The 72,089-nt window shown below is 39.7% G+C and overlaps 4 protein-coding genes across 9 annotated transcripts in view; 2 read left to right on the forward strand and 2 right to left on the reverse strand.

Moving 5' to 3' along the window:
- Positions 1–3,566, reverse strand: part of kiaa1143 (KIAA1143 ortholog) — a 19,858-nt gene extending 16,292 nt beyond the window's left edge. The window contains exons 1-3 of one of the 2 annotated variants that reach the window (XM_035163804.2): positions 3,264–3,566; positions 2,131–2,203; positions 1,571–1,760 (exon numbers count right to left, since the gene is read on the reverse strand). In XM_035163804.2, coding sequence (XP_035019695.1) covers positions 1,571–1,760; positions 2,131–2,177 — 237 coding nt within the window. In that variant the 5' untranslated portion in view covers positions 2,178–2,203; positions 3,264–3,566. The remainder of the gene's footprint in view (positions 1–1,570; positions 1,761–2,130; positions 2,204–3,263) is intronic. The other variant, XM_035163805.1, reaches the window with a different exon arrangement.
- A 10,821-nt stretch (positions 3,567–14,387) lies between these two features.
- On the forward strand, positions 14,388–17,372 carry LOC118113473 (transmembrane protein 42). The gene is made up of 3 exons (XM_035163214.2): positions 14,388–15,146; positions 16,583–16,729; positions 16,828–17,372. The coding sequence occupies exons 1-3, from the start codon at positions 14,913–14,915 to the stop codon at positions 16,969–16,971; spliced, it is 525 nt and encodes a 174-aa protein (XP_035019105.1). The 5' UTR covers positions 14,388–14,912; the 3' UTR covers positions 16,972–17,372.
- Positions 17,373–30,338: 12,966 nt separating this feature from the next.
- zdhhc3a (zinc finger DHHC-type palmitoyltransferase 3a) lies at positions 30,339–48,312 on the reverse strand. Of its 4 annotated transcripts, none has more exons than XM_035163211.1 (7): positions 47,998–48,310; positions 45,738–46,191; positions 44,232–44,356; positions 43,898–43,994; positions 43,352–43,433; positions 39,909–40,039; positions 31,442–31,783 (listed from the first exon to the last, which is right to left on the reverse strand). In XM_035163211.1, the coding sequence occupies exons 2-7, from the start codon at positions 46,077–46,079 to the stop codon at positions 31,577–31,579; spliced, it is 984 nt and encodes a 327-aa protein (XP_035019102.1). In that variant the 5' UTR covers positions 46,080–46,191; positions 47,998–48,310; the 3' UTR covers positions 31,442–31,576. The 4 variants fall into 4 exon arrangements, with proteins under 4 accessions (XP_035019101.1, XP_035019102.1, XP_035019103.1 ...); XM_035163212.1 differs by lacking the exon at positions 31,442–31,783 and adding an exon at positions 32,922–36,255; XM_035163209.1 differs by lacking the exon at positions 31,442–31,783 and adding an exon at positions 36,746–39,062 and having other exon boundaries at positions 47,998–48,312.
- A 16,140-nt stretch (positions 48,313–64,452) lies between these two features.
- Positions 64,453–72,089, forward strand: part of mc2r (melanocortin 2 receptor) — a 9,754-nt gene continuing 2,117 nt past the window's right edge. The window contains exons 1-2 of one of the 2 annotated variants that reach the window (XM_035164064.1): positions 64,453–64,573; positions 70,420–70,801. In XM_035164064.1, coding sequence (XP_035019955.1) covers positions 70,449–70,801 — 353 coding nt within the window. In that variant the 5' untranslated portion in view covers positions 64,453–64,573; positions 70,420–70,448. The remainder of the gene's footprint in view (positions 64,574–70,419; positions 70,802–72,089) is intronic. The other variant, XM_035164065.1, reaches the window with a different exon arrangement.

Raw genomic sequence — 72,089 nt, forward strand, 5'->3', positions numbered from 1 at the left:
TATTACATTTTCTGCTGTTGTATTTCGTACTGAAATATATTTCATCTAAAATATGTTTTGTGGTCAACAGAATCTTCGAGTAGAAAGGATTTTGCCCGAGGTGAACAATCGAGTGAACTACCCATTGAAAAAGGCCCTGGTACACCTGCTGGACCAAGAACCCCTCAACATGCGGGACAATGTGACTAAATTCTGCATCTCAAACCTGACATGTCAATTGAGCCCAATTGGACTAGACAGAGTGTTGCAATCATGGAATGCACACAGGATCCCAGGTATGCTAAACTGAAAATGTACAACCCTTTAGAAGCAATGGTTATTTGTTTACACTCCAGCCACATACAACCTTAAATGGCATTGCTTTGTTAGTTATTTGTTACCATGTTTCCTTGTTTTAGGCCATGGGATACCCAATGAACTCGCAGCTAAAATTATTGAGGAGCTGCTGCCCAGTGCCTCTGTTGCGGCGAATATTTATGAGCAAGAGTTGAGATCCTTGCTGACTTGGGTGTCAGTTTTTGGAACTGGCCCCTATTCATCTGAGGAGGATAGATGTGCTGCAGAACAGGCCTTTGCAGAGAACTATCCTGACATCTCTCTTCTTTTTAATCATGTGAAAACAATGACTATACTCCTTTCCAGGATGCCGTGTTGTACCTCATGAATGTAACTGAAAGATATGTCTAAAAAAGGGGACTGAAATGCTGTGGTGTTTTTTTCCTGATCCGTGGTGTTAAGTAGGTAGGTAAACAGACTGATATGTGCTCTATGTGTTGCTCTTAAAAAAGCAACACATAGCTGCCACTGTGCCACCAAATTGTCAGTTGAATAATTTGGCAAATAAACCTTTATTGCTTTAAAATCTTTTGTACTTGACTTGTTTTTAGGTTGAAATAAAATCTTATATACAAAGACATAAAAAAAAGCATTGCACCAGTATTGTCAAAAAGGTAGACTTTTATGTAAACTATATATACTAATAATTATACAACATAAAATAGTGCAAATCTGAGCTTGTCACTGTCACAGCATTGAAACCGAGTAAAACTAAATTAAATAGCTTTATGAAAGTATGCACATCAAAGAGTGTGCTTTAATTGCTGACTATAAATGTTATTCAAGGAAAAACAACAATTAAGAGCAGCAAAACTACGTAATTGCACATATTTACTGTACATTACTCTCAGAGTATGTTTCCTAGTGCAGCCAATGCATCAGAAAGTCCAGTGAGTCTCTGTTGTCACAAAACGTTTGGGCAAGACTTTATCTGCCACTCCTCAATGCAGCTAATAAGGCTATGGCAGCATGATGAAACCATGGGCTCACCTGCAAATTTGAGTCAGAAAAGTTTGAAAAACTACAATATTTGATAACTGTTTTAATTGCATTTTTCATGATGTAAAGGTCTATTTCCTTCATTGAATAGGTAAATTAGATGCACTGATATATGTTTTATATTCAAACCAGGTTTCAAGGGGTTCAAGGGTGACATAATTTGAAACCTGAAGGTTTCAAGACACAATATATATATTTATATATATATACAAACAATACAAGTGTTCAACTATACCTCTGGTTCCTTCAGAGTCCACGATTGTTTTCCCTGGCTGTCAGTGAGGATGAGTGAGTCCTCTTGTTCAAGGGCATCATTGACATTACTCATGATGCCCATAACATAAGCCTCAAATTCAGAAAAACGCACTGTTAGCGTTTGGCTTGTCTCCAACTTGCCATCTACAAGTTCAGCGATGAAGATGGTCCTGAATATTGATGTGAAAATAAACATTTTAAAAACTAATTTGATTCCTGTAATACAGCCAGTGCATCAAGGTAAATTATGCAGATATACAGTATGTGTGTGACTGGGTGACATGATGTAGCCATTATAATGAAAGCACATTCGTCTGCAGATGTACTTTTTTTATCAGTGCTCATATGCTCAAGTCACATTTGTGAATACATGCAAGTCTTACTGTATGTAGTTATGGCTAGCATAATAAGATACTAATTCATATTGCCTTGAACAGAAGGGTAATCATATCATACTGCAACATTAGTGTGATGCTCCTATCCTGAGTGATACAAACAGCAAACTATTGGATATGAGGAATGAATGGTTTATTTCGTCACCTTTGGAATGTTCTTGTCACGGTGGCTCTTGGAGCTGCAGCAGCCATTGGAGCAGAACCCGCAGCAGCGCTGGCTGGGCCGTGGAAGGAAAAGCGGGTCGGGTGTGTTACTGGCACGCTAGATGAGTTATCCACGCTGATACTCTCGCCATGCACCTCGTAATGCCCCCTTACTATGTGGTCCAAAGGGCTAAAGTGGCCGTCACTCCCAGGAAATATGGCTACATTACTGTCATTGGTGATGTAGAGACTGGGACCATGTACCTTTTCGTAAAATAACGTAGGTTTGTGCAATTTTACACAATAAATATGACTACCAAACTACCAAAAACAAACTTATTTGTTTTTGGTATCAGATACATGAATGAATAACTACTTGTTTTTTAATTTTCCGATTTTGGTTTTCTAATTATATATGAAAAAGACGAATGATACACGGATTAATACATTCACTGTTTCTATGAAACAAAGCATTATATCACTCACTCAAATGCGAACAAAAGTCTTAGCCTCATGCTCAATTCAAACTACAAAATTTCTGGTAGCAATGTATGCTACAAGCATTAAATTATGTTTAGAATAAATTATTTATTCTTTTCAATCTGGCTTTATGGGAGGTCAGCACATTTCTAACCAGAATGGCCAAACAGTCCCCTCAATCAAGTAGCACCAGATTTCACACACTCATAGATACCAATACTCTAAATATGCAAGATTTTTTTTAATCAAGATTTATCAATTATTCACAGGGAAATTACTAAAAATGAAATAATTCCCCACCTCACAATATTTAAGAAAATGATAAAAATGGATTTCATGTGCTCTACTAAGCCAACATTACCAGATAAATTGCAGTGCGTTATCTCTTTCACAAATGTTTCCCTTCTTATGGTGTGAATAAAGTGTATTTAAAGGTTTTACTATACACTCGTTAAAACCGGGGTCAGACACCTCAGCTTTACTGAATAAGAAACAGATGCTTAACATCTCGAATGCCAAATATGTCTTGTTTCAAACTATTTCATCAGCAGCTTACATTTAGATCTCATACACTACAATAGGGTAACGTTTTCGGCAGCTAACTGCTAGCTGACACAACAAACAGTTAGCTAAAGAAACCAAACCACCACATACCTTTGTATCAACGGTCGGTCCGTCTTTGTATCCAACATCATTTTTAAACTTCCTCAGAAAGGAGGGTTCCGCTGGTTTCACCCACGACACGCCACTGACCTTTTTATTGTTCATTGGAAAACCGTAAATTCCACGTCAACAAATGAGATAAAAGGTGCTGCGTTCAAAATCCCCGAGTGGTTCACTAACCACTACTTCACTAGTGAGCTCATCGGCAAAAGGAAAAAACGCTTTCAGACCTTTCACTACTTGATGCACTTTGTCCGCGCCGGTAATTACATTATTGTCGCAGAATTATGACGTACAACAACGCCGGTCTTCCAGTTTAACTGGTGATATGTTGACTTTATTCCAGATGTTGCTGGTCGGTTGCAGACTCGGTCGCAGATTCGTCATTTTCCACAAAGCGCCTGTGTGTGAAGTGCGGTGATCTAATGAGGGTGTTGTTGAAATAAACATCAAACAAAAAGCCTTCACGGGTTAATGTAACGTGTCCGAGGCAACATCACGTTGAGACAACAATATAAAAAAATAATGATAGTGTCAAAATCTTGAACGGGTTTTGAAACGACGAACCGAAGCAGTATTAGCTTCTGGCCTGATGACGATCTCATTACGCCACCAAGCCGCAGGGTGCGCTTCACCTGAATGAGGCGTTTTTTGCTTTGTCAGCTGTATAACACCAGATGTGCTTTAAGGTAACGCCCATGTTATCCGGTGATAGTCCGAACACAGCATACACGCTGCATACTTTATAACAGGCTTCACAAACTGATGCTCATCGTTCATAGGAGACACAGGGAGTTATGAAGAATACACACGCGTGGCCAGCTCCGGCCAGCCGTGTCTGGTTATAATTCACTGACAGCCAATCAGATTGCGACATTCTTTGTCCGCTGTCTTGGTGCTGAATGGTACTTTCCTTGTCAATAGTTCTGAACTGTTTAATTAGTTTCAAATGACAGGCAGGTTACACTCAACATCATTTCACTCTGAAATATCTACACATCAGGAAGTATAGTAAGTAATATCAGTACAATACAATATGCACTAATACCCTGCAAGCATATTTTTAATTAGAACTGTCGCATTGAAGAATTTGAAAACCCTATTTGGCCTTTTCTTCTTATTGACAATAAGCAGATGAAGATGAAATTGGGTGAAACAAGGTTTTTACTTAAAAGCAACGCACAACATACACAATTTACATACAGAAAATGCTCCATTAAACAATGAATATATAAACAATCTATCTATTTATTAATTCCAGATATCTGTCTGTCTGTCTGTAACACATATGTCGAGAACATCTCAACCTGACTTGAGTATATGGTGGAACCCAGGCCACAGTCCCAGAGATTGATGGTCTGTCCCTATCCACACTTTGTGATGAAAAGAACAGGTCAAACTTTTTATATCCTGATCTGGTGTCTGAGCCGGTGGGGGCACAACAGCAGAAGGCTTAGCTGAGGGAATAAGGATGAAAAAAACAAAACCATAAGACATGTAGTTGTTTAGACATGTAGATTGTATAATAGATGAAAACATTTTGGGGGAAGATTAACATATTCTGAGAACTTATGAAAACATCTTACTGTCTGGTGGCTCAGGTGTACGGAAGCGTATTGCATTCACTTGAAAAAAAAAAGTTCTGTTTTTCTGAGATAACTAACTCGGAAATTCCGAGATAAGTTCTGTTTTTCTGAATAATAAAAAAAAAAGTTCTGTTTTTCTGAGATAACTATCTCGGAAATTCCGAGATAAGTTCTGTTTTTCTGAATAATAAAAAAAAACAACTTCTGTTTTTCTGAGTTAAGTTTTGTCGGGAGAAGGCGTTACCTCAGTCCTGCCTGAAGCTCTCACCCGCATGGAGTCGGGTTGCTGCTGCATCAGCCTGACCCTGCAACGGTGCTAAATGATTTCAAGTGCAACGGTGTCAATACAGGTAAGGAAAGTTTTTGGTTACATGTTAGATGCCAAATTCTGTTATGTCTTTTGACCGCATGTAACAAAAGAGAGCGAACGACAGTGACAGCAACCTGCCTCCCTTAAGGCACGATCCAGCTAGCTGTGTTCTAGCCTCTGTTTATAAACCTATCTAGTATTTTGATGAAGTTACATTTTGCATGGACGTTTCACATAGAGCCCTTGTTCAGCGTGCTACATGTAACTGTTGTTTGGCAACGTTTCTTGTATTAGCGCCATGACGTATAGCTTTGCTTAAAACTGTCAGACTATCCTTCTGTATAAATAACAGTGAACTACAAAAGACTAACAAATGAAATATTTGAATTATGGACAAAAATGTAAACTATATTTCCTTTATCTATCAAAATCCCCATAAAATTCATAATATGTACTATACATAATCTTGTCGTGCAGTATTTATAAAACGTTATTAAATTGTTATGCTTTTATATGAAATATCTGAATGCAGTTTTGAGATATTTAAAGAAATTGGAATTTTAAATTTTCATGTGACCATCTTAAATTTGTTCATATTTGTTGATGCAACAAAAATGTGCATAGATTCTGCATTTTTCCTACATTTGTACAGAACCAGCAATGGCTACATCCTCAAATACCCCCCTCCCACAAGATGATGGTCTGAGGATATTTCTTCAGAGTCGAGGTATTCCTGAGGAGAATATTTAGAAAATGCAGCAGGATCGTATAAGTCTCAGAACAGGGAGAGGATAATTTCAGCACAGAAATAAACAATTTTGGTTATACTTTAGGTGTATTTTTAAGCCAGTCTCTTACACTTAAGTTAACGAGAATGTCTTAATGTGTTGTTTTGTTTTAATTACAGATTGACACCTCAGAAGTTGAAGAAATTGATGATGACACTTTGGCTGCCTACATTCCAGCATATGGTGATAGGATTGCTACAAGGCGGTTCTGTATGGGAAAACAGACAAAAGGTGGAGTTCATTCAAAAAGACTGTCCCTGTTTGAAAAACTAAAAAGAAAAATGTACACAAAAAGCAACAAAGACAGACTTCAAGATTCTGAGGAAGAGCATTCTATGCAACCAACAAGGATGCATCTAACAAATAATAAAAGGGCCTCAAAGGTGACAAGAAAAATAGAGTTTGGCTGGATAAATGATAAGAGACAGGTGAGAAAACGCAATGGTGGAGGAACCAGACTTCTTGATATTTCCAAGACAGCCACAAAGAAAGAAATTCTGTCACATGCTAAGAGGCTATTTTTCCCAAATGAGAACTCGAGAAATGGAAAGTGGGAGGACTTTAGTCACGATATTGTTGACTTTCAGGAAGCATACCTTGATGACAGAATTAGTGTGGGAGAACTCTATGAGACACATAAATTGGGGGTGTTAAGATTTTACCTATTCACAGAGCATCCGACCAATAGAGAAGACATGTTCACAGAAATGGCAGAGGGAGCTGATAAACAGACAGATGCAGACAAGCAACAGAAAAACACAGCAGAAAATGTTGAGCAGCTGACACAGAAAACACCAGACAGTGAACAGCAAACACACACTGTGGAAGATGATGGGCAAAGTACCAACAACATGTCAGCGTTTGTCTCTACTGCTGTTGAGATTATTGATCTTACATCTTTGTACAATACATCGGAAGTAATTTTTGCCGCTATGCAAGGTGGACCATTTTTAGGTGTTTTCGATGATACAGTCCCATTTGAGCCTATCCTCCCAATAGAAGAGGCACAAATAAACACCAACACCTACACCTCAACTCCTATTCATTCTGAGACAGTTCCTGCTGCCCCACCAAGTCCTTCTTGTGAACTTTTGCATGTGACTGTGAAACTTCACAGAGTGAATCTCTTAGAAGAACTGATTACTCAATTCAAGGATGAAGCCATGATAAGCTACTCTGTGAAATACAGCTTCATTGATGAAATTGGTGCAGATGTGGATGGTGTGTCTAGGGACGTATATGCTGCCTTCTGGACAGAATTTTTAGACTGTGCAGCAGAGGTTGCAGATGTGAGGGTTCCATCGCTATCCCCAAAATGGCAAAAAGAAGAATGGAGATCTGTTGGTAGAATAATGGTCAAGGGATTGAAGGACCATGGATATTTCCCTTCTCGGCTCGCTCAAGCCTTTACAGCAGCAGTCACATTTGGTGAACATTCTGTCTCACCTGATATACTGTTTGACTCCCTGATGTTGTATCTTAGTCAGTCTGAGTGTGATCTCTTGTCCACTGCTTTGCAAGAGGCTCTAGTTGGTGATGATGAAGATGAGTTCCTTGATCTTATGGATCGCATGGGAGTAAGAACAGTACCAACACAAGAAAACTTGAAAGCTGTGCTTCTCCAAGTGGCCCACAAGCAAATAATCCAGCAACCGAAATTTGCACTGGATAACATTGCAGCAGTCGCAGGACCAACTCTCAGGAAGTTCTTCCCCAGTGTGCTGGAAATCCAGAAGATGTATGATGATCTTAAACCAACAACGCGAAAGGTGTTAAAGCTGACCACAGCCTCTCCAGCTACACCAGCAGAGAATCAAAGTTTGCGGTTTTTACATCAGTACATTAGGGGATTGGATGAAATAGGCCTCCGGAAGATGTTAAGATTTGTGACTGGGTCTGATGTCATCTGCGTGAAGGAAATTGAAGTCATATTCACCTCGTTGGAAGGGCTGGCACGGCGGCCAATTGCACATACTTGTGGCCCAACTTTGGAGCTGCCGTCAACTTACAACAGCTATCCTGAGCTTCGAGCTGAAATAGAGACTATACTGTTCAGCAACTTCTATACAATGGACATTGCATAGGAGCTCCTCTGTCACTCACTCACATGTACACACTTTTCCCTTTCTTGTTTAATTTTTGTCTGGTTGTAGCCTTATCAGAGCCGACAGTCAAGATCAAAACAGTGTGATTGTGACACCGAGATAATGTGGGGAAGATGTGGTAATTAGCTCAGGAGCTGTATTATGAGCTCAGGGGGATATTTTTTTTTTCATGATTAGCATTTTCTATTTTATCAAGAAAGTCATCACCTCACTTAAACTGTTTGTAACAAATGGTTGATGAACAGTCTGTTCATGCACTTGAAGGACTACTACACCAAAAAACAAATGTGCAAATTTGCAAAATTGTTTACTGCTTTTGTGTACTTTTTTCATCTAAATATACCAGCTCAGTACAGTTTTGTAGACAATGTGAAAGTCTTTAAGTGTTACAAAAGACATCATCCTCTAAACCTTTCTGATGTTAACAGGAAGTCTTTTGTGCATTTTGTTGTGTTAAGGTGTCCAAGGTTTTACACTGAAGTAGAGTTGAATTATTTTGGAAGTGTTGTTATTGAAAAATGTTGATGTTTGAAATGCCTGAACAGGCTGGGTATGTTACTACTTTCCAATTTCTTGAATTATTTAAAAAAGCTTTTCATTTATTTTATAGTGGTATTGCTGACACTTTACAGAGCATCTGTTGAACCCTGTGATTCTATAAAAAAGCTAGACCTATAAACAAATTGAGCCTTTTACAAAAGTCATGTTTTTCACACATTTTGTTATGTAAATGACTAAGAAACATCTATTTCAAATTTACTTTGATTTACGTTGTCTGTTATCAGTTTGAGTAGAATCTTTTTGGAAATGGTTCTCACACAGTTGCATTTTTTAATAAGAAATTATAATTGAATTGGAGCCTCTTGCTCATGTCAGCTGTTATTACTGGCTGTGTTTGTTTGTTAATCTGTTGTAATATACATTAAGGAGTACCTCAAAAGTGTCCTACTTTTTATAAATAAAAAACACTGGTTTCTCTCTTGTTTTGTACATTTGTGATCAAACTAATTGTGTCTTTACTGCAGATAAGTTTAACTACCTATTGCCACAAATGGTACTCGACTATGGGCGGCTGTGGCTGACGGGTAGAGCAGTCGTCCTCCAACCTGAAGGTCGGCAGTTCGATCCCCAGTCTTCCCCATCTGCATGCCGAAGTGTCCTTGGGCAAAATGCTGAACCCTGAATTGCCCCTCATAGAACAACAAAGTGCTGCTAATAGATGCATTGTATGAATGTGTGTGTGAATGGGTGAATGTAAAATTGTACTGTAAAGAGCTTTGAGTGGTCATCAAGACTAGAAAAGCGCTATATAAATACAAAACCATTTATTGTAAGCATTTATTTTTTCTAAAACTGGTGGACCCTGTCTCACAGAGCAGAATTGCTGACTTTGGATAACTGCAATTGATAAAAACTTATATTATCCATCAAATTCCTTCACAGGGAATCTTTTAAGTAGACATTTCCCTGTTACTTATTGTTGTGATCAGATGCTACTGCATGTTTTATACACTAGGTGGCAGCAGTGGTTAAATATGAGTAATTAAAGAAGCAGAAAAGATTAGAGTAAAAAAACACTACGATGCACATATATGTTGCTTAGGGCATCTTGCAATAAAGCTACTTTGGGACTTAAACTAAGCCTCATCCTTCAAAAACACGAACATAACAGTTATTGTGAAATGTTTATGTGATCAAACATGGGTTAATTCAAAAAGGAAAAAAATGTAGGCATACTTTAATTAGTGTGGAAATTAGGCTTTATTTGTATCATGGTAGCCACACTGCAAATGAAAACAATATTAGGATGACAGACCACATTTTATTAGGCTACATAGGCAAGATTGGCCTGTTTTTATTAAAACGATAAAAGATAGTTGACTTATCAGCACCAAATAATAGACAATATATTTCATATCATGTCTACATCACCAAATGCCATGCAATTCTTTGGTGGCAATTGAAATATCTTGATGAGAAAGACACAAAAAGGAAGGAATTTCATAAATGCTTAAATAGTGTATAAACACTAAATCACATAGGGGAGAAATTAAACTGTTGCACTTCTCTGTATAACCAGGTTTGTCTGATGCCAAACACCACTGGACTGCGGCCAGAAGTGTGGGTGTTTTAAGGTTTCAGCCCATAGTCACCCATCCTAAGATATTATAACAGAATTTATGGATGATTATGCAAGAATAACCAAAGTGTGTCAGACCACATTCAGTCATGCTACATAGTTCCACTATGAGGACAAATTTGACATTTTTCGCAAAGACAAAATGTGAGACGTTTATTTTCAGGACTGCCCCAGTTACCTTGTTGAGATGTATCATTTTTCCATAATGATGAATGAAAAGAGATGATATGAAACTCAGAGGGGAGATGTCAATTATTTTAGAGTTCATTGCTATTCATTACTTAGAGACAATACATCTGTCAATCATTTAAACTGAAATTCGCAGTCAACATAACATTTTCCACCCATAGAAAAACTAAATATAGTGTTATTTTGCTGAGGATGGGTGCTCACATTCAATCATCTGATCCAGTAGAACAACTTGTGATTATTAAATATGGGCATATATGTAAGCCCGTAAAAACCTGTAAAGCTCAATGGCTTCCTCTGGAGAGGTGGGTGGATGAAGACTGTTTTCTGCCATGACAAGGCAACAAATGTCAAACACAGTACTATCACAGGGATATGGTCCTCTCTGTAGGCATTCCTCCCTGCATGCCTGTATCTTCTGTTGGGATACATCTTTAAGGTACTCCCTAGCACCAAATAGTGGGGAAGAGTGTACATCATCACCGGACGTCCTCCTGGGGACACCGCATTTCTGCATCGGCGAATTCTGTGAGTGTTCCAGAGGTGAACAACATCCTGCAGTTCTCTCTAAATATAAGGGAAAAGAGTGGGGAAGTGAGAAAATTAGTTAACGTGGCTAACCAACTGAAGGCAAAATAAATTGTTATTGTCCACAATAGAGCAGGGGTTTTCACAACATTTTCATTGCATATACCCTGAAAAGGGTGCATGTTAATCCTCTTCGAAAATAATTAGTCTTCATATGTGAGGATTTTTGTCCCAAGCCCAACCACAACTGTCTGCAGTGGGGGAATTTTACTACATTTACTCAACTACTGTAGCCTACTTAAGATACAATGTAGGTTCTTGTACTTTACTTGAGTATTTGCATTTAGGGTATTTTGTGCAACTTTATTCTTTTACTCCCCTACATCTCATGGGCAAATACTGTCAACTGAATTTGTCTGACAGCCTTGGTTAGTTACTTTTCAGATTCAAAACCATCTGATGGCAAAACTATCTGAAAAGACACCCCTCTCTCACCCCCCAAGCAGAAAAACTACACGGGCGCCCCAGTGGCCGCAGCGCTTCTAGTGGGGAGGGGCAGCGGGACCGTGGTGAGGACGAGACACGGATGATCCGGAACCGAGAGAGAACAGCGCGACGGCGACACAGGATCCCCCCTGTGGTCAGAGGACAACCTCTGTCTCCCAGGCAATGAGAAGCACGCCATATCCCCGAACCCACAGCCATTAGTAGCTGGAAATGTCCAACAGTGTCACGTGCCCAAACACTGACATGTTCACTGGCCTTCTGGAAAACTCGGTTACTTAAACAACAATCCTTCTAACTCAGCTGAACTCTATTCTTAAACCATAAACACATTATCTCAGTGAACATTAACATTTACTACCAGTCCTTTATAGTATTCTGGGTATTTTATTGGTATTTTTTTAAGGACCTCCTGTGGTGCTTCATTTTTTTAACAGTGGAATTCACTTTTGTTGCTGGTAATATAGAAGAAGAACCTCACACACTTGCTTAACATATGACACCATGGACAAAATAATGTATTAAAACTTTGAATTATAGGCTACATTTCAAAAGCAAAAAAAAGTTTTCTTACCTCTATTACTTCGAGACATGTGGATTGTATCAGACCTTTGTCGAGGAAGTCACCAGAGAAGTGGTCAGACTCTTTTAAATCCTGAAATACGTTCATCCAGAACTGTGCATGTTGCTTCCTTAAAAAACCCCACCACTGCTCAATCCGTTGGTTATGATTGCTTGAGCCATACAAAAAGCATCTGTTCGAAAATTCGTCCATATGATCATCTCTCATGAATATTTGCATCTGCTCCACGTAGCAGTTCTCTGTCCCTAGGTCTGATCTAATTCGAGTAGCAGTCCCATTTCTTGATAACACCTCATCAATAAAGTATCCAGCGATTACCTTTGGATCACTACTTGTAGAGTATGCATGTAGCCACACCACCATTCTTGAAAACCCGTCTATTGCACCATTGATGCAGATTCCATATGGTTTGAGTTTATCATATGAATCTATGTGCCATAGAAAGTTCGGACCTGGATTCTGATACAAACGTCGTCGAAGGCGATTCCGGCATCTCAGTTCCACTCCGTGGGGATCCAGTATTTTCAGCAAATGCCTGATTGTCTCTTGAGTCACCACGTAGCCGGCCTGAATGCATTTCAGATGCATCATCTTATATCCGTGAAGCATTCCATATTCGTTCAACTGATCCTGTAGGAAAACTGCAACGTCCAGCAGATCGGAATGGTCTTTCCGTCTGAACAACCGCAGACTCCTGAGGTGCCTGCGCAAAGTCGACAAACTAATACAAACACCATCTATATTACTTAAAGACACAAGTATCTCCCAGTGTCTCAAGCCCAAAACAAAATAAAACTGGATTAAACTAAGCAGACGGGACATTGTTGCTTCCACGACACCAAATCTCCAACAAGTGAGAGCGTCATTCAGAATAACAGTCAAAAATTTAAAATACTATGAAAACTTAACTCTGTTTTTCTGAAAAATTAAAAAAAGTTCTGTTTTTCCGAGTTAGTTATCTCGGAATTTCCAAGATAATTATCTCGGAATTTCCGAGTTAGTTATCTCAGAAAAACAGAACTTTTTTTTGTATTATTCTGAAAAACAGAACTTATCTCGGAATTTCCGAGTTAGTTATCTCAGAAAAACAGAACTTTTTTTTTTTTCAAGTGAATGCAATACGCTTCCGTATAATTTTTTTTCCTGTTTTTCTGAGATAACTATCTCGGAAATTCCGAGATAAGTTCTGTTTTTCGAATTAATTTTTTTTTCTGTTTTTCCGAGATAATTATCTCGGAAAAACAGGAAAAAAAATTATATTAGAAAAACAGAGCTTTTTTTACATGCTTTTATTTTGAAAGTGAAGTTCCTGTATAGACGCGGACTTACTGTTATGAATCTGTAATTTCACAAAGGAAAAGTTTGATGTTTTAGCGACCCTCCGAAGAGGCACAAGCTCTTACGGTGTTGTTTAGGGAAGTTTCAAATAAACCTGGAAACATCAGTTGAAAGTCTCGACCATCTTTCGGGGATATGCTGCAGATAGATAAAGGATAGTTTTCATTTTTGTCCATAATTCAAATATTTCGTTTGTTAGTGTAAGCTATTTTATTTAGTGGCTTTATTATGGAAGATTGATGTGTAGTTCCTGTTATAAGCAGGGTGTTGGTTGGGACTCTTGTTTTGAAAGGGGTTCTAACGGAAGAGGCTTCTGTCGATAGAGAAGTTTTGAAGTGTGAAGGAAAGTAACTGGGTGTGATGTCCCGAGTCAATAACCATCTCTCGTGTCCTCTTCCGGCTGAGGCCTGTGACAGTATAAGAGAACAACACGCTCGGCTACATTAGTCTTTTGTGGTTCACTGTTATTGATACAGAAGGAGAGTCTGACAGTTTGAAGCGACGCTATACGTCATGGCGCTAATACAAGAAATCGTGCCAAACAAAAGACTGTCTAAGAGTGCAACAGTTACATGCAGCCCGCGGAACAAGGGCTCTGTGCGAAACGTCCATGCAAAATGTAACTTCATCAAAATACTAGATTACAATTATCTATTGGGGGTGGTATATTGGGGGTGGCTTCCGTATATTAGCGCCATGACGTATAGCGTCTATACAGGAACTTCACTTTCAAAATAAAAGCATGTAAAAAAAGCTCTGTTTTTCAAATTTTTTTTTTTTCCTGTTTTTCCGAGATAATTATCTCGGAAAAAAATTTGTTTTATTATTCAGAAAAACAGAACTTATCTCGGAATTTCCGAGTTAGTTATCTCAGAAAAACAGAACTTTTTTTTTTTCAAGTGAATGCAATACGCTTCCGTAAATTTGTCATGTACTACAGTGTGTTGTCTTGCTCAGCCACCGCAGAGCAATACGTGTCGCAAACATATAATTCAAATGGGCGTGGTATGTAGTAGGCGTGCCGCGTAGTGGGCGTCACTTTGACTGTCCGTAAGGCACGGAAGACACTCAAACACAGAAACTCTACCGCCAAAAGCGCTTCGGCGGTGTAATTGCAGCGCGACTCACACTCCTACCCACAACTATGGATGCTCGCCCCCCTGTGCGTACCTACGGCGTAGCTTCGACGCTGAAGCATGAATTGGGCTTTATGCCACATTTCATAAACCTCAGAGCTCGGAATTTCCGACCCACGAGTCGGAAGTTGCAACTGGAACGCCCCCTCAAGTCGGAATTTCGACTCGGAAGATCGGAGGAACCTCACCACCCCCGACTTCGAAATCCAAGATGGCCCTTCCGCATACCAACAGTAGTGAAAGCTGTAGTTTTTACTGTTTATTAGCACTTCTGTCATTAAATGTGTCGTTCGCATAGTACAGTCCAATCTGTAGACGTTTTACTACGGCGTTCCGAGGCCGAGCTTAATGGAACACGGCCCTAGTAATTGAAGGTTTTGTCGTTACTGTGTTGCTTGTTGTAAAATGATAACTCTCGACGTTCATTTAGCAGATGTTTGTTCTAAATACTATTGGAAACAAACCAGGGACTATAGCCTCCAATTCAAAAGGGACACTGATTATACCCACGTCAAGTATGCTTTCGTGGTCTGTTTGCGCGTTGTTAGCGGGGTTTTTGAGTGCGGCCGCGTCTCTATCTGCAAAGCTGTCCCTTGGTGCAGACTACATGAGAGACGTGTGTAAGTTAACGATGGAAAAATACGGTGGAACAACAGATTGTGACTGGGTAAGACACAGTTCCATGTTTTGTCCCTTGCTCAACATTGTACTTTATTTTGAAGAAGACTGGGGATATGAGGAATAGTCAATGCATGTTAAATTGATATCAGAATGCCTTTGCTAAAGGATACTGAGGAAAACGTGATGTAATTAAATGTATGTATGGCCTGGCTCTGTTTAAACCCTTTTGAAAAACAAATACATAGAATGAATGTCATATAACTGGAAAAGAACACAAGCCTGTATTATCCGAAAAGGTGCACTTATTTATTTAGATTCCATGAAGGAATAGAGAAGTCTTTGACATTGTAAATATGGTATTCAGTATGAACTCAAGAAGTTAGCAAGGACCATCAAGCTGACCCAGCATCCTCATAATGTTTTTTAAAATGTCCTCATGTTTGCAACATGATCAATGGAAGTTTTCAATTTTCAGACGTGTTCAAGGTACAAGAAGGCCATAACACAGCCTAGAGCTCACATGTAAGAATCACTTTACCTCAGATTAATCTGCCATTTTCAGTTTTTAAAAGTAGTACTGGGGATGTTCATTCTACTTCCCTGCTTTATTGAAAAATGTCACGTTAACATAGTTAGTTCCATCACAGCACATTGTAACTCTGAATGAATAACACCAGGGCCAGTAAAGACAGAAACCTTCCCTCATTTCAGGTAAACACCATAGGGAAACACTGTACAAACTGTGTAAAAACGTCTAACCAATCAGCAAGGACACCTTCATGCTCTGTCTTCAGGTCCTGCAGCCTGCGTTTTCCTGAGATTTTAAATAAAGGATTCAATATTTAATAACAAAATTTTCCAGCATCATAGATGAATAGCCAATATAGCTTCCAACCACACAAAGCATTGAACAACAAGATTTGTTTGTGTCCTTCGTAAAGCCTTCCAATACACATAATAATAACTTTTTGCCTGTTATGTTTTATTTCAGTCACTCATTGTGGATTATTTATTCTTTTGTTTTCCTCTGTACATGTGTATCTTTTAGTTCTTTTTAAAATTTCATGTTACATATCTTTCAGTACCTTTGGAAACATTTTAATATATATTATGGAACAAATAAATTCACAGAAGTGGGCACAGATTGATTACAGCAGCTATTTTGATATGTCGATACAAGAGAAATTCATAGCGTCAATCATGAGATTTTTAACTCATAAGTTTATTAGTCTCCCTGCTGCTTTTCACACTATTCCTGTCTGCATGAATGGCACCACATGTACATGGCTTGAATCTAAACAGAATTACTATATTAATCATGTTATTATAAATAGTTAAATGTAGAAAAAAAGAATGACATACAAACAATACAGCACATGTCATCTAGTCACAAATAAAAAAGGAAACATCCCAAAGATCTGAACCACACTGAACATCTGTAGCTGACCTCTGCTGTCCTATTTTCCATCTTTGTGTTTCCAGCTCCACGCCCCCCTGCGGATGCTGTGTGGAGCTCTGCTGTTCACCTGCAACACTGTCATGTGGACGTTCTTCTCTAAGGCTCTCCGACACTGCTCCTCTACAGCCAGAGCTACAGTGACTACCACTGCGTCCAATTTTATCTCCTCAGTAAGCTCTCTTATAATACAATACATAAGGTTTTAGTGAAAGTGTTAAGGTTTGTGCCTCATCTCCATTTCACAAGTCTCTTTGCTTTGTGTGTTCAGGCCCTCCTGGGAAGGGTGATTTTTGGAGAGACGCATGCTGTTCTATGGTGGACAGGCATCTCTGTCACTCTGTGTGGACTGCTGGTGCTTCATGTATCCACACCTCAGTCTCCCCCGCAGGGGGAGGGAAAAAAGAAAGAGTAATGGAAGTCATTTAACTTGTCCCAATTGTGTGGCCTCTGCTCTTCATTCACGGTCACAACAAACTTTGGTCAACCAAGTTGTTTTAAATTTGCTATATGAATAAAGTTGACATTGACAAACTGTGACAGGATAATGGAATCTCTCAGACACTCACTCATGAAAAGAGGCAACTCAGTGTTTTAATATAAGAGCAGGTAAAACACGTTGCACAGATCTGACAGTACGTTCAGTACCAGCAGTCCCAGACACCTCTTCGCACACAGACTGGTATGTCCCTGTCCCTTTGGCAAATTTTTTTTCCCCCTGTTAGAATATATTGTTAGCTCATAGATGTGACTTTGTCACTGAATTGAGATTATAGCAGGTTTTGGATTAATAAAATAAAAGTCATTTTTAAACTAGTAATATTCTCTGACTCTTTACTATCATCACAACAGCAGTCTCTGTGTACCTAATCTCTATAAAGAGGTTATGCATGTGACTTTGATTTTTTTTAGATGATATTAATAATAATTGTAATTATTTAATTTTGAAGTACTTGGCTAAAACTGGCTTAATAAATCGATTGAGTGACTGAATATTGTATCCAAAAATAGTGGAGGCTCCCTGAGGTCACCTGTCTGATTCCCTACAAACAAATGGTTTAGTCCTTGCCACACGCTTCTCCTATAAACATCGAATGACTGACTGACTGCTAATGCTGGAGTAGGAAGTGGTGTTCAATATGTCACTCAAGAAAGTGAACGTAAAGTCGGGGTATCAGATAAGAAAAGAAAAAAAGTAAAGAGAAGGAAAGCAAACAGATGGAAGACAACTGTTGACAGATTTCTTTCCACAGAAGGGGGAGTCCAACTAGCAATAACACAGTTTATTACACCTGTGTCAGACTGAGCTACAGCCAGCGCTATGTTTATACAGAGGGTTTCCCTTGAAAGTGTGTGTGTGTGTGTGTGTGTGTGTGTGTGTGTGTGTGTGTGTGTGTGTGTGTGTGTGTGTGTGTGTGTGTGTGTGTGTGTGTGTGTGTGTGTGTGTGTGTGTGTGTGTGTGTGTGTGTGTGTTAGAGAGACAGAGAGAGCATACTGCCCATCACCTGAACTTCTTTACATTAACTTCTAATATAACTACAACCTTTGTGAGGTCTCTGGTGTGATCACTGTATTTCCTTGTATAAAAGTAGTCCTATGTACTCAAATAAATACCAGTACTATACAGTATGAAGCCATGCATTTTCTGCTCCTGCAAATATTTCACAACAAGATCATTTTGAAAACAAATGAATAGATTAAGTCAACAGAACGGCTGGAGTGCTTTTATTTTGAAACGGGTAAACTACAGGAAGTGTTGGAAATATTTATGTTTGTGACTGTGAAGGAAATCTGAAAATACAAGAGGCTGGAACACCAAATTTGTCTTTGTGTATTTTAATAGCGGCTTTCTGCAGAAATGATCAACACAGAGAGTCACAGGGATCTCAGAGTGAAGATGAAGAACAGTCAAATGCAAGGATCTTATATAGGAGAACTAAGGCTGTTTGTCTTAGCCAGTTCAGACTGGTTCTGTAGGCGCAGTTTGAGACAGGAATTAAGACACAGGAAACTGATTTGCATACGTTTCCTTTGAAGATAAAGCAGACGGAAATTAAGTTCTTGGACAGTCAATAAGTAATAGAAAGGTCAAAAAGGTATTTAGAAAGGTCACATAGGTTTCAGGTCACAAACAGTTCAGGTCATAAAAGTCTCAGACAGGTATGCAAAAAGTTACTTTTCAACTACAAAATAGTTTTCCACCATACTTAGTTTTTTTCCACTACATGACATATTCAACATATAAACATTTAACTGTTGTGAAGGATAATTTTCACTATGTATTCTGCTGTAAACTGCACACAGAAGCAGGAAATAGGCGAGACCTTGAATATCTAGAAGAGCAGAGCGCCATCTGTGGCTGAACCCCAGCTGATTTGGCCACTCTAATTTGTTCCGCAACCGCAGTGCTAGTGATATGATTCTAAGGTTTTAATCTGCTTGAATATTTCCATGATTATTCACGCTATCAACGGAATGAGACCACCATTTAAAAGAATGTAAAATAATACACATACATTTGAAGGTGATGGCTAAATATACAAATTAGAAAATACATTAAGAATATTATCATTTTAATAAAATTTCCTGTTGCAATTGAAGTTGTTTCCTACTTCAGTCTTTCAATGGTTTAGTTAGCCTTATATCAGTTGTGGTCTATCTGCTATCAGAAGTACCTGCTGTCCCGGTGGGAAGGATCTCTGTCTGGCTGCCTTGTCATATCAGGTTTGCTGTCCCCGTCTTCACTGAGACCTGGCTGCATCCCGAAGAATATGTCAGCTTAAATTAATCTACTCCCCCCAGTCATATAAACAGTCACATTCCTCGAGACTCTGGCCGAGGAGGAGGAGTGGCTGCTTACTTTTACATCCAGTTTATCAATTAATCGTAAACTAAACTATAACTCATTTGAAAGTCATGCTCTTAATCTGCCACACCCACCCAGCCAATCCTATTTTCTATCTATTAACAGATAAAGTTATTATTGTCGGTGACTTTAATATTCATGTTGATACTGATCGCCTTAATAATGATAGCCTTAGTGTTGCATTAATTTCAATATTAGACTCAATTGGTTTCAGTCAATGTGTACACCAACCCACTTATTATTGTTTTAACCACACACTTGACCTAGTCATATGGTGTTAAAATTGAAGATCTATCCACATAATCCAATTCTATCAGACCATAATTTGATATAACCTTCTACATGCCATTAATGAAAAACTCCACACACACACACACTCTATTCCTTGCTCTCTCTCGCACACGTGACACGAGAGGAGCGATAAATTACCGACAAACTGTAAAAAAATTACTTTCTGGCATGTCTACCAACCCAAAAACTCTGGGGAAAAAACACTCGCGCGTTTTGTTATGATTCCTCTAAGTCAGAAACATCATGCTTGAGCGACTCGATTGAGCTTCCTGGGTTTTGTGTCGTAACAAGGCACTGGAAGTCTCCCTACATGGCCTTGGCCCACCCCCCACCTCATCCCCCCCCTGTCCCCCCACACTCGTTACACCGGACGCAGCGAGGCTGCGAGGCAGCGCAGCGCAGCGCCGTTCCCAAGCACGCAGCCGCCTGGCTGTTCACACGGGACGAGCATTTCTCCGCTGGTCAGCCCGCGATTCACTCACATGTGGCATTTGTCTGGATCGTTGGGACTGGGAGGCTGCAGCAGCTGCTCGGGCGCGACCGCTCGCTCTCCCATGTGTGAGCTGGAATTTGTGTCAACGCCACACAGCCAGCAGTGTGGAAGACTTCCGCAGTGTTCAGCGCTACTGTAACACTGGCACAAACACACAGAGCCCCCACTGCTACGCCGGTTAACACCGGACGCGGAAGCGCCGCTGCAGGCAGCGCAGCGCGTTCCCAAGCAGGCAGCCGCTCTCTCTGTTCACACGGACGCGTTCCTCGCGCTGGTCAGCCCCATAGACTGTATATATAAGGTCAGCCCGCGATTCTGCTTTCTCCGCTTGTTGTTGTACCCGTGGAATGTCGGGGTTCGGGGTAAATGATGGTCTTCATAGCCCCCCCACCTCTCTTTCTCTCTCTGTCTGTCTGCTTGTGTGCTTGTAGTGGATGGGCAGAGGGGACATTTAATTATGTGATTGGGAAAATTAAAACTCCAGGACAACAGAAGGGAATACAAAGTATGGGATGCATATTTGATAATTTATATCATATAAAATATGTAATTTATATCGTTTAAAATCATGGGGGGGAGGGGGAGCTGGCTCATTAGCATTTAAAGGAACAGGCACTCAAAACAGGTCACTCTGTGGAGGGCTGTTTTATACAGGGTAAAAAGGGTGCTGTTTTATATGATCCTTGTGGTATTTTGACCAAAGTATGTTACAGACATTTCATTAAGACCCCAAGGAACCATATCAACTTGTGGTAAAATGGGCATGCTATGTCCCCTTTAACACTGTAAGTTAGCTTAGTTGAGCTGTGCATGGCTCCTTGGTGTCTGCCCCTGATCCAGTGGTGCCTTGTCTCGGCTGTGGAGCTGTCCTTGGTCTCTGCGTCAGTATCCAGGGACTGTTCATGTTAATTTGTCGCATGCCATATCGTTATCCCAATTCTAAACAACGTTATCACATATTGCATGTTTTCCTAATATTGCGCAGCCCTAATAGTCAGAAGTTTGGGACACTTGTATTATAGAATAGAACAGAATTCCTTTATTATCATCACAGCTGAAATTCAGTGCAACTCCTCAGTGGCAGGCCCTACATACAATATAAATAAAACGGCAACAATCAATCAACTCAACTCTACACAAAAACTTTAAAAACAAGTATGAATATAAAAATAAAAGAATAAATGATCTGTTAATTGAAAGATAGTCTGTATATTACACTACATTTGTACATTTGTATAGCTTAAGATTTGCCTTTATATAGCCCCTTATTTTCTACTCAAACACATTTTTATGTTCATGTAATAGTGATTTTTTTATGCCACCCCAAAACTATCACAGTTTCCATCCTGGCCACCCCACTGAAAATGTTCTGTCTGCACCACTGGTCGTGGTTCACGAGTTTCTCTCTCCAAACCATCTTTCTTATTCCTTGCATCCTTTTTGCCCCCTGTGATGACCGCACCAGCAACCACACACTGAAACTCAGTAACATGGTGGTAACCTTTCTTTAATTTCCTTCTCTTAGTTTAGTTTGTTTCTCTTTGCACACACACCCACATCACATATAAATAAGTGGACACATAGATTTTGGTTTCATACAACATACTTAATTTATTTATATCTCTTTTCTGTGATAATTAATCAAGTTTTCTTTGAGTTACCAGTTCCTGGGGGTTGCTGCTGGAGTCATCTGGCCAGCCATCAAAAGGAGGCCCAGCTGCAGCAGACAACCTTAAATGGCTTTAAGCACTAATTGGACTGCACCATGTCTCTCGTAATCATTGTTTCCTTATTTAGATTTTTAGTTGTTAATCTTTGACTACTGTTTGATATTTATTTTTAATTATTTTTCCTTAGTTAATATTATATGGCCTTATACTGGTGTGTTATGTTGTGGCTGTAGTTTGTTTTCAATGTTAGTATGTCTAAGTCTATCCCCTTTTGTGTTTGAGTGGCTTGATCAGCCACTATATATGTTTCCCCTGTGTAAGTTGAGGGGCAGTTTTTTGTCTTCACTTGTTACCGGAGGCTAGTTTGGTTAGTTGACCTCTTACTGGCCCAAATTTGTAAAGTTTATCCTTTTGCATTTTTGTTAATGAAAACAAAATTAAAATTTTTTTTTTCAAAGAAACTGTCTGTGGCTCTCTGATCTTCCTGCTCGGTCCCTGACACCCCCCTTGCAGACAGTGTCTGACTCTGGACTATCATTCTGTACCCTCACTTTTCTTTTGATCAGAAAATGATCCATAGCTCACATAGCCACACACACACAGTGTGTCTCTGTATGGTTATTAACTTTTAAGTAGGCTTAATAAATTAAATATTATTATTAAAAATAAAAATATAGCTTACTAAAATGCCTGAGGGGGCTTAACCAGGGCTGCTTAGATTTGTGACAGGGCTATTGCACACCTTAGCCCTGGTGTAGCGCCATGCCTGCATTAATCTAAAAAACCACTGTGCCTATCACCAAAGTATTGCAGGAGCTGTAGACAGAGAAAATGGCAATTAAAAAAAAATTATAAATACAAATGCTGTGAAGAAACAGGCTTATCATGAACAAAAGCTCTCCACCTTGTTATCAAGAAAATGATAGCAAGAGTGAGGAACAGCTGGTGGCTCCTTTGGAATGTTGTTTGGCAGACCGCTGAACACGGGGATAGGGCGAATTAGGAGACATCTGACCAATACAGCACTATGTGATGACGAAATGCTTTGTTAATGCGCAAAACCTGTCATCTGATATTTGCATGCATGTGAAGAATTCCCTATCACAGCCAGCCCAGACTACACTGCTTGACCTGGAGATTGGATAGTGTTTAAGGTATTGATGAGCAACAACTGGATGATGAAAAGGTGGACAGGAGTGTTCCTGGTGTTACTGACCATGCATACGTCAGTGAAAGTTTCTGAGAGAGCTACCTGGATGCATGCCAGCCACTCTAAGAGGTTTCCTGAACCTCAAAATGAAGATAACACTTAGAAGTTGAGGGGACAGTGTATGCTGTGCGCTGCTCCTTCTACAACTGCGTTGGAATGAAAGAAGTAGAGGTGAATGAGCGCTTTCCTCCAACAGGGCGTGCCAAGCCCCATTCAAGACTAGTAAGCAAGACTAAGTGTCACCTTCAAGGGATCTACAATGGAACGCAGACCCTGGCTTCATTTTAGACTCACTGGGTGTGGCCTGAGAGGCAGCCTGTGTTGACCCACTAGACATACAATACGCCTACTCACATGCTCTACCATTACTGACAATAACTCATTGACACACTTTTCCACTATGCTACAAACTGTTTCTTCTGCAGGTCCGCATCTCTGGCTGCATGGAGACCCATGTTGGGTGCCACTGTGGCAGTTGACCACCACAGCAGCCAGAGACGAACAACTCAGTCTTCAACATTTTAACTTCCGTTATTACTGAGCAAACATAAATTCAAAACAAACTACAAACTATGTCCCAGACATAATCTTTTCAGGTTTCTTGGCTCTGCTCAGTCTCTGTGTTCTCTTGAGTGTATCTCTTTGAGCTTCGTACATGTCCCATGTCTCTTTGTCTCTCCTAGTGTGTCTCCGTGAGGCAGCTCTGCTGCTGTCTTTTGTACCAAAAGAGATTGACTGTGGCTGAGGGGGTGGCCGTGCTCTCCGATCCCTCAGACGACACTGCATCAAGAACCGTCATTTATCTATAAGCAATATAACCACATGGGCTCAGGATTACTTTGGCAAACCTTTGTCAAGCACTACAATACATAGTTACATCCACAAATGCCAGTTCTAACTTTATTGTGCCAAAAGGAAGCCTTATGTTAACCGTGTCCAGAAGCGCCGTCGACTTCTCTGGGCTCGAAGGCATCTGGGATGGACCGTAACACAGTGGAAACGTGTATTGTGGTCAGACGAGTCAGTATTTCAGGTCTTTTTTGGAAGCAATGGACGCTGTTTACTCCGGACCAAAGATGAAAAGGACCATCCAGACTGTTACCAGCAACAAGTCCAAAAGCCAGGGTCTGACATGGTATGGGGTTGTGTCAGTGCCCTTGGCAAAGTTAACTGACACTTCTGGGATGGCACCATCAATGCCGAAAAGTACATAGAGACATCCATGCATATTACAACAAGACAATGTAAAACCACATTTTGCACATATTACAAAGGCATGGCTGCGGAAGAAGAGGGTGGGGGTGCTGGACCGGCCACAATAGAGAATATGTAACTACTGTACTGTTGCACACCTTAAGACTTGTTTGCAGGTAGAATGGTACAAAATGACCCCTGAAACGCTTCATCACTTGGGGTCTTGAGTCCCTAAACGTCTTTAACGTGTTGTGAAAAGGAATGGCAACATTACAAAGTGATAAATGCTTTACCGTCTCAACTTGTATTTGTGTTCTGCGCCATGACTTTTTCCCTTTTCCTCTTCTGTTCTCTCCTCATCGTCCTTGCCTGCCTCGTTGCAACCTTCATTTTCTTTGCTCTCTTCACGTCCATCCTCTTTCTCTATCACATCTTCACTTTCTACAGGGACAGATGCCTCTGTAAACATAAAGCAGAATTGACTTTAGCCTCTTATCCTACTTACAGTTTAACATACAATAAAACAGGTTCAGTTCAAACTAATATAAATGTCTGCTCACCTTGTCTCACATCCTCAGTGTACCCTGGAGATGATGATCCTACCACTGCTCCACATTCCTTTGCTGTTTCTGAAACTAAGGGTCATGTGTTTCATGTTAAGCTTTGCCTGGTAAGCTACTTCTGATACATGTAATGTCATATTCCATCATGCTGATGTGATGGAAATTCATCTTGAGATTTTAAATAATGAAATTCTCAGACTGGAGTTGCCTTTGAATCTTTTTAATAGTAAGCTGTGCCGAGGTTACACAACAAGCACGGGTGCTCAAAGTGGAACTGCCCCAAAGTTAAAAAAAGCCAGTACTTATACATAGAGGCGTTTCAGAAAACATAACATGAAAAAAAGACATGAAATCATCATCTGTGTGTATCTGCTGTGTCCGTCCGCTGTAGCAGTTGGAAGAAAACATCACAGAATAAGGGCATACACACTGTTTGTCAAGGTCACAGCAGTGAGACACTGCCAAATAAGGGTTCCATCCTGTCAGGCAGACAGTATCAGAGCAGTGAGACACCTGTTCAGTGGAATTTTCCATTACACTTAGGCTAACTAAACCATTGAAAGACTGAAGTAGGATAAAACTGCAATTGCAACAGGACATTAATGGCAAATGATAATATTCTAAATGTATTTTCTAATTAGTATATTTAGCCATCACGTACAGACATTATATCATTACAGATATAAATAGGCCATCATTTTAAAGTGTATTATTTGACACTCTTTTTGGTCACAATGGCTGCGGTTGTGCCACAGAATGGTTGTGGAACAACTTGCTTTCAATTTCTGCACCCATGTTAACAAATTAGAGAGGCCACACCGAGTCGGCTGCGGTTCAGCTGCTAAGGCCAGGCCACTATGCTCTTCTAGATATTCAAGGTCTCGCCTATTTTCTTCTCGTTCTGCACAGAACAAACAGTTAAATGTTTATCTGAATATATCACAAGCTAAAATATTCTTGTAGCCTACCCATTTCAAAATAAAGGCACTCCAGCGTTTCTGTTGACTGAATCCATTCATTTGTTTTTTAAATGTATTTATTGAGTGGAGCATGAGTGGAAAATGCATGGCTTCATACGGTATAGTACCGGTATTCATTTGAGTGCATAGGACTACTTTTATACAAGGAAATACAGTGATCACATCAGAAACCTCAGAAAGGCTGTAGTTATATTAAAAGTGAATGTAAAAAAACTTCAAGTGAAGGGCAATAGGCTCTCTCTTGTTTTTGAGAAGGATTTGAATAGATGTGGAAAAATAAACATAAAATAAATGTCCCAGTTTAACTCTACATTCTTATTTTACTATGAGCTCTCATTAACGGTGAATTAAACCCTCGGCTACAACATCAGACAACTGAGAATCTGAAACACACAAATGCGGCACAGCCAGTCTGACCCGGTCATAATAAACCATGTTATTACTAGTTGGGCTCACCTTTCTGTAAAAAAGAAATTGGTTGTCTGCCCTCTGTTTCCTTTCTTTCTCTTTCCTTTTTCTCTTTTCTTTTCTTACTCCCCGACTTATCATATACTTTCCTGACTGACATTTTAAAAACCACTTCTCCAGCTGTCACTCACTCACTTCGACCGTGTGCATAGACTGTATATAGATTGCGTAAGGCAAAGACTAAACCATTTGGTTTGTAGGGGTGGGAGAGGTGACCTCAGGAAGCCTATTTGGATACAAATTTCAGTCAATCAATCGATTTATTCAGCCAGTTTCATTAAGTACTTAGAAATTAAATTAATAAAATAATTACATTTTTTTAAATATAAAAACAAAAACAAACATTCAGGATTTTTAAGGGCCCCCCTCCCCTTTGGGGCCCTGGGAAGTCAGTTCCACTCTTGCCCCCACTACGACGCCCCTGCGTAAATAAGTTGTATCCATCTTCATATTTGACTTACTTCAAAAACGTAACTACATTTTTTTGACGCAATCAACGGTCTTTGATAGACATACAGGTAGCAGAGTACTTTTTATGCACCAATGTGAACATATACATCACATGAAGACATCACTTTCACAAATGCTGCAGGTGCAGCCTGTTGATCTCTTTACTTTGCGCATGCAACAAAACTAATTTCACTAATTATGATTTACACAATAACGGTGTGTAAAGTGATTTACACAATAACGGATGCAAATCACAAACTATTCTATTTAAAAACAAGCTGTTTCGTTTATAAAGATCACACATTACATTTACTGTATGTGTCACATGATTTTGGTCGAGCCATGATTTGGTGATCATATCTGAGGTAATTGTTTAATTAGCTGAGTTAGACAACAATTCTTAAATGGAAAAACTGAGCTATGAACAGAACCAAGGATTGGGAGAATCTTTTAATGCCTGCTTTAGGCATAACATCTACTGGTAGTTGGTAACCTAAATTGTGCAGAAGACCTTCAAACGTACAAGGGATATTCAACATCTCATCCTATATTCTAAATGATTGTAGCTGGATACATCCAGTGTCCGCTATGAACATAATAGTTAACAACAAGGGAAAGACTTTGTGACGGCAAGAAAGACAGCTGACTGGAGGAAATAGACCCCACCGGGGCTGGCATGGGTTAAATACCCATACTGGTGGGATGGTCCTCAGGGAGGAACCCTAAGGACCTCAATGCAGGATGTAGAGGAGCACCTGGAAAGATCACACTCTGATCCAAAGAGAGATGATTCAAGAGCTATTCCATCGGATATCCCACCACTTGAGCAGCCAGAACACCAAAAGGATGTGAGCCCTCCGAAATGGAAAGAAGTGGAGTACACAGTGAGGCAGGCAAGAGCATCATCAGCCCCAGGCTCAATTGGTGTCCCGTACAGGGTATATGAAAATGCTCCCGATGTTCTATGCTTCTTGTGGAAAATAGAGAGTTGGAGGAGTACTGATACCAAAAGAGGAGGAATCCTCAAACATCAGCCCATCTGTCTCCTCAATGTAAAAGGCAAGATCTTCTTTAGCGTTATAGGCCCAAAGGCTGACAAGCTATCTGGTAAAGAAAAAGCTGGTAGTTACAACGGTCCAAAAAGCTGGAATTCCAGGGTTCTCTGGATATTTAAAACACACTAGCATGATCTGGCACCAAATCCGATCAGCCAAGAGTGAGAAGAGAGATCTACATGTCATCTTCCTTGATCTCGCTAATGCATTTGACTCAGTACCACATAGTATCATCTGGTATGCTTTCGACTTCTTTAAAGTACCAGAGCCCATCACAAATTTGATTAAAGCCTACTTCGAAGATCTGCAATTCTGCTTCACAACACCAGATTTTACCACCATATAGCAGCGTCTTGAAGTGGGCATCATGGCTGGCTGCGCTATCTCCCCACTAGTGTTCACCACGGCGATGGAGGTGATTATCAGAGCTTCAAATTGGGTAGTAGGTGGTGTACGACAAAAGTCGGGGGTCTGATTAACACCAATCAGGGACGACATGAAAACCCTGACCACAACAGCACCATGCACCAGACGGTTGCTTGGGAAACTTGAAGACAACATGGGCCAGAATGAGGATCAATCCATAAAAATCAAGAAGCATCTCAATAAGCAAAGGTAACAGATCAGACCATTAATGGAGTACCCATTCCAACAGTGTCTGAGAAACCAATAAAAAACCTTGGACGATGCTATGATGCAAGCCTCAAAGACTGTGAGCAGGTCCAGCAACTGAAACAGGATGTCAACAGAGGTCTTAAGAACATCTACCAGTCCATGGTTCCTGGCAAACTAAAGCTTTGGTGCTTACAGTTTGGCCAATTACCCCGACTGATGTGACCACCTGCCCACTATGCTCAACTCCAGCTACTCTCAGGCCTATCCTCACTGGTTGTAAAACAAGTCTGTCCCAAGGAAGGTATACGTGGAGACGCAACCAGGGACTCAATGCCTTGCAGCAATAACAGAAACAAAGAGAACTGTTACCAATGCCTTGCCATCAAAAACATCATACACAGTCCTAAGGACAACTTTGGTCCGTGAGTGGGAACAGGGACAGAAAGGGTCTCCTCCACTGACCAGGAGTGGTCAGTTGGAGAAAGCCAGAGACTGGGAGATGTTGGTGGACGTGGGCCAGCGGCTTACAGTCCCATCCCATATTGTCACTACCACCCTGAGACTAGACTTGGAACCCTTGTCCAACACCCTGCGTGTCGTCTACTTCGTAGAATTGACAGTACCCTGGGAGGATAATGTTGACGAAGCGAATGAGAGGAAAAGGCAGACATGGCAGACAGGGCATTTTAGGCAGAGCAGCATGGCTGGAAAGCAATAGTTTGCCTTGTGGAGGTTGGATGCAGGGGTTTTCTTGCAACATCCACCATCAGGTTGCTCAAAGATCTGCGCCAGACCATAAAAGAAACATCACACACTGCAGAACGCTGCAGCCAATGGCTCTGGATCAGGAGGAAAGATCTCAAATGGGCCCCAAGATACTAGGGACATGCATCCAGGTCTGATCAACCTGTGGTGGGCCTGCCTTAAAAGAGGCTGTCTTGTGATTAAGGCAGAAACACCTGATGACACTAAGGTACACAACTGAAGATATGTCCCTAACATCCGCTGGTGGTCACTAACATCCAATAACATCAACTGGCAGTCGGCATTAATTAGTGCGGCAGAACGTACAAGGGATATTCTCCATCTTGTCCTATGTTCTAAAATGGGAAAGTGTTTAGTTTAAAAAGGCATAGAGGTACAAATGTCTGATCTACTGAGCGGGCCACATGGCTTTCATAGTACTGCCATACAAGCCAGTAGTTAGTCAGATTTACCTTTTGCCTCAGGGTCCCCTTAAGTCCGGGCTGTATCATTGATTACAAGGTCAAAACACTTGACAAAGAAAAGGTGCACACCTGAAGTTATGTCCCTAACATCCGCTGGTGGCCACTAACACCTGCTAACATCTACTGGTAGTTGGTAACCTAAATTGTGCAGAAGACCTTCAAACGTACAAGGGATATTCAACATCTCTTCCTATATTAAAAAAAAGAGCACTATTTCATTTATCTAAGCTCATGGTCTAAAGCACATTGGGGTTAGTGCTATCAGTCATGTTAAAATCCAGGCAACCAGGCACCAGGCACATTGTTCAAAAGCATTGTAGTTAATTTCCTAATAAATCATTGGTGAGTTTTAGGCATAACAGGCAGACACTAATGTCATGTCATTAGACATCAGCATATTGCCATAAGGTCATAATAGACAATTTACCAGATAAGTGAGAATGCTTTTGAAGAGGAATAGGGTTCATTTTGTGCACAAACAGATTATGTGTGTGTGTGTGTAACAAGCAGAGTGTGCATGGCACACAATGTGTTTCTGGCTATGCCGCTAAATATTAATATTCTGAAAATGTGGATCTGGATAAGATTTTGTTGGTCAATTGTGCAAATACTGCAATTGCTGCTGCCTAAAAATAGTAATAGGAATGCACCAATAAGGTGTCTGACCACACTTGATTTTAAGTCAAACACACCCATGGTAATTTGTAAAATACAGATTTAATATTAACTTCGAATAAAAAAAAATGTAATGATTAAACCCACAAAGTCATACAACACAGGTAGGTAAAATAATGTAAACATTATCAAACATCAAGCACCCATTAAAAATGTAAAAGCCCTTAGCCAGCAGCCACTTTCTAGCTTACTCAATTACAGAGGAATCACTTCAAACTGAAGACAATTACCCATTTTCCACAGGAGTGATAAAAATGACAATGGAAACTCAGACACATATGCCATAGTTTAGATCAGAAGTTGAACAATATGCAAAGTATGTCACAATTAAACATTTTCTCATGAAAGACATATAAGGCACAAGGTGAATTCAAATCCTCAGAGACAATGAATCAGAGTAGTGAAAAGACATTCTCAGACATGACCTCCGAAGGAACTCCGGATAATTGGGTCTTTCTCAAGAGGTTTCCTATCACAAATGAACAACACTGCAGGAGATTCTCTGCTCAGGTGCGTTCACAACAGCGACAAATCCCATGGAGTGTTCAGATGAGGGGTGGTGCAGCAGGCAGGATGTAACATCTAAATTCTGCTGCAGAGGTAGAATCAACACCAGCATCGGCCCTTATCACCAAAAACTCTCTTGACCTCTTCGTCTGTCTTCTATGTGTATGGCTCCACTTTGTCATGCTGAGATATTTGTTTTCTTTTAGTTTTTTTCATTTTTGTCACGTCTGTCATGTGTTAGAAGCATCATCAACCTCTCACTCGCTTACGCATTGGTCTCCTGATGTATTGTCATGTAGGCTCCTCTGGAGTTTCTACTGACTTTATACAAGGGGGCCAGACAGAGAATGTCTGCAGAAACTCCAGAGGCTCTCACTTGGACATTTGCGTTGACACACTGGAGTTGAGTACAGCTTTCTCCTGAGACAGCTCAATCAGGTCTGCAGCCTCTCTGCCTTTATTTCATCAGATAGTTGTATTATATATAAACTGCAGGTCTGGCAGCAGGAATTTACAGATCATTAGATTCGCTCTTACGGTGTGTGAAGGGACAGTAGATTTATAAAAGTACACACACACAAATTATATTAAACACATTATATCATATATAATATATTCTAATATATATTTATATATATGTAAATGTAAAATTCCAGAAAGGTGGTTTCTACATTAGAAAACGTTGGAAACCAAGAGATCTTCATGTGCCAATGGAGCAGCTCTGTCAGACTAAGAAAAAAAATGTTCTCCAGTGCTAGTTGAGCGATATCTCTATGATGTCCTCCTCGATTATTTCCCCTTGTGTGGTGGTGTTGTGCTCTAGAGGACTCTTCTTGCAGCTCAGCCCTGTGAAGGGGCTGCACCAGGACAGGGAGAACGGGCCTCCAAAGGCCATTTGCATGGCCTCCCAGCACGGCACCTTCACCCACTTCCCTGTCTCGCCCTTCAGACGCTCGATTGCCTGGAGAAGACACAATGAGTCTGTGAGGTGGAAGGAGCTGAGCCACAAGGACTGACTGTGAACCTTCTACATATAATCAATCACACGTGACACGGATGACGGTACTAAAAAAACTGCAGCAAACGATTATGGTTTAGCTTTGTGGGCTAGCTTCTCAGACACACGTGAAACTAACCAGACTAAAAATAGCATTGATAATTAAATTATTGAACAGGCAATAATACTCATTTGCTGTATGTATGTTGAAAACAAATTGTTCCTGAGTTTATTCCTTCTTTCCATTTTGGCCAAGAGCAATCCTGTCCTAGAGTGACTATACTGCAAAAAATGAGGAAGAAAATCTGCAGTTCTCGTTAATTTTTTCCAGGTCCACTAAAAGTATGCAATACAATAAAGAATTGAAAAAAATAATTTTGACCTAATAAGGGTGCTAGATGGTGGGTGAAGGGATCATTACAGATGTTGCAATTAAGGGAATGTGAATGTCTGATTTTCCTAAAATCCCTATCGAGAATTCTTTTACCAGACTGAATTCACTTGTTTTCTAAGAAACATGCCCAAGATATATTTAAAGCACAAAACTGCTCACATGCAATTGAAAATAAGTAATAATGGGAATAAGAAACCATACAAAATATTTTTAAAACAGCAGAGACGTCACAGAGCTCACTCATTCATACATATGTTTGGTTGAATCTGAAACTGCAAAAAAAATAAATAAATAAGAGACAAGAAATAAGAAATAAGAAGTGCACTTTGACCTCATGATTGAAATCAGCATGCTTGTGATGTGTTAAGCTTGATGGGATGTCTAACATGAGGTCTGATCCAAGCTTACCTCTGTCAATGTTTAAAGAGCTGTCTGCTTCAGAAAGCTTTTGGCAGAGTGCGTTATCAACCAAAGCAAATGCATGAGTGTCGAGAGAACATTGGGAGAAAAGGGTCAGATTACAAACAGTAAAGTGGGAGGAGGATAAAAGACAGAAGTGAAATTTAACAATGCAAGGGTGAATGAGAATAGGAGTGTGTGAGGGAAAAGTAAAAATAAATTTTTAAAAAACATTATTTGAATATTGAAAAACACAGTTGTCCAGAGTCAAATTGAAACTATTACAAATAAAGTGGGCAAACACAGTTATTGTATTGCAACTGAGAAATATTTATTCTCTGTGCGTGTGCTGAAAATATCTCCAGAATATTTGGAAAGAATTCAAATTTCTAAAAAAAAATTGGACAAACAGAGGTATAAAATGCAGAGAGCAGTTCACATAGGTGAAAATCTTAAATAATAGATACAGTGTGCCGATTTTAGTATTAGTGTAAATGTGAATTGTGAATGTCAAGTTAATACATTTTTGAAGGCATTTTTGAAGTCCATTAAAACCCAGATGCTGCTTAATATGCTCTATGCAGAAGTTCACATTTTTTTTACACAGGTTCTCTTTAACAGGATTTTATACTTTTCTCCAGTAGAGATAATTTTATAGCCAAGACTTATTTTTTATCATTCACTGAATAGAATTGGTGTTACTGCAGGAGGCCAAGCTTTTCTCCAAAAAAAGGAGAAAACAGAGAGATAATCTGTGTTACTGCAGGAAGCTAAGCTTTTCTACGAAAATACAAAAAAGGGGAGAATACAGATACTGTAAGTTGACATTTGAATTTTGCACAGTCAAAAGCCATTAAATTTCCCAGATTAACAGTGCAACAATGACTCAACAAAACAAGGCAAGAGCAAAGCAAGCTGGCAAACTGATTTTGTTTGGAGGAAAAAACAACAAAAAAACAATTTTTTATCATCAATCAAAATGATTTACAGCTGTGGATGAGGAGGTGGCTCAGGGACACCTCCAGCTGTGCCTGGTGGGTATTTGACAACTGTCACAGAGGGAGACAGAGACAGGAATGCTGCACACAGGATCGTGGTCCTCTGAAAGCCATGGAGACAAAAGAACAGAGCGAATAGCCAGCCCTGCAGAAAAGCAGAGGGGAGTGTATACTGGTACTGAGTAAACGTATGTGTCCATCATTAAAGAGATCTGTAAGCTGAAAGCTGTGTGCGGTGTGCTCCGTACTGAGACAACTGACCATGGTAACCTCTTGGGTTACAGCAGCCTTCTATGTTCTGTTTTTTTTTCATTAGTAGGGTCAGACCTTATTTTGTAATTGCTGTGTATTCTAAATTGAGATGCATCAATCTGTCAATCAAGTGTGGGATAAAAATCAGGGATCATTCTGATGATCATTTATGCAGATGTGACCTATCTATATATTAAATAGTTTCGTAAACCTGTTAATGATGTTTCTGACACGCAACAGATGGAAACATGAAAAAAACAAAAAGAAAACAAGTATCTGCAGATGAAAAAGCGGCACCATACAAGAAGACCCCGATGAAGATGTCAAGACAGTTTGTGGCAATGACAGTCGAAGCTGGTGTCGATGTGATCTCTGCAGCAGAATTCATTATGTCCTTCAGCCTGCTGCACCACCCCTCACCTGAATCATGCAAATGATTGGTTCCTGTTGTAAACGTGTCGAAGCAGAGAATCTCCCGCTGTGATGTGCATGTGTGAAAGGAAAACTCAGGAGACCCAAATGTCTTAAAAACAGCTTATGTAACTTGTGCTGAGTAACAGCTCTGAGTTGTGACCGTTATGCAGTTTTTCCATGTACAGAGAACACAGCCCATCAATCTTTCACTGCGTAGCCACACTCACTTAACTGAAACAAGGCCTGAACAGGAAGTGCAGTCACTGAAACAAACACAGCGAACTCCTGATATTTTAAGTTTCTTTGCTTAATAATAGCTGTAGTTGAACAATGTTTTTTGAACATTGTAGACGCTCAGTCAGTGTAAGAATGGGTTTTCTGGGCACAGAGGCCATGTTCACACCTAGTAATAACATCCATCCTGAGAGATTCAATCACAAGTGGAGAGCGTTAAGTTTGTGTCACAATTTACATTAAATGCATCCTAAATGTCTCCTGTGACCACTTGCAATCAGATCTCACATTCCCACTCTAAATGCAAATAATTACATTACAATACAATTTTTTTTGGTTTGTGTTTTTATCCAGATTGGATATGCAGATGTGACTGTGTGCTTCTGTGAGTTGGTGTGAGCTAGTAAGCAAGAGGTAGGGAGAGAGGAGTATGGAGGGGTTGAATTAATGTCATGTAGCTGTGAGGAGTTTATCAATTTAAGGAAAACATCAATCATTATGTTGTGATAAGTGTTGATATTTTTGCTGTGGCTACAAACAAAATATGGGAACTGAGAAGTGTAAAAATGTTAGATTCTTTATTAAATATGTTTAATTCATTGTGAAACTGTGGTAGGTAAGATGAGTATGCAGCCCTTCCTATGTGGCCCAGATTGCATTTGCATTCACTTCTGATCACATGCTTCCTGGACCACCTCCGCATTTGGGTGGTGGTGATCAGATCTCAGGACGCATTTGGGTGCGTTCAGACCTGCGCTTAACTCTGACCACTTGTGATCAGATCCCAGATCAGATGTTGATAACATTTCTGAAGAGGGTCAGAGTGAAAACGAGAGAGGCACAGTACGAGTCAGTGTCATCATCAAGATGATTTTCAAGCTGTTTTTGTATGGTAAAATTGTTTTGAAAAATTCACCAAAATTACAGCAATTTTTTACCACTTACCTCTAGTTGTATGTAGTTTGGGATTTTTCTAAACTTGAAAAAAAGCTAAATTGTATGTATTGCCAGAAGCAATGTCCTGTTTGTTCTATTTTTCTTCTGTGGGAGTAAATTTTATACATTTGGGTATAATATATATATTTTTTAAATGATAAGTTGCAACCCTAAGGAATTTGTCTTTTCCAATTGTACTGGGATGGCAGTAGAAATGTCAGGGTGCATGTCTCAAAACTTCAGTACCTAAATCTAAAACTATTTGAGTGACAAGAAATCAATCGGGAAAGGTGGTTAAATGACTTCTCGTAAATTAGCTGAAATAACATCTTAAGGGAAAGCAAGACAAGACACAGTAAGAAAATGGGCTTCTGATACAACACAGAGAAGGTCAGACAAAAACAGATCATCATAGTTTGAAACAGGATACACAAACTGAAAGTTTCCTTTTCTCTGCAACTTAACACAAAATTTAATGTATAGCGCACTTGGTTTGGCAACAAAAAAAAGAGATGAGAAGCTGTCCATGATACAGTGTAAATCGTGTTCAACATTGGGAGCAACAAAACGGCAAACGTCTGCTCTGTGGGGTTGGACCGGGCCTCCCAATTTGTTTCTGACCCGGCTGCCTCGTTCCCTGCGCTGAGCTCTCACACCACATACTGGTATGTCTCAGCCTTCCCATGGTCAGGGGTGGAGAAGGGACTAAACCACAATAAGGAGAAAGGGTGTCCGAACACCGCCCTCATGTTCATCCATTTAGTTTTTTTAGCCCATCTTCTCTCTTCCTTTTTCAACTGCTCTATACCCTGAAAACGAAAGATAACCAAACTTCAGTAGGTGTGCTTTTGAGACCCTGTCAATAAATCAAAATGAAAATATCACTTCATTCAAACTGCTAAATATGAGGAAAGGGAAACAATCTGTGCCAAAAGCCGAGTAATTCAGGCTTCAAGTGATATATTTATCTACTAGGATACTAACGGGGGTGGTTGTTTCTCAGGAGGTCGAGCAGGTCATCCACTAACCAGAAGATCCCCGTCTCCCCCATTCCGTGTGCCTTGGGCAAGCTTCTGAACCTCAAATTGTCTCTGACGGCTGTGCCGGCAGTGTATGATTAATGTATGATAGACAAGTGCTGCACATAGATGCACTGTGTGAATGTGTTTAAATGGGTGGATGTCAAAACTGTACTGTAAAGAGCTTTGAGTGTTCATGAAGACTAGAAAAGTGCCACAAAAATACAGACCATTTCCCATTACCATTTGTGACAATGTTGACAAAGACTTGAACACGATGTTCACAGAATATTTAATTTATATTCTGGTTGCAAAGCATAGTTTGATTACGACTCAGGTCATCACATCTCTGACATTACACTGGAACCCAGGAGATGCATCATCAAGCAGTTGATAGCTGCCATATGTCGATATCACAGACTGCTGTGAAAATTCCAAAAGGCCATTATATTGTGATTAAGATAAGGGCTCCAGACTAACTTTTTACTCTGATTGCACTGGTGCACCAGCGCATAATTTAAGTGCACCCAAGATTTTTCACTGATCCTTTTGGCACCGCAACAATACACCTATTATACCTTTCCTTGACAGTTCCCAAATACATTCGTAATTTCTCGACTACGGCTGGGTATCGGCAGTGATTTCCCAAATCGATTCGATTCCTATTCACAAGGTCTTGATTTTATTCAATTTTCAATTCGTTCAATATATCGATTCAATTCAGGATATTTCATTGTGAAATACCAATTTTGCTTGGATATGACAGATATTCTCAGAGAACTTAAACTTTAAATTGTGCAAGGAAACCTCTCACTTCCTGCATTATTAAAAATAATAAAGGTTCAGTGTGTAGAATTTAGTGACATCTAGTGGTTGCATGTTGCAGCTGAATGCCTCTCACCTCTCCAAACATGAAAGAGAACCTGTGGTATCCTTCAATTGTTATAAAAACTCAAAAGGTGTTTAGTTTGTCCAGTCTGGTATTTAAATATAAAGGGACCATTCTACGGTAAAGACACATACTGCCTCGTTCACGTCAACAAGCTCTCTATTGCTAAAATACACAGACAGCTAAATATTAGGTGCACTGGTGCAACCAAGGAGAATTTTTAGTCGCACTTTACAGATTTTTGGTCGCATGTGAGCACTCTGGAGCCCTGCGTATACATGTTTACATAATGTGACTAAGGATGGAATACTCCATGGGCCTGATCTACTCCATGGACCGAATAAAGAGTGCTAAATTGCGTGTGCATTATAACAGATTGATCTACTAAAAATAATTGCGGAAATGATAACAGGTGCAAACATGGTAGAGGCAGTAGTATTTGAATGTTTTGCGTGCGTTACTGGTTTCCGCCATGGAATTGGAGGTGTTAGTGGAAGAGGCAAACAAACATGTTGTTGAGCTACACCAAAGGAATATAAATATAACTCAAAGAAACGCGATATGGGAGATTATCTGTGAGAAAGTAAATGCTGTGGGTAAAACAAACAGAACAACCAATGAAATTAAGAGAACATGGCAGGACATAAGAAGAAGAACAGAAGAAAAAAATAGCTCATAATAAAACCTCTGCAAATAAGACAGGTGGGGGGCCGGTGAAAGAGATGCTTCTGACCAATATAAAGCAGCAGGTGCAGTTCCACTTTCTGAAAAAAATCATTCTCTCAGTCTTCTTCCATGCAATCTCCTCCTCACCACAATAACTGCATATCATGATTCCAATACAGTATGACAAGCTGTACGAGAAGCACAGGGAAGTCCTGCACTGCATTAAATCATTATTTTCTGCTCTAATGGATGTATACAGTTTAGTGTGGAAGAGCTCCATGTTCCTGTCAGACTAATTTCACAACCATTTTTTTGAAACCATACAGTATATACCTGTATCGCTGGTCTTACCATCCGAAACCACACATTCAACATTCAAGTTTCTATTCACACATTTTAAATCAAAGTAAAAAAGTATTTTCTCAGGCTAGATCCATACTAATACGTTTTTGTTTTAAAACAGTGTCTTAAAACTGAATCAATGTCTGTCCACACAAGCGATTTGGCTTTGAATCAAATGTAAATGTAAGCACAAGTGGGTCCACCTGCTGGGCAACGCTGCTTGACGCATCTAAGGCGGTGCCATTGTGCCTGCTGCAGGGTTGTCAAGTGGGAGCCACTCTTCACTTGCTCCTTTAATCTCGGAATATCGTACCGAATATCCTTCGAGGTGAAGGAGCAGCAGCAGGGATGTCTCGCTACCACTCACTGCAGCTGGCCCTAGAATCCTTCTCTGCCCCACAGCTTATCCTTCCTTTGGAGCCCTTTGTTCTGCCTCCTTCGCAAGGTCTTTGAGACCCTTCTTCAGCTTGTAGCCTCTGACCATAATGGACATAAGGAACCGCTGGATGGATGATCCAGTGTAGCCTGTACAGCTGACTTCCACTGGATAAGTGTATGCCCTCCACCCTGCTTGTGAGCATACAGTTGCCAGCTCTGTATACGTCTTCCTCTCGAAGGCAACTTCCATACCATCGTCCCACGGAACCGACAGTTCAGCCATGATGATTGTCCCACTGGGGGTAGACGATAGCACATTGTCCTGTCAAAGGGAAGGGAAGTTTCAACTGATGGTCGAGGTCAGCTCTCATGTTCCACTCCCCTCCAGGAGACAGGAAAGACCACTCCCTTGTGCTGCTGCTGTGAATCTTGCCCACTTGCCTTACAAACTACATCAACTGTTTACAGGCTGGCCCTGTTTGCGTATCTCAAGGATTTCAGTGAGCTTCATACCGGCCCTGTGTAAGTGTATCCTTGTAGCCAGACAGGATGTGCTGCAAGCTCAGGTTCTGGGATTTGCAGAATTAGCAGGTCTCCTCTGAGTCGTACCAGCCGTAATAATCCCTGTACATACTAACACACCTGAAAATGCGAATCAACTGACTATTCATGTACATTAGGCAGGTGTGAGTTGGTGTTAACAAGAGGCAGATGGTCACTGTGAATAAGGAACAGCAATAGTGCAATAGAGATTTGTTTTTCTGGATCGATGACCAGGTCCACCTGGTCATCGTTTTTGCCCTCACCGTTGGTAGTTGAGTCTCTACAGATAGAAACCAATCAGACTACATCACAATCCTGGAGTTTTCAAACTAAAACAGGGCCAGCTCTATTTCAAACTTCTCCATTATAGTGTGGATGACAGGCATACACATAGCAACAGTGATGTGTTTTCAAACAAAAACGTAGTTGTGTGGATGTACCCTCAGGCTACAGTGGGAGAAACATCCCTTGGCTGCAACGGTCTAAATTAGATGTGGAAGGTCAAAGATATTAATCTTTAAACAACAGAGGGTGAAAGTAGCAGGGAGAACATCAGAAAAGTAGCAAGATGTTGTTAGAAAAAATGGATAGGAGGAGAGTGTTGGTCACTAAACAGGTCACTTACGGTCTCATCGGTACAGATGGAATGGACTTGGGTGCCGAACATCACAGAGGTGAAGATGAGGAAGAGGAGACCCTCAAAGCACAAGAGTATGAGGAGGATGACTGTTGCAGGGGGAGAGAAGGAGCTGCACTCTGGGGGGACGGAGGGACAAGGAGAAAGAAGTGAAAGGGCAAAGAAGAGGATCATATGAAGAACCGCTACACTAAGATAACAAAAACTACAGTTACTTTAATGTTGAACTATGTGTCACTAAAAGAAGGAGGCTAAGCTTATAAACTATTCAGTCTACAGCTATAGGCAGTGATGTACTGATTATGGAGATTTAAGTACAAATATAATACTATATTTTATCACCACTTTACAGTAAGTCACGTCTGCTGCATTGTGCAAGTCCCTTATACACATACATTTTTGTTAAGTGGTACGTTTTGTCAATTTATCGACTAATCGTAAAAAAAAATCAACAAACACCTGATTTTCAATGAGACATGCTGTCTTATTTCATTATGAACAAAGTAGAGGAGAGTATTCATATTTATGATGCAGTCACTCAAAATGGGAACTGCTGCTCACACTGCTTGATAGTCCGTAACAGAAACATCCAATTAACTAATTAAAGTTATTAATCCTGACCATGGACTGTATATAAACATGAGGAAAGGTATCCTCTTCTTCCCTCTGTCAAGAAATGAAGCCAAAATATCCCAGACATGAATGTTGCCATCTTGCGGCAAAGATGATCCATAAGTCATTCCATCCATATTTTGAGAGCCAATGATAATGAAAATAGAGCAGCGCCGAACTGATCATGTGGCTGGAATAGAGTTACAGCCACGTCGGTGTTTAGGTTGACGCACACAGCAGAGTGTAGTAGTTGCAGCCGGCAGCAGCACATGTGCTAATGTTTGGGCTCCTGCAGAGAGATGTGGACATTTCTGATTCTTAGATTCATCACGACGCGGACGTAGAAAGGACACTCAAATTAAAGATCCGGTCGTCCTGTACTGTCTGAGTCTGCTTCCTCCTCACTCTCCACTGACCTGCGCTCACTTTACACTTTACCAATAAACACCATCAATGATCAGAAGTTATTAGGACACGTACAGTACAGACGTTTACTTGGTGTTTCTTTGATTTGCTCTAGTGTTTAGGAGACACATTTAAACCTGCTACACAACACATACGTAACATGTCTCCAAGACATCAGGGTTAAAGTAACCAGAACGATCCGGATTTAATGATCTGAAATCATAATAACTGAAAACATGTGATTATCAGTTCTTGTGTGCAGACAGACAGACAGACAGACAGACAAAGACACAGACACACACACACACAGAAGATAAGTTCTTACGCAGATTATGAGGCAACACTGTGTTTTAACTTCATTGTTGCAGAAGAAGCGACACCCCGTTTATCCAGGAACATAAATATGAATTCAGTAGGTTTTTATAAATGTGATTATCGGTTTGTGTGTGAAGAGGGACAGAGATGAGCAGACACACACACAAACTTGTCTCACTTGTTGACCTGCACAGAGTAATGTGCCTCAGTGCAGTGGCGCTGACTTGATTTATATATCGTGATATATATCGATATCGAAAAAGATTATCGTGAGAAGATTTTTTTCCATATCGCCCAGCACTAACAGTAATGTTTGGGAGATGGAGCCACGGTACTAAGCTCCCACCTTGACAAATCATGCTCAACTAATCATAAGTCAGTGACAGCTGTCAATCATGATGTTTCACAAAGTTTTTATAACATCAATACAGTTAATGCTGAATTTACTCTCAAACTTACAATCAACTCTTTATTTAGTGCATCTTACTAAATAGATTTTCTGACTTTGGGGTCAACCAAAGTGGAATCGGGCTTAATTGTAGATGAGACATTGTAAACCAAATATTAATAGTAATACAAATTTTTTTTTTTTAAATCGAGATCTAATTAAGGGCAGTGAGTCAAACAGCAAATTGCAATGAAAACAGAATGAAAGTCTAAGGGTGCTGCTTTATGAGTGGATAACTTTCTTTCTATCTTCAACCACATTTACAATAGTAACAACTAGACACTAGGGATGCCACTGTGTAGAGATTTTCCCCCCGGGTTATAAACTTGTGACAACACCACCGTTACTGATTATACCTGGCATGTAGCTAATCATGGTTTTTGGTTTGTTCTGCAGCCAGCCCAGTAGCTTCCAAGTACAGCAGGTTGAGGAAGGCACACTGTCTGGAGTCCCGCAGGAATGCAAATATTTGCAAAAATGTTCATTTCCAACCACTACAAAAGGAGAATGTCCAATTCTTCAGGTTTTCCTACATTAACTACAGGCATCTTACATTAATTGTATAACAATGCTATTATTTATATATTAAGTATTGTCGGTGTAGATAAAGCCTGATGGAGATTTATGAATAACAATTCATCATCATTATGGATAGAAAGAGAAAAATACTGTCTTATTCTGTGACTTAGCTTTGAAAAGCCTGATGTTAACTGATGGTCATTTAGTTTTCTTGGTTGAAATTATTGGTGCAGATTATTAGACAAGGTCATTTTTCCTTCATGTTCTAACTTTTAAGAGCATCAGTAGGACAGACATGTCATGTCACGTCATTGCTTTGGCGGAGGTACAGTATGTGCTCTGCCATTCTCGTCTTTCTTTTCGTCTAAGTAAATAATAATAATAATAATAATAATAATAATAATAATAATAATAAGGATTCTTCACATCTTAAAAGAAATATAAGTTTTTCCATTCTACTTTCGAAGTGAAGGCGGGGTGAATCGATAACTTTCTGAACCAAAAAAGTTATTTTTAAAATGTGTTAGACATGATTTTGATGATTTTTTTGATTTTGATTGCATTTACATGTTGAGGTGGACATGGAGGAAGATTCTGGTTTGATGTATAAATGTTTATTTTCCTATGATATATTGTTTTTTCTATGACAATGGTTATTGTATATCTAATTTTGTGAGGCCTGATCATATTCATTATGATAATGATTTACTGGCAATTTTGAACTTGCCACGAATGAATCAATTCAGTTTCACCTGAAAACTTAACCTGAAAAAATTGGATTGGGTGGCTGCCCTGTGAAGGTATAGTACCAAAACGCTGCAGCATAATAATTCACTGATTTCAAGTTGGAGCTCTTTTCTGTTTTTGATCTACTCGTCCCTCTCCTACGCACCTGTTCCGCCAAATGTAGGTGTAAAGCATTCTTTAGTTTTTAAGATATCTCACACTAAAATAAACCTTGCCAATGTCTATCCTTAAATAATTTTAAATGTTACTTATATTCATTTGTATTACAATAAAAGTGTCAGAATAGTTACAGTGAAATACAATATCAATCCAGGGCTCATAATTCTGACAGATCTTTTTTGACAGTGAAGGAAATTATAGGTTATAGAGCTTTAAAAACACTCACTTGTCCAATCATCTTCAAAGCAATAGAGGAAATGGAAGACCACCATGACCATAGCATGGAGAGAGATGAGTGCAATATACATCTGGGGTAAAAGACAAGAAAAGAAAAGACACAATGAAGGACAATTCACCACATACACTGCATACAAAGTGGTAACCACTGAGGAATCCCTCTCGTCTGCATTTGGCATTACAACAGCAACTTCTACTGATTCCCTTAAAAAAGCTAGTAAAATGTGTTTTCAACTACAATCTGACAAATTGGTCACCTCTGAGCGTTAAACCGGACTCTGAACACTTGCAGTTCCTCACTTTACATGTATATATTATAGTATTTATATATCTTACCTTGTAATACTATTGTGTGTTATTTTTATATTGTGTCTTTTATTTTACTATTTTAAAAACTGGATGCAGGCGTAATAACACATTTCACTGCACCATGTATAATTGCGTACGTGATAAATAAAGCTTATCTTATCTTCCAACTTTAGATGCTGAAAGTTGGTCTTTGACTGAGTGAGACTCCTTGTCACCGTGAACTTACTGTGAAAAGCACAAAGTACTTTTGGTTGTTCTCCCCAACACAGTTATTGACCCAGGGGCAGTGATGGTCCATCTTCCGTATACAGCGTTTGCAAACACTGTGAGAGAGTTACACGTAAAGGGGAAAAAGTAATTGATCAAAATAAAAGGCAAACTGTGAATTTCAATGTTAGTAGAGAGAGTGAAAGGAACAAGATTGTGGCAGGAGCAATTTTCTAAGGTTGAAATTTCTGATAACAGTGTGCACTGTACAAAAACACTGCAGCTGTAAACATGGGACTGGGTGTGTGAACTTCAAATACTGCAATGAGCATATTACATCACATTTGCCCTACCTGCAGTGGTGGGCTCGGTCAGGCTTGATGCTGCTGCACTTTGGACATTTGTAGACCACCTGCCCTGGTTTCAACTGAAGGCTTTCTATGTATTCCTTAGTAGCATTCCCTTTTGGTACAGCCCCCTACCAGGAAACATCACCACAGAGAAGACTTGAGTGTAATTTTTGCTAATTAGTCAAAATAATTTACAAATAAGGCTAAATATACTGTAATATTGAGATTTTGCAGTGCCTATCTATACACACATTCGTGAACATTTGTTCGACATACATCATTCCTGACATGTTCTGCCCCATTGAAGATGATATAAGCATGCGTGTTGAGACAAAAGTCAGTTATTAGACATGCACATCCTCATGAATACTTTCTCGGCATTCTATGTAAATGCAAGAAAAAAAAAAACTATGATGCCTCATGAGCTTTCTCATGTTTGTTACCACACAGAGAGCTCTATAAACTCTTTGCATTTGTTCGCAGTGTCAATTTCTTCTTCTGCTGTCTGCCCCGGAGGCGCTGCGGCCGGGCTGTGCGCCTTCTCCCGGCTATGGAGCTGTCTGTGGTCTCTGCGCCCGTAGCCAGGGACTGTAAGTCATATCGTCATTGCAATATTAAACAACGTAATCGCATACGACATGTTTTCCTAATATCGTGCAGCCCTACCCCGAATTGTCCCTCATAGAAAAAGAGTGCTGCTGTGTGAATGTGTGTGTGAATGGCAAACTGTACTGTAAAGACTAGAAAAGCGCTATATAAATACAAACCATTTAACCATTTACCGTTTTATCTTTGCAAACGTGCAGTGCAACAAAAGATTCTAACACGACACGTTTTTTCCGCTCTATATGCAAATAATTTAGACTGTCGTTTGTGAAGACCAAATTATGTTGTTTTTACCCAGTATGGATTCACTGGCGTGTTGGATGAGAGAGCGAAAAGAGAGCAAGTGGAGTCAGATGGGATTCAATAAATGAATGAATGCACGCAGCTATGAAGAAAAATGTAATACAAGTATCGACCATAATGTGGTGATCAGTGTTGATCAAATGGATATATGGACACTGAGAAGCTAAAAACACGTTTAAACTGTAGCAGGTCAGAGACTGGGTCAGAGACGTAGTTGTGTGCATGTCAACACAAGTCGGAGAGAAAAGTGAGCAAGTGGAGTCAGGATAATGGACGAATATATATTTTTAAAAATAATCAATAAGTTTCAGTGCCTTTGTTAGTCATTTGACATGACAAATCGCCCAAACAATCGCCCAAAAAATAACAACTGACGATGGACTCAGTCTTTATAGACGTTATATTCGTCCAATTGCCCAACCCTAATAGCTCAGAGCGTGAGTAAATTACATGATCAATGTAACCCTGAACATCTCGCCAAAACCTTATTAAAAAAAATGGTGTTACATGACAGATAAAAAGAATCATTGAATATCCAACTGAAAAAATTCTTATTTGGGTACAGCCCCAGAAATGAACCCCCCAAAAAGCTCAACTTACAGGGTCAGTGCACATGGCCCTGAGGTGTGAGGCGAGGGCAAGGAAGGCCAGTGTGTTGAACAAGGTCCCGTTCACAATGCAGTATGTCAGACTCTTGGAGGGCAGCAGCATTACAAACAGCACCACAAACTCAGCATACAACACCAGCAGCCAGGTGATGACCGCGCACACTATGCCGCAGGCATCCCAGATGAACCACATGGCTGAGGCAGAGGAGGAAGTGATAACATCTTTGGAGATGGGGATGCGCTGCTCAGCCTGTAGGCAGTTTACTCCTGCCCGATCCCCGGCATGCCCACGCCCATGCTCTACGTCCCTGTATCTGTGCACTGGGCTCTTCATCCTTCATCTAAGCTGCCTGCTGCTGCCGGACACACTGGGTCTTCAGACCCCAGTCACCGCATGCTGATGGCGAAGAGCAGGAGGGTCCACAATTTGTATCTCTACAGAATTTCTAAGGGGAAAAACATATTATTAATCCACATGCATTGGTCCTATTAAATCTGTGGGATTAAAATTCGCTACTGTTGGATGTATTGTACAAAAAACGCATACTAGCAATAGACACAATTGAAAGATGCTGCAGAACTGAAACAATTAAATCGCTTAATCTATTGACACATAATCAATTGTAAGATTCTGTAGTTTCAGCTTCTCAACTGTGAGAATTTACTGAATATATTTAGCATTGTAACTGTTGAATAAGCAATTTGATGATATTAGGTTGGGATTTAGAAAATTGTGATGGGCACTTTTTTGATAGAAAATTCATTGAAAATAGAGCTGAATGTATGAGTAAATCTATTTATATATAATTATGTTCTCCCCATGATTGTGTGGGTCCTCTCTCGGTATTCTGGCATCCCCCCACGGTCCACAGATACACAGGTTAATTGGAGACCTAAATTGCCAGAAGGCGTGAAATTGTGTCTGAATGGTTGCAGAAAAAAAAATAACATAACTGTACACTATGAACAACTCTTTGTAAATTTACAGTCCCGGACACATGTACAACATGCACAGCTTGAAGCAATGAACTCCCATAATGTGTGCTAATGCTACACCTGTAATGAAGTACTTATGGCACAGCAGATTTGTGGATGACAAACCCATGTGATGTGCTGACATGCTGAATAGAACTGAAGGTTCCTGTTCTATCGGAAAACATGTCCATGTAAGCTCACTAATTAAACTTTCTCCCATTGAGCACTAAATATACGAAACCTCAATCAACCCTGCAACTCTAAAGCCATTTTCAGAAATCACCTGCGGGCCTCCAGTCTTTCTCCGCAGTTTGCCTTTCACACATGCACAACAGAGCAGGAGATCCTCTACAGGATTTTTCAGGTGAGGGGTGGTGCAACAGATAGATGCAGGAAGTAATGTATTAATTCCGCTGCGGAAATTGCTTTCTCTTTTTTTTTTTCATCTTTTCGCATGAACCGTCATCAACCTCCCTACTCACTTAGGGAGAATCCTGCGGTGGATCTCCTGCTGTTTACTTACATCGGCTCCTCCTGACGTTCTGCAGACTTTATATTTTTTTACGATCCTGTCTCATTCCACACACACTACCTTCTCTCCAAGCAGTGCCCAAGGTCAGGTTATAGATAAAGGACCAACCAACAGTGCATTGTAGTGTCTACGCTTAGGGACTTTCAGATCTAATTCAGATGCGCCAGACAGAGAGGCACCAACATCAACTCTCACCAACTTCACCTCTTTTGCGTATTTCACCAGTGGCGAGACGTAAGGGCACAATGTGATTTAGGAATGCATGCTTGAGACTCAACTATCCAATAGGATGCGAACACCTACAGGTAACATAGAGTGTGACAGCAATTCTAGCCAAACATGAATGTGCTGTTGGAATGGGTGATGCAAGTAGAGGAAGATATATGGTGATGCTGTGGGAGACATCGTCAGACAATTGCTTATGTTACTCTGTTGTATATTGTTTCACCTTCTGGTCTCCTTGATGCATCAAGTCTACATTAAAATCTTCTGCATAAGACATCATATACATATCTTACTTTTGTCCTTGTTGTAAGGTAAGCAGGCATCCTTGTCTTAGGCTAGATAAAGTAATAATTTAGTGGCTAACAATAATTGATTAGACAGTTTTCAGGCCTACATATCCACTGAAACCTGATACACACAAACCAACACACAGTACATTTTAGCTAATGCTTGTTGCTTTACAAACGTGTCAGAGTGAGCATTTACTAACTTGTTCACATATTCCTGTCGGTATGCTTACTTTCAACTGTGAAGCGTTAGACTACCGGGACTGTTCGGCTGCCTTCACTAGAGATGAATGATCATTATTTCCCGCTGAATCTCATCTGAACGATGAGCCAGGAAGAGCACCTTCCAGCCGATCCCTCTGCAGCTGTTCCGTGACTCCTCCTCAACATGCTGCTCCCGCCCTTCACAAACAACACGACGTAGCATATATGATATAATGTTTGCAGCCTTGGTAGCGTACGGTTCTCCGCGTATGGTGAACTGGTTGCGCATGTGTAGGTCTAAAACGGAGATTGTGGGATTCGCGCATGCGTAGAGAAACCTCGACCTGCAGAGCCGCCTCCGTTTCAGACGTACGCATGCGCCACCAATTTGACATACTCGGGGAACCAACTCTTCCATGGCTTCCAACATTATAAGAAAAACTTAAACAACTTTTTTTGTTCTTGTCTCCTACGGCTGGCATAAAAAATGCCAGCCGTAAGCCAACATAATAAACATAAATCTAAAACAGTTGTATCTCTACACACACATACGCCGACATGAACTATATATATATATATATATATATATATATATATATATATATATATGTGTATATGTATACACAGCCATGGAAATCTGAGTGGAGATACAGAGTGCTGCTTAAAGCTTTTCAATGTTATGCTACCAGTGTATTTATTTTTCTATCACAGAATACTATATGTTCAGTTTCATATTCTTAGTGGCATGGCGTTGCAGGACACAGTTTAAGGTAGTTTATTGGTTTGAGTTTAGATTAGGAAATGCTCAGTATTTCATGAAAGGGCTCTTTATTATTGTACTTGTACATTTGTACACCCCTTGCATACATGCACCAAGACATATATGCTGCCACTACTCCATCCTTGGGCGCTTTCGCAATGGCTGGTAGCCTTCTTGTTGTAATCATTTTTTCCACCCTGTCCTCAAAGTGTTCTGTTTAACTATATAAAAAATACAAACAATGATTAGGATAATACACATAATATCAACCTTAACCCCTACATTGAGGGAAAAGACAAACAGTATGTAAGTGAAAATTACAATGTCATACAAAAGTTTGGGAACCTCTTATAGTTAGTAATGTGATAGGATATGAACTGATCTTCAAAAGGCCTATTATTGAAAATACTTTTCTACATTTTAAGAAAGATTAGTGTATTGTTTTTTGTACAATTTTTTGTACCAGTGAAAAGAGAGAGCACTGTGCAAAAGTTCAGACAGCCCAAGAGATTTTATCTTTTTTGTCAGTTTATAATGTGAATTGAGGTCATAAATACATATTCTTCATAAATCTTGCTTATCCTTAGTTGTAGTACCGCCATTTTTACACATTTACACATGCATACGTTTAGAACGGGTGCTTGCATCTAGAATGGTATGGAAAGCCAAACGGTTAAAAAACATGTGAATTTGTCATGCACAAACTATACATAAACAACAGGTTGACAACGCGTTGCTTCGACTTTTTTTTACCAACAGAGCGGTTGTCCTCTAACCAGAAGGTTGGTGGTTCAATCCCAATCTTAACCATTCCAAATGCAAAAGTGTCCTTGGGCAAGGTACTGAACCTCAAACTGCCCCATTTACCTTTTATTTCTTTGACCTTTCTTCCCTATTTTGTGCAGCTGATAAAAATAAAATATTTGGATTGCACTTTAATGACTCGATACAAAATTGCCACCCGTTGCTCCTCCAAGAAGGAAACACATTAGCAGATATGCTGGCTTCAATCATTCATCATTCAGCAGCTGAATCGTTCAATTTTGATTTAGATGTTGATCTTACAGATCATTGAAAAATACAATGTGAAGATGTTGTGTTGGAGCATGAATTGTTTGGAACATTGTAATTCACCAGCACAACAGCAGAGGGCATACTTGACTATACTGTTAGTGCCAATGAAATTGACAGACAGGTTGACAAAAATGATCAGATTTTAACTAGGTGCTTAGTTGAAGAAATCATGTAAAATCATAAACTCATACATCATTGCAAAATTCTTAACCCTCAAGCTCACTAATTGTCAAAATGTCTTTTGAAGCTGCTTTCAAACATATTTTTTCTCCACATTTATGCATAACACAGAATAATACTGATCTTGTGATGAATTACATTCCTTTAAAGCAGATATCTCCCTAGTATGTACTTTCTGTAGACCAAAGTTAATCTTTTTCTCACTTATTCAATGAATATACTCTTCAAGTAGCTCTGATGATTAATTCAAGTTTCATTAGATTGCCACCAATGTTAAAAGACACAGACTTATTTCTGAATTGTAATGCAGGCTCTAAATGTACTCAATATTCAACAATATTCTCAAACTTCTCTGTCTTGTCGGTAAATATAACATGCAGGTTGATTAGACACTCTAAATTGAACATTGGTGTGAATGGCTGCTTGTCTCTGTATGTCGGTCCTGTCAAATACCTCAGCATTTATACATTTTTACCATCACTGAATAGCCAAGGCTCTTCAAACTTATTACCTTCATGATTGCCTCAGTTGTCTCAAGTCTTCCTGAGTCTTCTCTTATTATTTGATAATAAAATCACCGGTGTTTTACATCTCTCCCCTAGCCTTCAAGGACTGTACCATTGGCCCACCTCCCATGACCACCATCAAGAGATCTTTAACCCCTCCACCTCCAGAAGCAAAGTCTGCACCACACCCACCCCCAGATAACAAAGTGCTGTAAAGTGCTCCTGTACATATGGCAGAATTGACAATGAAGTTAACTTTGACTTTCAACTTGAATATATTGCTTGTATGTGATTTTAATAAAGAATTTCATTACAATGTTATTTTATTAATACAATTTCAGATTACATTGTGTACAGAAATTTAATATAATTTTGGCAACTATGTTTATGCAAAAAACATTCTTAAACATAATGAAAAAACATAACCATTTACATAATTTTGTGAATACAAAACAGAAGAGAAAAGAAAAAAGTAATAGTAGCATGGATGGATGTATATTATTTTACATAATTTCCTTCAACTTAGCACCAAAATCTGATCATTTTTGTCAACCTGTCCGTCATTATCTTACCATTTTATTGGAACTAACATTCTAGTCAAGTATGTCCTCTGCTGTTGTGCTGGTGCATTACAATGTTCTAAAGAAATTCATGTTCAACACATGTCCACAATGTATTTTTCAATGATCTGCAAGATAAACATCAAAACCATCATTAAACTATTCAGTTGCTACTGCTATAATTCCCCTTCCCCCACAAAATTAATGTTTCAAAATAAAAGAAAACTCTTGTTTGATGAATGATATATCTAGAAGCAACGGGTGGCAACTTTTTATTGTGATAAAAGATGAGTCATCAAAGTATGTCTTTTCTTTTTATCAGCTACACAAAATAGGGAAAAGAACTTTGAGAAATAAAAGGATGTGTATTATGTATGGTTGTATAACTCCCCCTGGGCTTACAAAAATTGTTTAACCTTAGTGCTCAGCAGCCAATGAGACCAGTTGGATTTTCCTTTTTTTTCAGTGTTGCAATATTTTGGAATAGGTTCCTTGTATTTATCAAGCTCAAATTCTGAGATGTCCAGACAGAGTTGGATATATTGCTGCAACATTTGTTGATCTCAACTGTTTATTTATTTGTTTCTTTTTCAGTTTTTACTATGCTACCTTTTAGATTTTCACGGATGTCTTTTACTTTTTTATAATACTTGATAAGTTCATACTTGAATAGTTTTAATATTTCTTGTTCTTTTTTTTGTCTTTTTTTCTGTTATCTTTTGGTTTCTGTGGTGACAAATATATTTACAATAGTGTCTTAGTTTTTCTTGCACTCAATATGACCTTTATCCTACGCTTACTTGATGTCCAAGATTAGTATTCATCCTGCATGTCTGTATCCATTTAAGAGAGCAACAGCTGAAAGATGTTTCCTGCATCTGTTAAAGAAAACAACAGTTGAAAAGGCCATCAAACTGTTTCATCTAATATAGCAAAAGTTGCAAAGGCCAATAGATTAGTTGATGGAACCTGCTCCATATCCTGTAAACCATAAAGACATATAGACATAAATTTGTGTCATATTGTGATGCTCTTTGTCAGATCTCCTGAATACACTTAGGGCCTGATCTACTAAAGGTTTGTGCATTTAAAAAAGTGGGAAAACTTGATCTCACATGCAAAAAAACATGCAAGCCTATCTACAAATGGTGTGCACTGAGGATTGCGTGCAGAATAACAGGCGCTGTCAATTTAGTACGTTTGCCTGAATGAATATGCAATATCGGGCGTTTCTACCCGAGTGCGCAAAATATTGGGAGGAGTAGATGCAAATACTTTAATTTAGCACACGCACTGTGATTTACAAAGCCTGACAATAATTGCAGTGATTGTGACTGCATCTATATTTAATACGTTTGAAAGGTAGGTGCTAATCGGGATAGCGTTGCGCACAGATGGCTGCAGTTATTTTGGTGAGGAGGAGATTGCATGGAAGAAGATGGAGAGAACTGTTTTTGTCAGAAAGTGAACTGCACCTGCTGCTCAATATTGGTCAGAAGCATCTCTTCCACCGGCCCCCCACCTGTCTTATTTGCTGAGGTTTTATAGCTATTTTTTCTTTTATTCTTCTTCTTATGTCCTGCCAGCTTCTCTTAATTTCATAGGTTGTTCTTTTGTTTTACCCACAGAATTTACTTTCTCACAGATAATCTCCCATATCGTGTTTCTTTGAGTTATATTAATATTCCTTTGGTGTAGCTCAACAACATGTTTGTTTGCCTCTTCCACTAACACCTCCAAATCCATGGCATTAGATTTCGCTTTGTGCTTGCGGTCACTCTGCTCTCTGTAATGCACCATGGTGTAAGCCAGTAACGCACGCAAAACACTCATTTAAATACTACTGCCTCTACCATGTTTGCACCTGTTATCATTAACGCAATTATTTTTTGTAGATCACCTGCAAAACACCCACCAACCAAACGTTCAACATGTTATAATGTACATGCAATTTAGCACTCTTTATTTTGGGATCTTAGTAGATCAGGCCCTTAGTGTATGAGTTCTGTCCTTCAGCTGAATGAAGATTTTCTCTGCAACTGTTACTTAAAATAAAAATTGCAAAGACAAATTTGTTTCACTAGTCTAAAATGATTTAACTTTTCACGAATTTCCACCACAAACTTGGCGAGGAAAGAATAGAAGCCAGCTACTTCCTCCCTGAGGGTGAGAAGTTGTCTTCGAACGGAGCTAAGGTACCACTCCAATCCTGATTAAGAGGAAAGAAATCATATATGGGTGAGAGGCGATTTAATATTATTTCATTGAAAGTTTTGCAGAGTTAATCAGAGATTAAAGCCCTTCCCCCTCATTTTGCGTGTTCCTGTGTAGGGGTTGGCTGTCCCAATACCTGTTGGGATGAAGGGGTAGGGCAAAGTGATTTTTCAGACCCTCACTTTAAACAAAGGGGTATCCAGAATGCCTTGCGAATCACAGGCAAACTGGGAGAGAGACCCATAAATGTAGTATTTTCTCCTTTAATAAGGAGAACATTTTCAAATTACCATCATGATTGTAATATCTCAGTTTAGTATCATTTCAATGTATTATGGTCATTTCTTCTAGTGGGCCAAGTTTTCTTACCAAGTGCTGGGGCAGGAGTCGGCAACCCGCGGCTCTGGAGCCGCATGCGGCTCTTCAGCCCCTCTGCAGTGGCTCCCTGTACAGTGTTCTGCATGTCGCGCATATTTTGCGCGAAAGGTGAACTTAACGAATCAGTTTTCATATGATGAACGTGAACGTGAGTGAACGTCACGTTCACGTTCATTTTTTAAATCATCATCGTATCAGGCCATCATGAAATACCAGGAGCGGGCGAATGTGTGTGTGTGTGTGTGTGCTCCCAGACAGCGCACACACACACAGGCCACGGGGCTACGCCCCTCCGCCCACGCTCACTCGCTCAGAGAGACACACAAAGTGAGATCAGAGCTCGTTCACGTGAAGCAGCCGGTCAGTGCCGTCGGGGGGTCAGCGCGAGACCCTAAGCTTCCGGAGGTTGGTCGGGCTGCCTTGGTCGACCGGGGTCGAGCAGGCTGTACCGGTAATGATCCTTCCGCAGGTTCACCTTCAGAAACTTTGTTACGAGTTTAACTTCCTCTAGATCAGAGGTCTTCAACAGGGGGTCCGCGACACCTAGGGGGTCCGCGGAGGTACTGCAGGGGGGGTCGCGAAATTTTTGGTTGATTAGACAATTTTTTTAATTTTTAATTATTTTTTCAAACCAATTTTTTTCCCACAAATTTAAATGTCTTTAAATACACATTAACATGAATCCAACATATTGTAGCGAACGGATAAATGGAGGCAGAAGACGTTATCTTTCAGTCAGCAATGCACACATTCAGCGTCAATAATAAAAACATGAATATATGAACCTGTGTATTATTTGAATAGCTTAGTATTGAATGCACAATAACAGGGTAGCTATGTTTATACATGGCACTAGAACAATTTTGGGTTGTTTGTGTCTGTATAGGCCTACTATGAAAAGCATTTTGCATCTTTAATTTTGGTACTTGTACTTTTACTTTTGATACTTAAGTACATTTCAACACCAGATACTTTTGATACTTAAGTACATTTAATATGAGCTACTTTAAGACTTTGACTCAAGTCATTTTCTTACAGGTGACTTTTACTTTTACCGGAATAACTTTCAGGTAAGATATCTGTACTTTTACTCAAGTATGGCTTTCAAGTACTTTATACACCATTGCTTACCGGCTGCTTCTTAACAGTGGGAACAGTGAAAACACAGAGTTTCTCTGGTCACAGCTGCTCAGAGATCAGCGCCGCAGCTTCTTGATCAGAGCAGACGCTGCAGTTGGTTTGTACCGAGCTTCAGTTTCTGTGTCCATCTCCAGTCGGACCTGCTCTCACTTTTTGTTTTAATATTTCGTCAACTAAAATATATCTTTTTAAGCTATTAGGCTGCAGCTATATGTTTTTATTTATTTCAAAATAGGGTACTTCTTATTTCATACATTTCCCACATATATGACACAAATTTTATTTGGGGGAAGAGGGGGAAAAATGGCTCTTTTGATAGTAAAGGTTGCCTACCCCTGGGATAGGACCAAGGACTAAACCTTGGGGCACGCCACAAAACAGAGTTTCAGACGAGGAGGTAAAACTGCCAACAGATACTGAAAAACTCCTATCAGAGAGGTCAGAGGAGAACCACTGCAGGGCTTACCCAGTGATACCCACCCACTGCTCAAGTCTCTCAACCAGTGCAACCGGCAGAGATATATACAACACACATCTGAGGTCATTTCTGTGTTACTTTTTGCGATTTAAAAATAAATAAATAGATAAACAACAGCGCCCAGCAGCTACGGATAGCTGATAAAGGGGAACTATTAACAGGCTGCTCACAGCTGGCCACAATCACATATAACGAAGAAAGGGGTGAAATAAATGTAATTGTAAGTAAGGGTTGGGTTCTCTGCATAAAGGACACAGAAATAAAAGAAATACATACAAAGGATTCCATTCCATTCCGCAGGAAATGAGAAAGCTCAGTGGCTCTAATCACATCCCCCTAAAATTGTGCTTTCAATCGAAAGCATCTTTTCATTTTCCATCACAGTTTGGTTCTTTTATTTCATATTTACTCTTGACTATGTAGCTTTCTTTTTCGGAAATGCTGCTGACCTATGAAGAGCAGGCTCTAGGTTCGAAGATATGGGCTTTTACACTTAGCAGTGTCTTAAAAAGAAGTACTATGAAGGCCTCATATAGTCTCTCAAGTGCGACTTCCGGAGAAGATACATATATGTGTATACGGAGAAAAAGAAAATATATATCGGATTTGAGAAATATATCAGACAAAATGGAACCTATAATTAGGCTCAAATGTGAATCTTTCTCCATAACTGTAAGAGTAAACTTTGAGCAGTAAAACATTTCTCTGGGCACAGGTGTCGCATCTACCTCGACCAGTTGAGAAGATAGAAATGGGCATGAGAGGAGAGGTGGGTGTAAAGGTGGAGAGAGAAGAGATAGAGATAATATCTGCTATATTATCTGATATATTGTACACAATACAAATTTAATTAGATTGCACTAAAATGTGACCACTAAGTGTGTATATATTATTTTTGTAAAAAGTATTTTTGATTAATTAATTAAATTAATTAATTTGTCTTGCATGCACATCTGCTGCTATAATCTCACCCTATTATATAAAAATACTTTCTATGTACCTGCAGTACCTCCGCCAGAGTATATTCTTTCACCTCACAGCACTTGTGATGGTATTGTAACATTTGAAACATCTGAAAGACGCTTTGAGACATGCACTGAACTCTGGAGAACATTTTGACCTTCTCTGGAGGGGCTGTGTGTGAGCGCAAATGCCTGAGTGGGAACCTCCAGACTTTCTGCAGAGTTTATCTGGCCAGCCCCCTTGTTAAAATTCCACAGAATGTGTGAAGCTGCCGATTTGAGAGCCCAGCAGGATATCCACTAAGGTATTTAGACATGCAACAGATGCAAAACTGCCAAAAAAAAAAAAAAGCTAAAAGAAAGCTAATATGTTAAGATGAAAAGGTGGTGCCATACAGAAGAAACCGATGAGGATGTCAAGAGATTTTGGTGAGGAGGGCCGAAACCAGTGCTGTTGTGCCATGAGTCAAGTCATGTTCGCAGTGAAATTAATATGTTTTGTCCTGCCTCTTCATGCTGTGCCACCCCTCACCTTAACACTCCAGAGATTTCTGTTTTGTTTTTATGTTAATTCATCTAAGCGGAGAATCCCATGCTGTGTTGCTCATGTGAGAAAGGCAATATCTGAAAACGACATTGACACTTTTTTCTCTGCTGAATCCAATTGCGGTAACAACTTTCTGTCTGTGGTTTTCTATAAGGGCCACCCAGACAAACAAAGCTCTAAGGTCTTACCAGTGGGTTTTGACATTTATCTGTGATCCACTCCAAGAAAAGACTCACAATTTCCACTCACTGCAAACTCTGTTATGTGTTTTCTCAGCACATTAGCCCAGTAAGGCTTATGAGAATGTCATATTACCTATATCAAAAATTGTTTGAGAAAAGATGAGGCATTTTGATCAATATTGCCAGTTCACGATGTAAAACAATAAAATCTAAATTTTTCTACGAGATTTCTACGACTGTGACTGATCCCATTCGTTATGTAATTATGTATGTATGTTATCCCTTCCAAATGTGAGGAACATATTGCTTAATTATAATTTTGAAAGGTTTCTAAGTAAGAATTTTGGAATTTAAATGTATATGTTATTATGACACGTGATTCTGGAGCAGAAAATATTTTTATGTCAGTTGAATCGACAAAGTCCATTCATCACTTTAATAGAGCTATAGATAGTCCAACTTACTGAACTGGAACTCAGATAAAAATAGGATATTCAATATGATCCCTGGCTTCCTTAACCAGAAGTGCTGTTTTTATAACATGGAAAACTTCCTTTGAAAATGGAAATAAAATGTTTGTTGATGAACAGTGGTTTTCAATTTCTTCCAAGTCTTCTTTTTTAACAGATCTACAGCTTGGAATTACTCTTGAACTTGAAAGGCCTGATTAAGTCATTCACTATCTTTAATCAATTCTTGATGACATTGTCACTGCTCCTCAAAGTTACAATTTGCAAGAGCAGGTGGTCAGTGGAAGAGGTTCCATTGTACCTATAAGAAGTTGGTTTACAATCAAAATGCTTTGGGGGAATTTCAGGCCCAGGAATTTACAAGGATGAGTTTTAAAATGAATGAGGTCACACAGGTTTAAAGCATCCATAGGTTCAGAGAGCGAGTTCCATTAACAAAAGACTTATTTGATTTATTTAACACAATTTAATACAATATACTCAATGCAGCTCAATGAAGCTTAAATTTTACCAACACCCAAATCCAATATAAGTGAACACTCAGGCAGGGGAATTAAAGGAAATGAAAGCAGGGCTGGGGCTTACCATGGCGGCAGGAAACCAAAAAGAGGGAAGGGGAAGGGTCCATAAACTAACCACCCGTGGCAGTGCACACCAACAAAAGAAGTGTATCTTGAGGAAAACACCACCACCAAGAGATTGGACTGCCATCTTAGGCCCACAGCACCTGTCCAACAGAGAGAGGGTTATTAAAAAAATATGCCATGATTTGCAATAATTTGGTAGAAAGATACAAATGGTAATGTATTTGAAAATATATACACATTCATCCAAACACACACAAACACACATGTCCTGCGTGCAGCTGGAACCAACGTGCACATACAGTTGACAGCAGAGCCAAGGCACTATGAGCTAACAAGGAGGTACAGAGAAAAAGACTAGATTTAAAGCCAAAACAGTAGATCCAAACCAGGGAGGTGGCTGGAGAAAGGCTACACACTTACTGCAGCCTATATAGAAAGGCACAAAACATTCAGTTAATACTTAAAGTGGTTTATCCAATTTTAAGGGTAATGCAGTTCCATGCACACCGCTTAACCCAGGCGCAGCCCCGCTGTGAGCAAGAGGATGGGAGCCGTCAACCCCACAGCTCAAACTCACTGCAGCAGGAGATGCATAATAATTATCTGCAGGGGAGCTGAGTGACTGTTGGGGTATGATCCGCAGATAACATAGACTTACCACGGGGCCCGAAACCGGAACATCATCAGCTTCACTCTAGTCACCTGCGCGCACACATGCTCCTCATCATCCAATTAAGCCAATGTACAAGCCTCCTGCCTCACACACACTCATTGCCAGATTGCTCTTCGCCATATCCCATGCAAGACTCTCCAACGCGTTTCCTCGGACTGATTACCCATCACCGATCCTGCCTGTCCCTGACTTACATGCCTTGCCTGAATCCCGGAAAACAAGCCCTCTGTCCCTGACCACAAGATCTGCTCCTGCGATTCTGGTTTCTATCTGCCCATCTACAAATGTAACTGAAAAATTATCTAATGAATCTAATCTTACCCTCTTCCTTCTCTGTCGACTCCGGGATGAACTTTTCAATGCTGCTGCCTGAGCTGCAAGGTCCAGTTGGCTGTACCGGAAGTTCCTTCATACTGTCTCATAGTAAGTCTTACAGGCAGCTGGAAAACAACATGAGTAACATGAGTATATTATTAATAAATGGAAATATCCTCGCTAATTGACCGTTGGAAGATCCACAGTAAAAAACACAATTACCACACAGCTACTTACATTCAATGACATAATTTTCCACACTGCAAATCTGAACTTGCAACGAGAGCTTCGACCAAGGGTGCAGTGACTGCCTCGTTGCGAGGGGAGCTCAGACTGTGAAAACATAATTTTGAAATAGACCAGATAAAGTAAACATAGGCAATGTATTTTATATAGCACAATGCATCTCTTTTTTAACCTTACCCTTGCTCCAGTTCGTGGCGCTTGCCATTTGCCTCAGAGGTGTGTCGACGACGGACAGTTTCCTATAAAAGACAATAGGACAAAGAAGTCACTTTTATGAAAAAACGTAAGTTTAAGCAATTTGTAAACATTTAAACGTACACTAGTTTTGCTCAAGCACTCAATGCTCTCTTCTTCTTCTACCAACTTTCTTGCTAATCCCACAGTTGTTTACACGCTATTCAGATCTGTTAGTTACTTAGCTTAGCAGTTAGCAATGGCTTCACTCTTTAGCTTATCTTTTACCGTAATTTTGGGATTGTGCGCCCGTCTTTTCAGCTTTGACTCCTCAACACTGGGCCCCAAGCTTTGCTTTCCAACGCAGTCATTCTCTTCAGCCAGTTTTTTCACCAAACACAGTTATTCATCGACCCACGCAAAACAGCAGTCGGTAGTTTCTTGTCTGCGGTAGCAGGACATCGATCATGAGGCTGTGATTGGACGAGCCCTTGTGAGGATGCTGACGACTGATGTGGCATCTTCAGGAATGGACATATTCATGTGCTGAGTGTGGTCTTTTCAGAGTAAAACTTCACATATGATCTGTCTCTCTCTTCTCTCTTCTCTTTTCTCTCTCCTCTTTTCCACCCATCTCTCCTCTCCTCCCCATTTTTCCCTGCTCAACCCAACCGGTCGAGGCAGATGGCCGCCCACATTGAGTCTGGTTCTGCTAGAGGTTTCTTCCAGTTAATGAGGTAGTTTTTCCTCTCCACTTGCTCATTGTGGGAACTGTTGGGTTTATTATTAATTGGCGCAATACAAATAAAATTGAATTTAATTGAACTTTTGAAGAAGCGGTTCTATCAATTTTTAAATTGTACTTTACATTTATATAGGATGAGTATGTGACTGAGGACCAGTTTATTCTTTCTGGTGTTAAGTTACTTACATGATTCTTGCTGTTCTGGGTTTGCACCCTAGTTGAATGCACTTATTGTAATTCGCTTCGGATAAAAGCGTCAGCTAAATGAAATGTAATGTAAAATGGTGTTTTTCATTTGAGCGTGTTGAGTGGAATACTGGAAAAGATTAATAACACCAATAGGACAATTGAAGTCCAAATTATGAGGCTATTTCAGCAGAGGCAACAGCTTAGTATGTAGTAAGCTGTCTAAGTACCTTTTAGAAAAAGGTGTAACCTCTGCACCAGTGGTGAGTTAAACTATCCTGATTTGCATTTGTAAAGCTCACAGTTTTGATATTTACATGTGAAAGCCTCCCCTAGACCTAGGAGCAGGGGGGTCAACTGCAAAGCTTCTCAGGCTTGTAAAACTGCCCGAAACTTGTCCTTAGCCGCTGGTCATTACAAGCATTTCATTCCACAACAACCACTACATGAAAAGAAGAATTTGTGTCAGTTAGTGCCGTTGTAAATTTCTGTGGAAGTTCAGGTTAACGATTGTTCACAGGAATCTACAGGCAGTACAGAAAACTGCCAGGAACTGCCGGGAATTGACGTGGGGTTCCAGTTTTGGGCAGTTTTAAAAGCCTGAGAAGCTTGGCAGTTGACCCCCCTGCTCCTAGGTCTATGGGGGGGCTTTCACATGTAAATGACAAAACTGTGATTTTAACAAATGCAAATCAGGATAGTTTCACTCAGTGGTGCAGAGGTTACACCTTTTTCTAACAGGTGCTAACTCCCTTTTAAGAAAATCTCTCCTATAAATACATCAAGCTTTTTATAATTATAGAATCATAAATTGTAGCTTGAATAGATTTGCCTTATATAAGTAAGTATGCTATAATGAGTGTAATCAGTGATACCATTTTCAGGGTACATCTGATGATACATCAAAGAGATGTCTTTCTGCTGACACCAAAACATTGTGCTTCACATAAAGCATATCAGTTGTGTCATCGCGTGACAAAGTCCCAAAAATTTTGTCCTCCCAAACTACTGGGAAAAACTCACGCACCATATTCACGTCCATGGCATACTAAGCTGTTGACTCTGCTGAAATTGCCTTATAATTTAAATTGTCCTATTGTTGTTATTAAACTTTCCCAGTATTCCATTAAAACACTTTTATCCAAAGCGACTTACAATAAGTGCATTCAACTATGAGGGTACAAACACAGAACAGCAAGAATCATGTAAGTACATTAACTTAACACCAGAAAGAATAAACTGGTCCTCAGTCACATACTCATCCCATATAAATGTAAAGTACAATTTAAAAACTGTTAGAAACGCTGCTTCAAAAGTGAAAAGGTCTTTTGTGAAGTTTTACTCTGAAAACATCCCACTCAGATCGTGAATACGTCCATTCCTGAAGATGCCAAGTCAGTCGTTAACGTCATCATGTTAGAGGGCTCGTCCAATCACAGCCTCGTGAATGAAGCGTCTGTCTCCCACAAACAAACTCCAGGCTGTTGTTTTGCGTGGTTTGATGAGTGACTCTGTTTTCAGTGTAAAAAACTTGCTGAAGTCAACACCACTGTTTCCCTGGAGGAGAGGATGGAAAGTAAAGCCGCGGGCCCAGTGTGGACGAGTCGAAGCGGAAAAGACGGGCGCACAATCCCAAAATTACGGTAAGAGCTAAGCTAAAGAGAGAAGCCATTGCTAACTGCAAAGTAACTCTTAGATCTGAATAGCGTGTTAACAACTGTGGGATTAGCGAGAAAGTTGCTAAAAGAAGAAGAGAACATCGAGTGCTTGAGCAGAACTAGTGCATGTTTTAATGTGTACGAACTGCTTCAACTCAAGAGTTTTTTCAGAGTTTTGTTTTCATAAACGTGACTTTTTGTCCTGTTGTATTTAATAGGAAACAGCCCGTCTCTTCACACCTCTGAGGCAAATGGCCGGCGCCACGAACCGGAGCGAGGGAAAGATGAGAGAAGAGACGCGCTGTGCTGTATAAAATACATTCTCCAGGTTTACTATATCTGATCTATTTCATCATTGTGTTTTCACAGCCTGAGCCCCCCCACACACACAACGAGGCAGTCACTGCACATTTGGCCGAGACTCTCGCTGCAATTCTGGATTTGCAGTGTGGAAAATGACGCCATTGTCCGTAAGTAACTGTTTAGTAATTGTGTTTTTTTACAGTGGATCTTCCAACGGTGATGTAGCGAGGCTATTTCCGTTTATTAATAATATACTCATGTTACTCATGTTGTTTTCCAGCTGCCTGTACTATGACGTACTAAGACGTACTATGAGCCAGTATGAAGGAACTTCCTGTACATCCAACCGGACCTTGCAGCTCTTGCAGCAGCATTGAAAAGTTCAGGAGTCGACAGAGAAGAAAGAGGGTAAGATTAGATTCATTAGATCATTTTTCAGTAACATTTATAGGTGTATATTGTCATTGAACTGTGCTGATTGTCATTGAACTGTGCTAATTGTACCGATTGTGTTTACAGCTGATTGAAGCGGGACAGATGACATGGATCCATCCTTCCACAGCCAGGAGCTCACCGACCTGTGTGCCATACTTTAAAGACCAGAAGCTACACTGAATCTCACAGCTACACACCACAGATGTCTACACACTGGAGCAGATTCAGACAGAGTCCCACCAAGAAGTTATGACCCAGAGGCGGCAAAGAGACATTTCAAGCTTCACCTGATTAGTTTTTCACTGGCTAGGCCAGTTGTGTTTTTACATTATTTGTGCTGTATGTAAATAAAGCTTTGACTCAACATATACCTGGTTAATGTTTTTTTCCCTCTACAATATGTTCAACATATAACATCAAGCATCACATGAATAAATGTATAGTCTTCAGTAACTGCAATGCTTTTGGTAAAGGCTTACTAAAAATGTATATTAATAAATACATTATTAGTAACAATAACTATGTATTAATTATTAATATTATTAATATTGTGTGGGAGGGGTTTACCCACGTGTGTATTATAATGACCCAGGGTGACCAATAGCAACAGATCTACCAGCCAATCACAAGTGACTTTTCGTTTCAAAGGTCTGTGGTTTCATCCAATGGTGAAGTGAAATAAGTTGTCACAAGCAATTTCGCTGCACACCTTCGCTCCGCGACTCCCCGGCGGCCCTGCCCCCTCCCCAGCCCCCCCATTGCGCTACCAGGAGTATGTCCTGCCAATTTGTGTCACGGGCGAACGTGGAATTCGCATCCTGTAAACGGGCACTAACTGCCAGGAATTAGACGAGTTTGCAGACGTTTGCAGGGGCAATTATATACGTCAAGCCCAAAATCGACTCAATTTAAATCCTATACAGTCTGAAATTCCATTCAAATGATACACTGCTGTGGTCTGGTCCATGATTGTGAAAGCTGCAATAAAGGTCAATTCCAACTAACTGTGTATTGTTCTGCATCTGGGTCCCACATATATACATATACCATTACACACATGGTTAGAAGATACATTAATTGATTTCACTGAAATTTTCTGGAAAGAATATAAACATGCATTTACATAGCCTACCTGAGGTAGATTGAAAACATTTGCTGTGGACACACTTACTGTAGCATGAATGGCCACATACAGGAGGGATTACTGTTTGCTGATTACTGCACCAGTTTTAACCAATACATGTTTAATATAACCAAGTATGAGGTAATTCAATAAATAAAATAAAATATTTAAATCATTTTAACTCAGGTACTTGATTGCATTAATCATCATTGCATGTCTTTTAAAGCTGCTGCTTATTTTAAATGTGATCGCACATGGGTCCTGAGAAATGCAATTTTGTTCCACTGTATGATTTACAGATATGGCTAGAATGACATGAACTTGAAAACAAACAAAATGAGGTAACTGTCTAAACAGAGAGAGAAAAAAAACGAGAGAGAGATAGGGAGGGTCAGTGCACTGACTATCCTTGTGCTGACATCATTAACAGACAAAGTGACAAACAGGAAAAACACTGAAATGGACTAAAAACATGTATCATAGCCTTGGTGAGGCAGCATTTCAAGGCTACAAAAACAAACTTTGTTTCCCTCCTATGTGAACACAATCTACTGCCCAAACACCTCTTGGAAGATACATTCACTTCAGCCCTTATACCAGTACTTTGTGTTTGGATGCTCTTCAAAATGACAAAACAGACAAACCATCTTCTGAAAAGGGGTTTAAACTAGAAGGTTATTTCAGCAAGTGGCTGTGAAGAAAGGAACAAGTAAGGCTCTTACATGATTCTTCATTTAATTCAAGCTTTTATATATATAATGTCTAATCATGAATTCAATGGGGAAAGTAAATGTTGAGCTATGTTTTGTCTATGGCTATATAGGAGTTCATTACTGTAAGTGCATTTACTGTAGCTGTTTTTAAAGCTTAATGTAGTTTTATAATAATCAGATTGCCATATGGTTAATCTGGAAGAGGAAAACAAACGAATCAAGGATACCTTTTAGAAAATAACAGCTAAGATGTGGGGCTACTGAGTAAGACAGCAAGCAAAGGCTATATGGACAGGGTAACTTAAGCCCTGTCCATTATGATTCCTCCTCTCATTGTGTACAGTCCTGGCTGATTAATTTGGCTATGATCATTTTTCAATAGGAGCTCACTGTTGAGGGCTCATGACTCAACTAAGCATCTGTTCAAAAAGGTATCATAATTTAAAAAAGGAAATAGGAAAAAGCATTGACAACATAGCTTGTTTTATGTTATAGCTTAGTGCTATAAACGTGCAATATGTTTATTTATTTGCAGCCTCATTGGACTCTAGCAGTGTGTCCTATGCCGAGTGACATTTAGTGTGTAAATCAAACCTGTATCTGAGCCCAAATGATAACAGCTTCATGTGACTGCTTCTTCAATATGCAGCATTTGAAGACAGATCATATGATCACAAGGAACATCCAGTACCATAATAATGTAATTTCATATAAAGCCCACTGTTTGACCTTCAGCATGAGATAAACAGTGCAAAGAAGAAACTGTAATGTAGGGAAAGAAATGCAGAGATGTTTCACAATAAAGGACTTGGACAGATAAGTGTTTTGGTATTGGGAAGAGGGGTGGACAGAGAGAAATAGAGAGAGGCCTGGAGAGGAAAGAAATGTTTGCATAAGCAGGTTGTGAGATGAAAGCAAGATTGAATTGATCATGTATAATGTCTATATTTCATGTCATGTTTATGGCTGCGCCCACTTGGGGCACTACTAGGTTCAAGATTTGTCTGTAGTCCCAATGAAGGGAAATATTAATGCTGCTACATAAGATTTTATCTGAAACAACAGTGTTTTTCCCAATGTCGTGGTTTCAGTTTGGAGAATGCTCTCTATTGCTCTTGTGTGTGCAAAGCAAACATTCCCAGTTTGGTGTGGAAAAACTCTTTGACTGGCATCTAAACTCATCCAAACCCATTGGGACAGTGAAAGCCAACACCAAGCAAGCAAGCAAGCCTAACTCCAGAATCCAGCTTTGTCAGTAACATTTAAAAAAACAGATAAGGAGTATGCAGGTTTGAAACATGTCTCTCAGGCTCTCTCAGAGCTGTCAGCTGTTGTGTGAACTGAGAACAACATCATAAACACCTTTGAGGAAAGACTTCTAAAAGTGCTATTACCACAGATAATATAATTCAAATACCACAGCCAATATATATTAGACAAATGTGTATTTGACTTTCTAGATTTAATTTGCTTTATCCATTTCAACAATGGACCCAATGAACAAAGCGCCATAAACAAATAGTTTCTCCCAGTTTGGTGATTAGGATCTTAAAGGGATAGTTCACCAAAAAAATGAAAATTCAACCATTATCTACTCACCACTATGCCAATGGAGGGGTGGGTGAAGTGTTTGAGTCCACAAAACACTTAAGGAGTTTCAGAAGTAAACAGCGTTGGAGCCAAATCAAATACTATTGGTACTGGTAGTCACTTCTTCAAACGTAAAAACACAACATGCCGCCATACTGCTTGTGTGGTGTCATCCAAGTGTCCGGAAGCCCTGACATTCAATTTCCACTCAAAACGGTGTCACCCCTCCATCGGCATAGTGGTGAGTAGATGATGAGTGAATTTTCATTAATTACATCAATTTACATCAGAATATTGACAACGGCGTGTGTGTGTGTGTGTGTGTGTGTGTTAATATCCCCACACACACACACACACACCCACACAAAAGCACACCAAGCATAACAAAATAATTTCCTGAACCCATCATACCACCAGTGGAAATAAGTACATTCAGTCATTATGTTTTCAATAAAGCCCTGAGAGACTGTGGACATTACAGATACCAGTATGAACAGGTCTTGTCACAGCATCCTCAGGGTTGTTGTTGCTTTTCATGTTGTAATAATCAAAAGCTGAGCGATGGGTTGGACTTTCTGCTGGAAGTCATGGATCACACATGCTGTTTCTAAAAAAACAACACAAAATGACTGGTGTGCAGGAGTCAGGACTGCGGTCAAGCCATTTTGTTTGTATATCCATAGTCAAACCAGCACACGCCGAAACAAAATTTGGAGTGCGCTCGTATTCAGACCTTTACGGTACATGAAACAACTTTCATTTCTCTCACTCTCTAAAGACTCCTGAAGTCCTGACTCCTGCACACCACTCATTTTGTGTTTTTAGCTTCCACAACCACAACACCATCATCCTCTCGTCCACAATGTCTGATCGTGTCTGACAGTGGTGGTTGCATTCAATCTCTTGACTCTCGACTTCCCGGTGCCTGTAAAGTGGCTAACAGCACCACAGGCCATTGTGGATTGGATGGGGAATTATTCAGGACACTTGTTAGAAATTCTTCAGCAAGACATATCGGCTGAAATATTTAGCCAAAAGTTACATGATATTAATTGTGTCGTACTTGTGGAATATCTTTTTTGGACTTAAAATTATTTTTGTTTAAATGGGATACATTTTTTGTACTTGTAGTAAATACATTTTCCTGCATGTAAGATTTATTCCGAATGCCGACGTGTCCTTGGGCAACATATTTGGCCCCAAATTGCCCTTTCTCATAGAGAAAATTGTTGCACTGTATGAATGTTTTTGTGAATGGGTGAATGTAAAACTGTACTGTAAAGCACTTTGAGTGGTCATCAAGACTAGAAAAGTGCTATATAAATATGTAGGATTTTCTTTTGTACTTACATAACATACAAACATCTATTTATTAAATATATGTAGTTTATTTGTTTGTCATGTGTATTGTATTTGCAAAAAAAAAGGATCAGTTTGTTAAGGACGTTTTTGTATTTGCAAATGCTGTGTTTGCAAGTTAATGGTAGAAAATTTGTAAAAAATGTTTTTGTTTGTTTATTGAGTTTTGACAAGCATCTAGTTCCATAGTTTCTTTACTGAGGGGCCAATGAAAGTGTTATCAAAGCTAGGAAACATTGTGACAAATACTATTAGCCATGAAGTTTGGTGCAGATATTGTTCCACACAAAATAACCTAATAAGGGGCAGTTGCCATGTTCTGCCAACTGCACGAGGGGAACACACTGACTGAATACACATACAGGGAAGGATATGACACACAGGTGAGACAATCAGGCACAGGTGTAGCACATTAGGGCGGGGCAAGTAATCACACAGGAGGGAAACTTGACAGGACGTGGGGTCTGAAACGAGAAGAGTCAGAGGTTACCAAAATAAAACAGGAAACACGGAATTAAATTATAATAAATAACGTGAACATAACTTAGGTAGTCAGGCGAGATGTAACAGTCTCCGTTATTATCTAGATCAGTGGTCACCAACCTTTTCGAGCCCAAGATCACTTTTTAATTCCAAACATACGCAGAGATCTACCACCATGATATCTTCCATAAAACCTACTTAGGAGGGTCACATTTATAATTTTTTGCTATTTCTGTTAAAGGCTGAATTTATGAGCATGAATATACTCAAAGAAAGGCAGTTGTGCAACTTTAAATGCACAATATTTACATTAATATCAATTCATATTTATAGCATCTGTTCAATGCACAATATGTAGCTTCTCAGTTCAAGAATATGTTCTGCAGAGGAGCTGCTACTGCAGCACAATGTTTTTACATATAGGGTTTGACTTGAATATGGCCATACAGTATGAAGCCATGCATCTTCCACTCCTGCTAATATTTCACATCCATTGAATCCATTCATTTGTTCTAACAGGGCTTTGATTGTTATCGACAGACTGGAAGATGCACATCTTCATACTGTAGATTCCTGAAATTAAGTTTATTACATAAACTGACTTGTTTTGAAGGAAATGCAGGAGATAAACCAGCAGCTCAGCTGCCAGTAGCGGACACGCAGCTCGTGTGAAAAAAAGACAACCGACACACAGCTGATCTGTGGCGCGACGACAGCCAGTGAGTCCAGAGAGTTCGGGGATCGACAATGAAGACTGCGAGATCGACTGGTAGATCGCGATCGACGGGTTGGCGACCACTGATCTAGATATTGGAAAGAGGTGTCAAACTACAGCCATATGGAGCACTCATACACGGTGGAGGCTTCAACGAAAAGCCACTTTGAATCAGATGATGTCATGCATTGCTTAACTGCTTTGGGGTTCAGTTACTTTGCCTTGCTTGTGCTGTGTGCGGTAGAATGCAAAACTTTTGAAGTGGCAGCACAGGCACCAGCCAATTAAATCTTGTTTAAACCAATACTCAAATAATAGACGCATGTTTATGCAAATACAGGTCCGGTCTGATATCAAACATCAGAATTTTGCTGGAGAGAGGAGGCAGCTGCTGAACCTGGTGTGTGTTCATTTGGTTGTGGAGTTTATTTCCCATCTTCCCCTTAACATTGCATGGACAGCCAGCATGACATGCACAAATATCTGCCTGTCTTTCTGTTCATCTATCATCATAAGTGATAGTAAGAAATAGTAGAACTAATTTAATATCTTCAACAACATTGTTGGACAGAAATTTGAGAACGGCTGCTGCACCTTATCATAAGAATAGATTTTATTTCCAATGTGATTTTCTTCCTAAACCAGTTTATGAATACATTGCATTTTTAACCACAACCACAGCATGACAGTTCCACAAAATTTTGCATTAACAACTTTAATAACATTTCATATATATATATGAAATTTTATTAAATTTGTATATATATATATATATATATATATATATATATATATATATATGTTACTTTTAGATGGCCATTCACCCATTCTAACAGCACATCCATGAATGGCTAGAATTGCTGTCACTCTTTATGTTACACCTAGCCATTACAATGCATTGCATCTATAACCTGACCTTTGGTACTGCTTAAAGAGAGAATGGAGTATCTTTGGAATTTAGACAGGCACTATTCTCCTGTACAGATATCATATAATATTACATTATATGCATAATATATAGTGGCATATACAGTAATGTGTGAGGATGGTCAAAAATTCCTCAATACTGCTCACCTTGCTTTATTGCAGTTACCTGCGTATTCACTCACTTATTCACTAAATAAGGCTGGGATATGTGACAAGATAATGACATATCTTAAGGGAAAGTTCAGAGGAAGGTTTAGCTGGTTTACTGTCAATATCAATCCTGAAAACTTACTTATTCCTTCTGGTAGCAATATGCAAAATAGCCATCTAAAAGTAACAGTCAAGCTACTTCCACAATCACATTAACTGGTAATGTTGCATTAGCTTACCTTTTTATCTGTTGATATAGTTTGTTCTTGTTGCTGATGAAGACCGTAGTACAGTACATTACTAAAAGGTAACAGCAGAGCAGCCCCTCACACTATATCAGCAAGAGGTATTTTGGGGAGGTATTAATTGTTTGTGTCCTATTTTTGGTTCACTGATGAAAAATGGAAAAGATTCGATCTTAATAATTTTTAATTGTTAGTTTTTATTTGGTTTTATTCTCGTTTTCATTGTAATAAAATGTTGTAACTAATAGTTTCCTTAAGGTTTTCACTGACACACATTGATTTGAAGATTAAAAGAAGATTTAAAATTGGGAAATTCAAATTGTATTTCTGAGCTAAATCTTGACCTAATTAAATCTCCTCAATATCCTGACAGCTCTGGAACGTTTCCCTCTAAACAGAACTATGAACACGACCTCAGTATTCCAGACGGACTGCCCTGAAGTGAAAGTCCCGGTCCCTCTCTTCCTTACCATGGGATTAGTGAGCTTGGGTGAGAACTTCCTGGTTGTGTTAGCCGTCATACGAAATAGGGATCTTCACTCGCCCATGTACTGCTTCATCTGCAGCCTGGCAGCATTCAACACCATCGCCAGCCTTACCAAAACCTGGGAGACCCTGATGATTGTGTTGGCCGACGTGGGGCAGCTGGAGAAAAGAGGCTCCTCTGAGACAAAGTTGGACGATGTGATGGACTCCCTGCTGTGTATGTCGTTCGTTGGCTCCATCTCGAGTTTCCTGGCCATTGCTGTGGACCGGTATGTGGGTAGGGCTGGGATATGCACACCAAAGTGTTATAGAAGAATGTCTGTTACTTTAAGACCACTAGTGTGATGGTATGAATATAATCAACAAGAATACTAATTAGGGCCCGAGCACTGACAGTGCAAAGGCCCTATTGAAAATGATGTGATTATTATTATTTTTCAGGCAAATGATTTTAGTTTTTCAAGGCCTAGACATGTTCAAAAACTCACCAAAATTTACACATTCTGGAGTAATTTGAAATGGGCATAGTAAAATGGCTGAACAGCACCACCTAGAACGCAGCCCCTGAGTTTGCTTTCACTGATCTCCACGAAAATCGGTACACATGTGTGTCATGACCAGATGAACAAAAAAGTCTCAAGGAGCATTATGAAAAACGCAACGGGAAGTCGGACATTTGGGATTTAGTGGCCATTATGGCCATTTTACACGTGTATTTTAACGAACTCCTCCTAGAGCTTTCATCAGATCAACTTCAAATTCGGTGAGTGTCATCTAAACAAGATGGAGATTAACACTACCTTGATTTTTGAGTTTTCGTCACACAGTGTGACAGTGGCGTGGCGCCAAATATTGATTACTTGCCATCAAAACACAAGGTTGTTGTATCTCAGACATACATGGTCCAATCTAATCCAAACTGGATATGTATGACAAGAGTCCCGGCCTGATGACATCTACACAGAAATCATGACTTAAAATCACAGCATTCCCTGGTGGCAACAGGAAATGTCTTGTTTTTTGCACGTCTTAAACTTTGATGTATTCCAAATTTCAACAAGTCGGCCATTTGGAATTGACTGGCCATTTTGGACCATTTCCACATGTTGTATTTGAACAAAAAACTCCTAGAGCTTTCATCAGATCAACTTTAAATTCAATGATTCTCACCTCAACAACATTGAGATTAAAACTAATTCAAAGTTTTAGTGTCACACGGTGTGACAGTGGCAGTAAAGTTTAATGATTCACCAAAAAAGAGGGATTTGTGATAACTCCTCTGTGCATAATCCAATCGGACTCAAAACTCTTTCACACGATTACAGTCCCGCCATGATCAGATCAATATGTCAATATTGACTCATCATTACAGCGACACCTGCTGGCGAAAGGAAGTGACATGTTTCATACTTTGATGCACTGCTCTTGGCTGCTTTACAATATACAGCTCAAATGAGCTCAGACAAGTCATACGTCCTTGGTCAGAATTGTGACATTTCCTTAAACATTGATGTTCAGGGAAGGTTGATCCTTCGCCAAAGGAGACAACGTTGTCAT

The sequence above is a fragment of the Hippoglossus stenolepis genome, chromosome 8 (genome assembly GCF_022539355.2).
Source record: "Hippoglossus stenolepis isolate QCI-W04-F060 chromosome 8, HSTE1.2, whole genome shotgun sequence".
NCBI lineage: Eukaryota > Metazoa > Chordata > Actinopteri > Pleuronectiformes > Pleuronectidae > Hippoglossus > Hippoglossus stenolepis.

Bases quoted from the DNA above. Each gene is read 5' to 3' on its own strand.
- LOC118113473 (XM_035163214.2), top strand. From the start codon at position 14,913: ATGTTTGTTCTAAATACTATTGGAAACAAACCAGGGACTATAGCCTCC. The intron at 15,147-16,582 runs GTAAGACACAGT...TTGTGTTTCCAG, and splicing joins GAACAACAGATTGTGACTGG to CTCCACGCCCCCCTGCGGAT. The intron at 16,730-16,827 runs GTAAGCTCTCTT...TTGTGTGTTCAG, and splicing joins CGTCCAATTTTATCTCCTCA to GCCCTCCTGGGAAGGGTGAT.
- zdhhc3a (XM_035163209.1), bottom strand. From the start codon at position 46,079: ATGAAGAGCCCAGTGCACAGATACAGGGACGTAGAGCATGGGCGTGGG. The intron at 43,995-44,231 runs GTAGGGCAAATG...ACTCTCTCACAG, and splicing joins GACCGAGCCCACCACTGCAG to TGTTTGCAAACGCTGTATAC. The intron at 40,040-43,351 runs GTGAGTGTTTTT...CCGTCCCCCCAG, and splicing joins CTTTGAAGATGATTGGACAA to AGTGCAGCTCCTTCTCTCCC.